Raw genomic sequence first — 72089 nt, forward strand, 5'->3', positions numbered from 1 at the left:
AATTTTGAGGTTAAGATATTTTACTGTCAATGAAATGAAACTATGAATTCGTTTGATAGAACAATATATATTCTTTAAATAATATATCAAAAAATAGTGAGTCTTGTTGCGATAAAACAGATGAGAATATGAAATTATGACATTGCAACTGAAAGAAACTAGGCATGAATTTGAATTCTTCTTGACCGGACATTTAACAATTTATACGAAATATTTCCCTCACTGATTCACTTGACTGTACCTTCAACACTTTTAGTGTAATTACGACGTATTCCTTTGATCTGGTGTTTACTGTAGATGTGTCACGCCTAACTTGGTGATACATCCTTGTGACTGCTTCTTCTCCATAACATCTGACTTCTTTGTAAGTCAATATGGTATGACCTCTTGGCAGGTCCAGGGTTGCCCTCTCTGACTCCATGGTAAGCCCTTGCGTCCGTGTCTTCCACTAAGTGACGGACCAACCATTTGGTCTCACTCTCTCAATGACCAAGAATTAATGGCTCACTGAGCCTTCGCCATCTCTCGTTCACACTCGTTGGCTGACCACCTAAGGCCTCTTGATCTAGTAGACTACTTCACTGTACTGCATCCGTATAAGTAATGACTGACGCTACAATATGGACCCACCTTATATAGACGTTGGTTGACACAGCTACGTAATCTCCAGAAATAACAATGACATACTCCCACCTACGCGACAGATATTACATACAGTGGTGAAATAGCCCTCAGGCGGCTAACTCCGTGCGCGCATTGCTAAATAAATACGATGACGTAGCCAAGGCGCGGCGATGACTTGGCAGAATCGCCAGTGGTGTCGCAATATAACAACGTCACTTCCAATCTCTGATATATACAACAATTCTCACTGTACAGGTATTGAGTGTTATACTACACATACGTTATATGTATACATCTAAGTGCAATCTTGCAAGCAACAGGCAATTGCAAAATTGAATAAAACGGATAATTACAATAATAGTACAATATCACAGATAACATAATAATAATACTGACATAATAATAATCATAATAATAATAATAATAATAATAATAATAATAAAATACAGATAAAATCATACAATAATAAAAATACAGATATCATCTTGTAACGGGATTTGAACCGTTACAGTTGTTATGCAGCTCCTTACGTACAGCTTCTGAAATACCATGCGTCATGCAATTTAACTGTTACTAACACTCTAAATGATCAAAATTAAGTAAAATCTGCACACAGCGTAGCTAGTGTTTAACTTTGAAATTAGATGAACTTGTCAATCTATCCTCCTAGCACTAATACACAAGGAAAAATCGGAATAATAGTAAACTAAATTATCATGCATAAATTCGCAACAAATAATCCTAACAATTCCCTCATTATCCCAACTAACTAGTCATAAATCAAAATATACAGAATATGCATTTCTCTCTTATCCGTATATACAACAATATAAAAATGAAATAACCACATGCCGTCAGGCTTACTTTACGTTAAATAAAATCCCTATTCTAAACTGCACTAGTATTTTAACATAACCCATATAACATTCCATAATTAACACATGCGCCTTATCTTGGACGACTCTCCGGATACATAGCAGCGGCTCACATCCCCGCCTCGTTGGGTGTCTACTCCATGTTGATCACTGCTTCAACACATAGAAATACACTTCCATCTTGCATAGGCGAAGCCATCTTCTTGCTGAAAGTTATTGAACACTGCAACACAGAACGCTTTGGATGAATATCTCTTCACCGCTCAATTCTGCACGTGCCGAACATCCCTTTCTTGGTTATTAACTCAGCCACACACTGACATATAAATACACTGAAAATTTTACACTTGAGGGTTTATGTATACAGTTATTGAGAGCGGCACGCGGTACGGATCGAGGGTTCCTCGCGAAACGCGACCGACACGAAAATATAAGACCAAGGAACGTCTCTGCTGCACTTTCTACACTGCGGCTAATTATCACCGTCTATTCATTTATGTTGAACTTTGGGATATAATGATCTGCAATTAACTCTGCATCAGTTAATTTATTCAACTGCACGACTGAAACACTGTTCATTGGTCTTATTAACCATACTCTGTTAATGATATATTCACGTGGCAACTTTTAAGTACAATTCTCGGAGCACACCGAACAACCTTCACATCACGTCAGTATCCGCGATCAGAGATGCACTTCTTCACTATCCAAACTGCGCGAACAAAGTGACGCTCTCCAGAGCTTGGGGTGCTAAGGACGCGGGGTAACGCCCTTGTAGCCATGGGATTCCCGCATGTCTAGACAGACCAACAATCAGAATGCTTGCCATTTATAATGACACAATAGTAATTATAACATATCATTAAAACACAGTTCAAATAATATCAAATCTCTTCCTATAATTTTTATATCGTACTGCTGATTACATTTAACTTGTAGACCTGTGGAAATCCGTCAAATAACAGAAATTGTCTCCAGCAACTGCACATGTTGGTCAACCTGGGGTTATGATTTCGCGCGATGTAGACTCCATATTTGCCATATCCTGACGTTCTCATTGGCTGAATTATTTCTCATGGTCAGCATCGTACACGTGCCGAGATGTCCCAACTCCTAGTGACGCTAAGCCATTCTCACGGTACCGAGGAAGTATTGGGCAATATCCAGCGACTTGATGGCTCCATCGACTTCCGGTCTCAGCTATCCTGCGTTTCATTACTTTACCATATATGACTGAAATTCATATCAATAAAATGTATATATTATGTCAAATAATGACCTGAGTATCTCTTATGGGCCGGCAGGATACGGCTCACTACGTCCGTCCGAATTCTCGAATTGCAATTAGAATATTTAAGTCGGTACAAGGATAATCGTAGGCTTTCCTGCAAAATGACGGTAGAAATAATTAAAAATATTTATTCATGTCTTTTTCTTCATTTCTTACTGAGAATATCGCAAAGTAATAGAAATGTTGTATCTAATCTGGTGATCAAAATTCAATTAATGGCACTGGATAGATAACATTTGATATGTTTCATCTTGTTTTTAGTAGCAGCCAGTAAATACAATTTTTATTATTATTATTATTATTATTATTATTATTATTATTATTATTATTATTATTATTATTATTATTATTATTATTATTATTATTATGAAGCCTCGAATTTTCGCGCCTTTCGTGGTCTTTCCTATTCTTTTGCCGATATCCTCTTTATTTATTTTTCTCTGATTAGTGCCAAGAGAGGATGGTTGCCCAGTTGTGCTTAGTGTTAAAACAATATTCAACACCACAACAATTGAGAATTACAGAGGGTAGATATCTGACATGATGTGTACTATTTCTAGTGGAGATTTTCATGCTGATATCAAATCCAAAAACCGTTTTGTTCTATCACGTCAGGTTTTAAAGATGTTGACAAAGTTTTATTTTTCATGAAGAGCTTCCACTGTGAACTGTTTTCATCGTTTTTCGTCATTTTTCATACAAAGCCGAACAATCTCATTTCCTTCTTTTTCATTGTCAGTAAACGTGGACATTACGGCGGCCAGAGGTTGCATAAGTTCACCAAATCTGTTTTGCAACGTGTGAGGTTATGTAACAAACACCTTTTTTTTACAAGTGGCTGCACGTCGCACCGACACAGATAGGTCTTATGGCGACGATGGGCTAGGAGTGGGAAGGAAGCAGCCGTGGCCTTAATTAAAGGTACAGCCTCAGCACTTGCCTGGCGTGGAAATGGGAAAACATGGAAAACCATCTTCAGGACTGCCGACAATGGGGATCGAACCAGCTAACTACCGAATACTAGATACTGGCCACACTTAAGCGACTGCAGCTATCGAGCTCTGTATGCAACAAACAAATCCAACATGTGCCTTGTGGTGCATTTATCACTAATCTTAGCTAAACCCATGTTCATTAGTACTCCATGTAACAATCATTGCTCTAGTGAAACTCCTGTCTGTGAGTTGTTTCCCTTGGTACAATGTTAAAAATATATAAATGGTTGATGGCGTATGTCTCAAGAACGGTGGATGATAAGGACAAGTGGTTTGCATATTTTGAATCATCATGTTTCAGTTGTCTTAGAACACGTTTCGGATACCAAGGTATCCGCAGAAAGTCATTTTTTGTTGATCAGTGTACACATCAAGCCGACGGTCTGTTTATACAATTCAAGACATTTCTTTCGCAACTATTATTAGGGATCTAATCTATTTACTTATCCATATGCGAAAGCAAGTACCTAAACCATAATGAAGGCATGGGCAAACATTTGGAAGCTCGTGTTATGAAGATTTTAAGCAATACTTTCCGAATTAGCTATTATCTTCGTTGGTAAACTTTTCAAAGAAAAAATAGATTTCGTTGAACGTGGTCAGTACAGTTTAAATAATTATAACTCTGTGATAAAGCCGAGTGGTAGTTGATAGTGAGTACTTGGTATTCAGATGGTGAAAATTATCTGTCACGAAACCATGTTATCTAGTCCACGTAGGCTCGCTCGTACCTCAAGCAATAACACTCAGACTACCAGTATACAGCCAGAAAGTTAAAAAGAGTAGAGACGTACTGTGGACTTGACTGATGAATAGTACCGTATCTTGTGACTGAGTGTGGAAAGCAACGGGAAAACTTATCATATCTCTACTATAAATCTCATCATTCGTGCCATTGTTTCATATGGCAATCGGAACTGTTGAGGATTCGACCAGCCCTCGAGCTGATGAGTCAGCTTACATAACACACAAACACAATGATGAAAGAAATTCGTGCACATTTATGGCATCATCTCGCCCTCAATTATTAATGACGTCAAAATCGTTTATTCTTACTCCAGAGAGATCGATGTAGTTCCATGTTCACACACATAACACGGGATCAATTTTTTCATGTTCTTCTTTCTTTTTCTACAATAATCGTTTTCAAAATCGTAAAATTGGGCCAAATCCATATCCAAGTGCCGATCCCAATAAATTGCTAATAAGGTGAGTAAGAAGAATCGTCATCAATAAACATAGTAATTAACAGGAAAATAACCACGATAACGGAAGTTTATAATAATATTAATAATAATAATAATAATAATAATAATAATAATAATAATAATAATAATAATAATAATATGAAACTACACCAACTTGGAACTTTAATCAGAGATATCACAACTAAAATATGGAGTAATTTTGTTATTGTGCAGTTTTCTAACCTGAGTGAATTTCTACTTGTTTTGTTTGACATTCATCAAGAAATTTGGACAGTCTTCCACAGATGACACTACTAAAAACTATGATCATGCACCCTGGTGCGAGGTGTAAGAAGTTATAATTGAAAGAAGTTTTGTATTTCTAGGTTTTTATAACTGAATGACGTTCATTTATTTTTGGGTTGGCATTATTTCCTGTTACTTTCCGCCAGTTTTGAATCTAGCCAGTCCCTAATTTCTGTATTTAATTTTCAGCCTATCACAGGCTTCTTGTTCGACTCTAAGTGTAACTTTTGAATTTTTCCAATAAAATTTAGAGGATGTGGCTAGTTTAATCTTGAATGATATCGAACCTTCCCTGAGGGTTTATAAACTGCGGCTTTTCTCGTTTCTTGGCCAATTGTTCATCATCTTACTGAGTGCGTGTGTCAAAGCAGGAGGCGGTCATCGGTCAATAGAACATCTACAAGGTAATGGCCACATAACTTCTTTCCTTCTTGCTACCTCCGCAGTTTAACCTGAGGGAAAGGTCCGACTCTTTAGCATGTAACAACTTTTCTAAAATGTAACTTTCTTCCGGCTGATGTAAAAATTTCATAAAGCTTTGACTTTAAATCGGGGATAGAGAGTGATGTACCCTCTTGAGCTCCCCTTCATCTTGGTTTGGGGTGACTTCGTTTTGTAACGGTTTTTTGCCTGTAATATGTTAAAACTTCTATACGAGTCACCTTAGTAGTTCGGGAATAGCCCCTGTTTCATCGGCCTAGAGCCCCTAAGGTTCTTTTTGTGTTCATATCTAGGAGTGCAAGTATACGCCTCCACTCATTTTGTGTTCGGGCCATTAATTTAGCCTGTTATTCTTATTCTTCGAAGACCCAGTAGGTTGGGTATTTAATACCCCTGTAAAAATGAAGTTCCATTTGTAAAGGGTGGTTTGAGAGACCCGAGATTAATGTAATGTTGCCTTGAGTAGGCAGTAAGAAACTGAGAGCCTGTTAGCTATTTTTCAAATTTTTTAATTGTAAAGAGTGCCTCTGGAAGGCTAGAGATTCGATTTTGGAAGCAAGTGCTCCATGAATTAGGGGATTTCCTCCCTTGAATAAATTTGTAAATTTCAGCTAGGAGCTCAGGAATTGTAAGGCGAGGGGCGTGAAGCCCAAGATTTGTTAAAATCGCTAAATTTGGGATTTTCCTTGTCTTGTTTAAAAGTTGTCATTGTACCTGTTCTTTCATTGTTATGAAAAATTGTTAAGTTTGAAGTCCTAAAAGAAATATAACCTTTGTTAAAGTTTTAATCAAATTCTTGACATTGTAGTTAGACCCATTCACCCCGGCACCTTCTTTAACCTCCTTCTGCTCCACGGGTAACCCCGCAACAACAACACTAATAATAATAATAATAATAATAATAATAATAATAATCATCATCATCATCATCATCATGGCGCGCGGCCTCCGGAAAGGTCTCGTTCAGGTCTTTAGATTTGACGCCTGATAGGCGATCTGCGTGTTTGTCAGAGTGCGGCCCTATCTATAATGAATTCTAATGTTGAAGACAGCACACATACCCAGCTCCCGAACGATCGTAATTAACCAATGAAGGTTAAAATTTTCGATCCGGCCGGGAATCGAACCCGAGCCCCCTGGACCAAACACCAACACGCTACCCTTTTAGCCATGGAGCCAGTAATAATAATAATAATAATAATAATAATAATAATAATAATACATAACTCTGTCATTCATTCACCCTAAAATATAATAATTAAGATCTAGATCATTCCTGATAAGAATGCAGAGCAGATACGGAACAGGCTGCTCATTATTTGTTATTGAGGGGGGTTTGGGGCTGTTGGAAAACCCTTTAATTGTACTGCTACGTGGTGCTTATATGGACTATGCGATGACGAATTTATTGTTGTTATTATTGAATGCTGTGATTAGCCAGTAGCTTAGCTGTTGACATTCTACCCAGAAGACCGAATTTCGAATTCCAGACGATCTTTAGGTGGAATTTTCACCTGAATCTTTGACGCTGCATCATGAAAGACATCCGTCCAACTCCTGCCTAAAATTCAATATAAACCATGGTGGCTACAACAACTAACAACAATACACTGTAGCAAATATTTAGTAGTAGTAGTACCTTTCATCATAGAACATGTTACACTTTTGATTGTTGCTTTTGTTCCTGGAATATTGTTGGATAAGTGTATGCAATTTTAACTATCTCTGATCTGGAGAATCTGAAGCTCCCTTTTCCTGAAGTTTAAGATGTCAGCTAGTGAGATCTGGTTGTCAGAATAAATAACAATCTCTTTTATCCTATCGAGAAGCTGTTTGATGTTAATGGAGCCAATCTGATGGCTACTGTCATTCCTGTCGAATCGAAGAACTGTAGCCATGAGAGCGAGACACTGAATATTGGAGATAATAATGCAGATGAAATTCATTCGTGATGTGCCAAATCTAATAAAATTCATTTCAGCGAGTTTGAAAGTGAAGGAGTTAACCTGGTTTTGACATTTCAAAATCGATCGGTTCATATTCGCCCAAGTTAAGAAAGTGTTTTGGCATTTGTACGCTTTTATGAAATCCTGTACGGTATGCAACGATCTCGGTGACGTGGTACTTCTTAAAACGGTAGGTTGAATACCGGCTCAGGTTGGATGTGTCTCAGGGTCTTTTAATGTGACATCACCATCCAGTTGGCTTGCAGCATGCAACGAACTCCAGAGGAACAAAATTACGACAACCAGCCATCTCGGATAATTCAGAAGATTATTTAGTAGTTCAGTAGAAGCTCGATTTAACGTGTTTTACGGGGGATATGTTTTATTCCGCTATATCTTAACCGCGGTAATGTAAAATGACCTAAAGGGCAACAGAAGATTGGGGAAAATAGTAGGTTACAAGAGAACACGATTTTATGAAAGACACTGTTCCTAAAATACACACTTACAACATTTCACTCTTCATACGTTCGATTACGTTCAATGTATCGTTCACAGAGTACGCTTTTCTTTCTTTGTGACATCACAGCGCCTGCAGCGAACTTAACTAGGAGATTGTCTGACGAAAGCTCAATACCAAAACGGTCACGTGGTTTGTAGGCGCGGTTGCAGGCAAACAAGTTTAAGTTGTTAGTGGGGTTGGGGAATGGTCACTTTAACTTTCCCGTAAGGAAATGGAAATGCTGATAAACGGTTGTGTATGAGTTGCGCCGAGTAAAATTTGCGCCGTGGAGATTCCCCGCCGGGAGTAGAAGTGGTTTGACAGCTGTCTTAAGCATCTGCTACCTGCGCTGCACCGCAGGGGGTTATTTCCAAGTTCAAGGAATGTCAGTGAATATCTGTAGTACTGAGATTTTGAAATTAATATATAAAAAATTATATTCACTCTATCTTTTTTTTGCTAGTTGTTTTACGTCGCACGGACACAGATAGGTCTTACGGCGACGATGGGACAGGAAAGGGCTAGAAGTGGGAAGGAATAGACCGTGGCCTTGATTAAGGTACAGCCCCAGCATTTGCCTGGTGTGAAAATGGGAAACCACGGAAAACCATTTTCAGGCCTGCCGACAGTCGGATTCGAACCTACTATCTCCCGAATACTGGATACTGCCCGCACTTAAGCGACTGCAGTTATCGAGCTCGGTATTCACTCTATCAATGTTGGTTTCTTGCACATTTAGAAAACTTGCATCGTATTTGTATCAGTGGGTGAAATGTGTATAACTACTTAGTGGAAACATGGAATCAGTCTTTCAGTCTTATGAAGAATATCCACAGCCTGTTTGTAGCTAACTGGCAGGGTCAGGAATAGAATGAATGAAGAATGAAATACCGCTAAAGGAAGAAAATACTGCCGAATGCGAGATCTGACGTGCTTTTGCGGACAAAGATTAATGGATGGCAAATGAAATGTAGGGGATTTGTTGAATAAGGAATGACCAGTGAAAACAGAAAAAAACTGTGTCACCCTACGTTTCCCCGACATGCACCCCTTATGAAGTGATAGGGCTCAAGAATGAACCATAACTACTGCCAAAGAAAGGAAATTGTGTGCCCTGGCGAGGCCTGTCGCATTCCCCTGGGCATAAAAGATTAATAAATGACAAATGAAATTGTTTCAAACAGTGATTCTGATATAAATATGAAGAAATCAGAAATAATATATTGAACGCCAGCTTTGTATGTTTCTGCTCTTTTGTTAGGTAAAACATACAATAAAATGTTGGGAATGTTGAAGGAGAGAATTCCGGACTGGAAACCCGAAAGGGTGATCATTGGTTTTGAGTATGCCAGCATTTGTGCTTTGAAACAGTCATTTCCACTAGCTGAAATACAAGGATGTTTCTTTCATTTTCTCCATTGTATTTGGAGAAAGGTACAGGAAATCGGACTGACAACACTCCACAAAGAATGTCAAGAAGTGAGGCTGACAATTCGGAAGTGCGGCGCTCTTGCCTTCTGAAGATGTGGAAGAGGGCTGGCTCTATATCCGCGAAGAAGCGCCACAGATTCCTAAACTTGACCAGTTTTTGGACTATTTTGTGGAAGAATGGCTTGAAAATCATAATGTACCACAAGCAATCTGGAACTGCCACGGAAGACGCCACAGAACAACAAGTGCTGTTGAAGGGTGGCACCACAAAATTAACAGTATTCTAGGGAGACCGCACCCACGAGTTAAAGATCTCATTTTGTGTCAACTCCGAAGCAGAAAGCTAGAATTTTAAGATTGCCAGGAATGAACTTCATCTTGAGGGCAAAAGAAGAGAAAGAAGTTACGTGCAATTAGACCAACGGATCTTGAGAGCAACGGAGGTCTATTTGGAAAGCGGTAATGTAATCATTCTGAAACACGAAACTTCCCTATGGAATTCCCAAACAAGACCTATAGTTCCTAAAATGATTAATGACCACGGCGCAAGTTTTACTGATTTTAACACGGCGCAACTTTTACTCGGCGCAACTCATACGACACCAGAAATAACTGGCCAGGAAAGGGGCAGAAACACATTTTGTAGGCCCAGAACCTGTGTGCGGGATTTCCTATGGACAAACCCGACACTACATAAAAAAAAGTTACAAATGAAACAAATGGAAAACTGTAAAAGTACTCCAGGATGCAGGCTTGCAAAGGAACCGATAAAAGAACCAAACAAGAAGCATACTAAAGAGCTGTTGAAACTCAGCAGAGAAAATATAAGATGGGTGTAGTAGGACTGTTGACAGGACATTGCCATCTGAAGAAACACCTACATAGAATTGGAGTAATAAGAGACAACATATGTAGGAAATGCAATGAAGCAGAGGAATCATCTGAACACATAATTTTCGAATGTGAGGCGCAGGGTAGAATCAGACTCTCAACTCTAGGACTACCAGGTGAAGAGAGAGAAAAAAAAAAATTAAGAAGACGCAATAAGAACAATCTGCAGCTTTCTGAAGGGAGCAGGCATATCTAGGTGGGAATGAAGGAAAAACATAGAGGCCCCACGAAGAAAAAGAAGAACACGAAAGCTTGGCCAACTGTTCACGTTCCGTTAATTATGAGAATAGACATATACGTAATTTCTGAAACGCCATACAGTTATCACTTGAAGTTCTGTTTAGCGCGGAAACAGTTAAAAATATCATAATGCAGAATCCCTCTATGCTGTACTTTCTACGAGGGCTATACATAAAGTAATGGCAATATTGATAGAACGCAATATTTAATGAACTAAAGGTATAACTGCATTAAAGTCCTTCAATGTAGTCACCTGCAAAGTCTATTACCTTCTGCCAAATGTCGGGAAGCCGTAGGGGAACATTGACAAGGCTTTCTCTGTTGATGGCAGAGATGGAGGGCCCTACTGGGCGGAGTACAAATGCCACGTCAGGAAATCGGCTGCCTCGGAGGAATTCCTTCAACTTCAGAAACAGGTCGAAGTCGAAAGGACTACTGAAGTGTACGGAGGGTGTTCCAAGACATCCCACTGTCAGTGTTGCAATAAGAGCTTGACATTGTTTGCGGCATGACAAAGTGCGTTGTAATGCAACACTATAGGTCGATCGCCTCGCAATAAACGCGGACGTTTGCGCCGCATAGCTGGACGCAAATGCCACTTCAGAAATCGGCAATAGTAGCCACTGTTGACGGGTTGTCCCTCAGGCGCAGCATGCGTAAGATTAACAACCTCGTAGTCAGATGCCACAATCAGCATAAGTTTCACCCGACTGGGTTCTTGTCGAAATGTATGTGGACGTGGCGAACTGTGATTACTGTGACGCTGACCATATGACACACCAATATCGCAGGCCTTCTGGTTGTCCAGAAGTTGTAGCTGTGACAGGGTTTGGTATTAATATACGTGTGTGTTTTCTATTCTCATCCCTGAAAATTCGTTGGATCTTCGATTGCGTTAATAAAGAGGCGTGCTAGGGAAGTGGGAAGAGAGGTATTTTTTCCCGATGTTTCCATCACTGCACCAGGAGATGTTATTATTGTCCAAATACTTAGTAAACGTCCTGCGCGGAAATCTGCTGCCAATGTGGGAGGAGCACTCGAGGAGGGCTGGCTCATCTCCCACTCCACTCGCTGCCTAGTCTTCGTCTACACACCGTGGTAAGCGCTGTACGCAGTGGCTGAACGCAACGTGTTAACAAGCGAGTTATGATATAGCGAACCGGGAAGACAGAGAGCGCGCTAATCAGACCTTCCAAACTACCTACATGACCACGCCCCGCCGGACACTCAAAAAGAAGTTTACTAAGTATGTGGACTATAGAAATCAGTCTGCCAAGCCGACTGAAATGTACTAATCTTCTTGGGAGTGACACTATCACCTCATTCATCACAGAAACTGGCTGCCATTCCTAGCACTGCGCTTATCGCAGTCACTTTCATATTGTCAAAGCCAAGATACCAGCCGATACACGAGAATTTTGAAATGGAAAGTGACATTAATGTGATTCGACGTGTCCCGTTGTTACGATCACGATATTAGCAGTCACGTACAACTACAGGCTTGCCAAATTTTCAAAACCATAGATGAAACTTAGGGCAATGAAAGTAACAAATGTGTTCTACCCTACACCAGAGTGCATTGTATACATCATTCATATCTCACCAGAAATGAACATGGATATTAGCATTATTCATTGAATACATAGGTCATAGACCCAGTTTCCAATCACAGTTCTGATGCGAATTTTAAGACTGATTTAATACAATGGTGTGCAGTTATTCCCAGACTCGTTGGCTGTACGGTCAGCGTACTGGCCTTAGGTTCAGAGGGTCCCGGGTTCGATTCTCGGCCGAGTCGGGGATTTTTAACCTTAATTGGTTAATTCCAATGCCACAGAGGTTGGGTGTATGTGCTGTCTTCATCATCCTTTCATCCTCATCACGACGCGCAGGTCGCCTAAGGGAGTCAAATAGAAAGACCTGCACCTGGCGAGCCAAACCCGTCCTGGATATCCCGGCACTAAAAGCCATACGACATTTCACTTCATTTTTTCAGTTATTCCCAAATGAATTAAATTAAATTAATAAAATAATTAATACATTAATGAGATTAAGTTTTAAAGTTTTAAATTGTACTCCGAGTATGAAATTTAACCCGAGCAAGTTGACCGTGTGGTTAGGAGCGCGAAGCTATGAACTTGCATTCGGCAGCCGAGAAGATGCTTTTCCGTAGGTTTTCCATTTAATAATAATAATATTATTATGAATAATATTTACTTTACCTCCCAATAACTACTTTTTCTGTTTTCGTAGACGCTGAGGAGCCGAAATTTTGTCCCGCAGGTGTTCTTTAACGTGCTAGTAAATCTACAAACACGAGACTGACGTTTTTGAGCACCTTCAAATACCACCGAACTGAGCCAGGATCGAACTTGCCAAGTTGGGTTCAGAAGGACACGCCTCAACCGCCTGAACCTCTCAGGTTGGCAGTTTCCCATTTTCACACCAGGAAAATGCTGGGGCTGTATAGTAATTAAGACAACGGCCGCTTCCTTCCTACTCCTAGTCCTTCTTTCCTACCCCATCGACGCCATAACACCTATCTGTGTCGGTGCGATATAAAGCAACTTGTAAAAATACTGCAGACCTATTGGAATGGCGACTCACCTCCTGTGGTTGTATTAGCTCATGGGGTGAACCATTCAGTCCTATTTTTCCTCGATAGAAACAATGATGAACTATAGAGTAGGCCTACCTAAGACAAGCGGATGAGAACTGTAAGTAGTACTTCTGCTCAAATACGTTCGGTCCCCGAAGACATTCTAGAACGATGTCTTCTTGCAGTAGATGATGATTCGTGGGTGGGATAATGTTGTATACAAGGAACTTGGTATACAAGGCACAACATAAAAGTTCATTGCTTCAACACATTTATACAATATGTACATGAAATAGAACGAAACTTTTCTTGAAGCTTGTTGAGTTGCACAGGTTTAATGTTAATATAAGGTAGTAGGCTGAGGGCCTGAATAATATTTACATCTGTACAACTAGAGATTCCTATATACATTCAATCTTGTCTTGATGAGACAGTCTGTTCAATTGAGAGAATGTTCTTGATAGTCGAAAACTATCGGTCATGTAACAAGTGTAACTTGTAGAGATAGTTCGTATTAGCAGAATGCTAACAGGAGGCGTATAACTTGCAAGGAACTTGCGTCTAGTGTTCATATATAGCAGAATGCTGTGAGTGGAGTCGGAGCACTGTAGGGGACTTGAGTGAGTAGCAGAATGCTTGGATGGGTGCTCGACGTGGCTACGGGATGCAGGATGAGTGAGGCAATGTCCAGATGTGAAACCTCACGGCCAGGAATCAGTCCACCTATTCAGAACACATTTTTAAGAGGGTGCCTCCGTGTCTGACTTGCGGTGTCGTCTGGTCGTTGGACACTGTAGGAGTCCTGGAGGAGCCACATTTGGAGCCACATTTCCATAGGTCCCGGGGGACCAGTTGTGATTATAGCCCTTCGACCGTTTTAGGCCTTGAGTGCTATTTCTTAGGTTAGAATGTTGGTGGCATAACGGGATGGATGGGTGTCGTTTGTAGTAAGGGATCGAACTGGCCAGGCGAGAAATGTTGCTCCTTTTATAGCGCTGGCTGACGTCACCGACGATCACGGGGACACTGTAGGAGTCCTGGAGAGGCAAGAAATGTTGCTCCTTTTATAGCGCTGGCTGACGTCACCGACGATCACGTCAGCGCACTGCAGTCTGCTCGTGGTCTCTGGAAACATCCATGTGTCGGGCGGGCTGCGGAGATTGTAGGCGCGGAGGACACACACAACAGATAACATCATATCTCCAGAATCTAATGGCTGCGTGTTATATTCGTGCGGCTTAAGGCATATCTACGCCGGTATCTCATAATTAATTCACTCTAGACTCAAATATTTTGCGTGAGAAGAACGTGCTTGTTAGTAATGGTAGAAATTATATGCTCAAAATTACAGTATAAAAAAATGCATAAGGACTTTATAAAGGAGCCTACCTACTGGGTCGTGGATCCGAAACGAAAATGAATCCGCAACATATTATAAAATAATATGTAGATTAGCGTTAAAAGTGATTTAGGCCCTAGTTTAGATCAGAGATTTTCAACTGGCAGGCATAAATGGGTCTAGTGGAGTACCGTCACAAAGTTTCATAAACGTTATCTATATAAATAAAAACGGAGTGAGTTGGCCTCGCAGTTACTTTCTCATAGCCATGAGCTTGCATTCAAGAGATGGTGGGTTCGGATCCCATCGTCGGCAGTCCGTGGTTTCCCATTTTCACACCAGAAAAATGATGGGGCTGTACCTTAATTAAGGCCATAGCTCCTACCTTCCAAATCTTAGCCCTTTCCCATCCTTACGTCGCCGAAAAGTGTTGATGTGTTAGTGCGACGTTAAACCGCTAGGGAGAATATCTATAGCACAGTCATTAAGTTCTGAGACTTGAAGCCTGGAGGAGATGCACTCACACGACTCTGTTTGTTGTACACGATGTCGCATTACACGGCGTACACCTACATAAATCCACAGTCACCCTCGTAATAGTCGCCGTTGGCCGTTAAGAAATTAAACAGAATCACATCTACCATCAAAATAGTCGCCGTTGTCCTTTATGCACGTTTGCCAACGTTGATATAGCTGCTGGAAGCACGACTGAAAGCAGTTGGCAGGAAGGTCCCGTGCGGCTTCTCTTGTGGCCGTCATGACCTCTTCGGACGACTGAAATCTCCGCTCACGTAGGAGTGCTTTCAGGCGAGCAAAGAGAAATAAAATTGCATGGTGCGAGATCAGGTGAGTATGGTGGGTGTGGCAAAACTGACACCTGCTGCCTTGCAAGTTCCCCTTGGACAAGGACAGAGCGATGTGCAGGGCCGTTGTCCTATAGCAACACCCAATTCTTTGTACGCCAAAGCACAGGTCGCTTACGGCGAATTGCATCGCGTAAACGGCCAAGGATCTACTTGTAGCGGGTTTTTTTTACCGTTGCACCGTCTGGGGGGAATTCCATGTAAACGATTCCATTTGAATCAAAAAACAGTTCCAGCATCACATAGTCTTTTGACATATCTTGTCGTGATGATGATGACGTTTTTCAGGCGGCGGATTGTCGTTTCAGTTGCGGATCGTAAACAAAACACCATATTTCGTCTCCAGTTAATATACGGTTGAGAAACGTCGAATCATCGTCAGCACTTCTGATGAGGTCGCCAAAAAATAGTCATACGATCATCATATTGGTCTTGCGACAGGATTCGTGGCACACTGTGCTGGGTAACACGAGACACGTTGAGGTCATCGGTCAGAATTGTGTGCAAGTACCATGGCTGACCCCTATTGCTGCTGCGAGATTGTCTACCGATTGGGAGCGGTTAGCACGACCAGCGTTGCAACTTCTTGGATCTTGCGTTCCGTTTGAACTGTTTGTGGCTGACCAGTACGCACATCATCTTCCAAACTGTCCCGTCCTTGCACAAAACATCGGTGCCACGTAAACACAACACTGCGACTCAATGCGTCCTCACTGTAAACCTGCTGCATCATTTCCAAAGTTTCGGCAGCGGTTTTGCCTAATTTCTGGCAGAACTAGATGTTTGCCTGTTGCTCAAACTGTGACGTGCCATGGTCCGACAGGCGCATTCAATTCACCGTCACAACAACAACAACCGTACGGTACGTCTGCTTCCAGTGCATAAACTCAACTGTCTCTTGCAGGGACGAGAGACTAACTGACATGGCCCCATACCACGGCGCCACCTATGCGCTATAGTGCATTACAGCGCTATCATGCGGTCAGTCTCAGAACTTAATGACTGCACTACGTATATACACTGACTGACAGAGCAAATGCAACACCAAGAAGGAGTGGTCAGAACTTTATGCCAATCGCAGGGTAGACTGACGTCACTGAGGTATGCTCATGATGTGAAATGCGCCGCTGTGCTGCGCACGTAGCGAACGATAAATGGGACACGGCGTTGGCGAATGGCCCACTTCGTACCGTGATTTCTCAGCCGACAGTCATTGTAGAACGTGTTGTCGTGTGCCACAGGACACGTGTATAGCTAAGAATGCCAGGCCGCCGTCAACGGAGGCATTTCCAGCAGACAGACGACTTTACGAGGGGTATGGTGATCGGGCTGAGAAGGGCAGGTTGGTCGCTTCGTCAAATCGCAGCCGATACCCATAGGGATGTGTCCACGGTGCAGCGCCTGTGGCGAAGATGGTTGGCGCAGGGACATGTGGCACGTGGCACGTGCGAGGGGTCCAGGCGCAGCCCGAGTGACGTCAGCACGCGAGGATCGGCGCATCCGCCGCCAAGCGGTGGCAGCCCCGCACGCCACGTCAACCGCCATTCTTCAGCATGTGCAAGACACCCTGGCTGTTTCAATATCGACCAGAACAATTTCCCGTCGATTGGTTGAAGGAGGCCTGCACTCCCGGCGTCCGCTCAAAAGACTACCATTGACTCCACAGCATAGACGTGCACGCCTGGCATGGTGCCGGGCTAGAGCGACTTGGATGAGGGAATGGCGGAACGTCGTGTTCTCCGATGAGTCACGCTTCTGTTCTGTCAGTGATAGTCACCGCAGACGAGTGTGGCGTGGCGTCGGCGTGGAGAAAGGTCAAATCCGGCAGTAACTGTGGAGCGCCCTACCGCTAGACAACGCGGCATCATGGTTTGGGGCGCTATTGCGTATGATTCCACGTCACCTCTAGTGCGTATTCAAGGCACGTTAAATGCCCACCGCTACGTGCAGCATGTGCTGCGGCCGGTGGCACTCCCGTACCTTCAGGGGCTGCCCAATGCTCTGTTTCAGGAGGATAATGCCCGCCCACACACTGCTCGCATCTCCCAACAGGCTCTACGAGGTGTACAGATGCTTCCGTGGCCAGCGTACTCTCCGGATCTCTCACCAATCGAACACGTGTGGGATCTCATTGGACGCCGTTTGCAAACTCTGCCCCAGCCTCGTACGGACGACCAACTGTGGCAAATGGTTGACAGAGAATGGAGAACCATCCCTCAGGACACCATCCGCACTCTTATTGACTCTGTACCTTGACGTGTTTCTGCGTGCATCGCCGCTCGCGGTGGTCCTACATCCTACTGAGTCGATGCCGTGCGCATTGTGTAACCTGCATATCGGTTTGAAATAAACATCAATTATTCGTCCGTGCCGTCTCTGTTTTTTCCCCAACTTTCATCCCTTTCGAACCACTCCTTCTCGGTGTTGCATTTGCTCTGTCAGTCAGTGTATATAAATAAGAGTTTTATCTGTACATTGCTCAAAATTTAAAATTAATGGTTTCTGTATCGGTCGTGTTCACATTAACAAGCACTTTTTACTTTTACGTAATGTCTGTCTGTCTGTCTGTCTGTCTGTCTGTCTGTCTGTCTGTCTGTCTGTCTGTCTGTCTGTCTGTCTGTCTGTCTGTCTGTCTGTCTGTACAAGCATCACGAGAAAACGGCTGAAGAGAATTTAATGAAAATCGGTATGTAAAGTCGGAGAATGATGCACTACAATCTAGACTATAAATCCTGTTATTAACGCTGAATGAATTGGTAGTATTGGGGAAGGCCTAAAATGCAATTCTCAATCATTTATGTTATTAGCGGTCCTATTGATAAATACTACATAACAAAAGTTATTAAAAAATAATTTTCGATCATTTATATCCTATACAATTTTACCGTACCGGTAACAGAGATATTCATGAATTTGTGTTTTTATTGCTAAGTCCATATCAACGCCGAGCCATGAGAAAATGTGTAAACAGAATTTAATGAAAATCGGTATATAGTGTCGGCGAATACGAAACTGCAGTCTAAGCTGTAAACAATTGTATTCGCCCTGGATGAAATGGTAGTTTAGGGGAAGGCGCCTAAAATTTAATTTTTAAATACCTTTGTTATTGGTCCTATCGAAAAGTACTACATAACAAAGGTATAGAGAATACAATTTCCGAACCTTTATGTCTTATTCAGTTTTAACGTACCGACTATGAGAAGACTGGTATTTCAGAGTCGGAAGAAAAGTATAGGCCTATGTGAAGACCTGCAATATCGAAAGGTCATGAAATTGGTCAACAATAAAATTACATTGACCATTGTTTGTTGTGATTATCTTTGTCTCTTATCCTGCCATTCATCTCAAATAGATGGGATTACTACTGCGTCCCGAGTAAAATAGCCTGCCTGAATAATGGCGGGATATAGCTGGGAAGTTAGATAACTTTCCGTAGCATGCCATTCTTCTGGTTCATACATTTTCTGATACTGATGGTACGTAACACACTGTTTCATCTTAGTATTCCAGCTATTTGAACCCTACTCTGACGTGCTGATTGGAATGATCAGCGTGCACAATTAACGAAATAATGGCAGGGACTCGCTTATGACCTGGTCTAGAATTACAATGTCTGAATAACTCAAAATTTCTTAAGAAGTGCTCCTTCCTCTTCACTTTTATTAAACTCTACATTCATTTTATTCCAAATTAGTTGCGAAGAGGGGGTTTCTCCACTGGCTTGAATTAAATATTTGCCTCCAGGTCAGGTAGTTTCTCTCCCAGCCAGTGTAATGAATTGGGATTTTCTGACTCATTGGGTACTTCTAGGGACTCTCCACTATTCTGCCGCCTCCTCCCCCCACACCCCCCGAGACCCCGAAAATAAAAGAGTGTTCACGGCTCACGGTTGTATGTGGCTTGCCCATTCCAACTCTGGAACTTTATACTGTTAGATCTGCAGCGTAGTACTGTTCGTTAAAACTGAGGAAATGTGTTGTTTTTCATTTGATCGAGTATTTCATATGATAGCATTGCTTTTAATTGTGACATTCCTACTGCCGTCATTGTAATGAGCTATGTCGATTTCGGTTGTAAAACCATTAAAACAGTATTTCTGTGGATGTAAAAAAGGCAGGTGGAGAGTCTGTAACTGGCTGCCATTATAATGAAAACTTCCCGACTTGACTGTGACTGATGGTAGGCAAGAGGGCCTACCATTACAATGAAAATTCCCTAACCCAGTCTTCACATAGGAAAAGACGTTTGGTAGATAGATAGATATGATTTATTTTAACTGGCAAAGTTAGGGACACGTGTCCCTGTCTTACACTTAATTTGATGACTTCCCCGTCGCGTTTCTACAGTAACGTTAAGAACTATGCAATTTAATACAATCTTACTCGCAACGTGCACACCACGTAACCTAGAATTCTATATACAATGTAGAATTCCGTAGCAAAGCACGGGTACTTCAGCTAGTATATAAATAAAATCATAAGGCTCACATGTCTGCAGATTATTATTTCAGCAAAACTTCCTAACAATGATGTGTTTCACACCCACGTTTTAATGATCATCTGAAGGTATTTGTTACCGGTGGTGTCTGTTTGTCTGTTTGTTTTCCTAAAACAGCTGGACATATTTCAACCAAATTCCGTATTTGGAATCTACCTGTTCAGGATTGTTATCAGATAAGTGTGACTGCGATGTAGTCGCGAGCAGTAGGGGTTTACAGGAAGATTAAGACACTTATTCTTAATTATCTTCTTTAATATTAGGTCTATTGAAAACCTGTATTCTTACGACGGTTAATACCGGAGAATTTAAGGAAATTGTACGTTTATTCCAGGCCCCTTGTGACACTCGGTCTCACTTCAGGGCCACTTCAAATTAGGTTTACAGGAGGAACAAAAGAATCATTTTACTTCTTTGCATAGATCGGATAATAAAGGGAGATACCATCAACAGTGGGATTCGTGAGTGTTAAGTGGCAATGCCAGAGAAACTACAGTATGTAAATGATAAGGGAACTGTCCATACTGCCATATCGAAATCGACAATGAAATTTGGTAGAAAGGATGAGAGGTCCATATGAAAGCCATGCACAAAAATTCAGCTGCCATTGCGATCTATAAGGTCCTGAAATCGTTACGGAAATGTCTAATAAAATTGCACGAGTTAGCGTATAGCTCGGCATGGAGAGCTCCGGTGACCAGCTGACGCGACCGGGTTACCTCGAGCTTTCTGCGCTAGCCAGTTGACACATGTTCCTTTGAAAGAGCAGTCATGAATCCGGCTAATGATCTAGAGTATGCTTTACGTTATTTCTGTGAAAAAGTTTTCTCCTCTTCCCGTGAAATAACTTCGGAAGAGAGGGAGATGGGTTGATATGTGATCGAACTAATTGAAAATCGTCCCATGGGTGCCAGCATCGTATCGGAGTCATGTCTGAAGAGAAATAGTGACAGTGAAAGTGATAGTGGAAGCAGCGACACATTTGCATTATCTGAAAGAGAAGGCAGCACACCATTGCCAGGAACAAGGTGTGTTTCGGATCCGTTTTTGAGAGCCGAGTCTGATTCCCGTCAATCCAATGAAAAGACACCGCAGTCACCTAGCAAATCTACTAGTTCAATCTATGCTTCCAGTCCACGGAAGAAAGCGAAACAAACTGTAGATCTTGCGTACAAGAGAAAAGCTGTAAATTTATGGTCGCAACCACTGTTCGAAACAGTTGTAAGGTGTAGTCACTACGACAACTGTGCAGGTGGAAAAACCAACTAGAACCTACATCAGGAAGCCCCATTAAACACAGGAAATTGATGCATACAAAATTATTTTCTCGCTTTACAGAAGCGAGAAGACTGAAGCGGAATGTATGCGATGAAGACGTGCTACTGTGGGCCTTGGAAATTTCAAGAGAGATTTCAATGGAGCGAACTAATTTCAGCGCATGTGCTAGTTGGTTGAGTCGTTTTAAAAAAAAAGTACAGAATAAAAAGTAGAAAAATTACAAAATTTGCATCCCGTACGTATCTGCAAGAAGACGAAAAAGTTGAAGTCGCAAAGAAATTTGTAGAAGCAGCTACATAGCGATTTTTAGACCACACACATTTTTTAATAAACAATACTGATCAGAGTGGTTTCGTGCGCGAAATGAAAGCGAAAAGGACTCTATCGTTTGTTGGTGAGAAACATGCAGAAACAGTTGCTCAATCAGTTAGTGCACTAACCCATTCGTACACAATCATGCCTACAATTAGGATGGCCGGTACTCTTTTGCCGAAAGTATTTATTGTACTACAGGAGGCAACTGGAACCTTCGGTCCGAGAGTTTCCAAAGAAATATTTCATGCAAGAAATATAATTGTAACAACCACAAAATCAGGGAAAATGTGGAAAAAGGAATTAAAGTATTGGTTTAAAGAATCCTTCTTCCCATTTGCTACTGCTAGATTCCTGGACTATGCATAGTGATCAGAGTTGTCTTGAAGACATTCCTCCAGGAAACAGTTTAGAAATTCTCCAGATTCCTCCTGGCACTACAGGGAAAATACAGCCCTTGAATAAGTTTTTCTTTTTGCAGTGGAAGGCTTTGTATCGCCACTTAACAGACATTTTGCCCACTTGTGAAGACTGACGTTTATCAGAGAAACAGCATACTGAAAATGCAGTCCTTCAATCATTTTCAATTTTCTTACCCACGGTTCAAAGACATGATTAAATATTCGTGGTTCGCAACCAATTATACAACGGAGAGACCTCCAGAGTTCGAAGTGCCTGCGAAATATTGCCTTCAAACAAGTAAAGAAAAGTGTGAGGAACAATGTAGCCTAAAAGTGCATATTCGTTGTGCAATTCGTTCTCTCTCTCTCTCTCTCTCCAGCATAACTGGTACTCCACTCCGCTGTGCGCCGCGCGAGCCAACAAGAAGCAAGGGTTGTCCAGTAATCTGCGTTGTCACACGGATTTTGTATCAAGCTTTCGAAATCTTCCCTTTCGAAATGGCAGCTAAATTTTTGTACATCGCTATTTCATGGGTCTCCTCATGGTTTCTTCCAAATTTCATTGTCGATTTCGATATGACAGTATAGACAGTTCCCTTGTGAGAAGCAGGGATATTTTCGAACTTTGGACAAGGAACTGCACCGTACTGTACATCCGACAATCGTCCTCATTCTGTCTCAATTTGGTTCAACTTTATCGTACTTTATGTTACAGCCTAATGCATCCGAAGAATAATATCAGTTTAATTAAATATGCGAATGAAGTCACATGACTTCGTATAAATTTATGGAGGGTAAAAGAATGGTTAGCGTGCTGGCCTTTGGTACAAGGGATCCCGGGTTCGATTCCCGGCCCGGTTGTGGAATTTAACCTTGATTGGTTAATTTCGATGGTTCGGGGACTGTGTGTATGTGCCGTCTTCAGCATTAGAATTCATCATATGTACGGCCCCATTTTCATAGGCGCGCAGGTCGCCTATCGGGGTCAACTTGAAAGACCTGTACCAGGGCTCTCTGGAGGCCACACGCCATTATTATTATTATTATTATTATTATTATTATTATTATTATTATTAACTTAATTTTTTCTTCGAGACTTTAGCCTACTGCGGTAGACTCTCCTTTCCGGACCGCTATCCTCCAGTATTTTCTATCCAAGACCATATCACGATCATTCGTGATCGTTCCAATTTTTAATTTTTTCATCCAAACTTCACATCTTAATTTATATCTTGCTAGTGATGATACACCTTCTAATGTTAACCTTTCTACTCTAAGTGCCACATACTCCTCATTTATTCTTTCAAGTTACCGACACAATCCCAATCGATTTTCTTGCAGATTTTGTGTGTCACTTTCAACGATCAACGGACAATATTATTCTGGAGTTTGTCCAGTCTGACCATTACACTATTCTCATCTCAGCTATATGAGGTTATTTATCCTTCCTTTTAGTACTCGCTGCACATCAGCGGTAGAGTGTCATGGGTTAAAATATAGCAAAATTAGGCGGATTTTGAAGGACAGGAAGAAGTCCATTTGACACATTATATTATAAAATGTCGGATCAAGTAACATCTCTTTAAAGGAAAGGCGAAACTTCCGGTGTTAATCCGTCATTTTTAATTGAGACTTAGCAATAGGTCTCCCAATAGAGATCCAACTTCTCAGCCACCTGATGGGGTAAATCGCAACATCAGAACTAACAAGCAGACAGCCTAAACGGCGCAAAATCAAAATGCCTGCACTCATCAACTTAGGCCAACCGATAATATCGTATATTAAATATTCACTTTCGTCTTCTTCTTCGTATTATTATTATTATTATTATTATTATTATTATTATTATTATTATTATTATTATTATTATTATTATTATTATTATTAATTTACTGATATAATTTCTGATGTATGCAAACAAACTTCTGTCTTTATTAGGCTGGCAGTTCTTAGGTTCGATTTCGATAACCATTCTTGCTGCATTGCATAGGATTGATTTCGCGATGTTCTTCTTCCCAAACTCATCGTCCGGAGGGAATGCAGAATGGAGAATAGGCAGTCGGTTCCCGTATAATATTCGGAATCTGAAAATAATTCTTCAAGCTGGCTAATTATGGCATAATTACGGTGTTCCATAAACTTGTAAAACAAGTAGTACGTCCAGTGACTACAAGTGAGTAGACAAGCAAGAAAATCGTGAAGTGAGTCAATCTCTGTGAATACCGCGGTATGACGCCATCACCCTTGGTGTCTCCCTGGAGATACAAACAATCGTAAGTAAGTTGGGACTGGTTCAGGCTGACTCAACCACCTTCGAGCAGACTTGGCGATTACTGCGGTTTGTGTTCTGCGAAATGCCTCGAAGAGGAATGGAAAGCTTTTCCTGTCAATTCTCGTATATTGTGCAGCATCGTTGTAGTGGCGTGTTTTTTTTCTGTTGCAATACATGGAAGTGGCTGTGAATCAATACTCGGACGTTTTATGGATCACTCCACCATAAAATGACTTAGGGAGTGGTGTAAAAGTAACAGCCCCTACAATTAAAGTTATTCAACTTCATTTTCCTCTCTTCGAAGAACACGAGATGCAGACGTCCATGAAAAGTGAACTTAAACAGGGGTATGACGATGACGGAGGTGGTTATAGTTTTACTTTGGGTTACATATTTAACGACACTAATTTCTGAAGAATTTTGATGACAGTTGGAAGTTACTGTTTAAAGCCATGAAGAAAATAAGAACACTGGAAAGCTAAGTGTTTGATTTATAAGCTCTACTGGAATCAAACAATGGTACACACTGATGGATGTGTCAAGGAAGTAAGACTAATAATAATAATAATAATAATAATAATTTTATTTGCTTTACGTCCCACTAACTACCTTTGCGATTTTCGGATACGCAAAGGCGCCGGAATTTAGTCCCGCAGGTGTGGCAGTAAATCTACCGACACGAGGCTGACGTATTTGAGCACCTTCAAATACCACCGGCCTGAGCCAGGATACAATCTGCCAAATTGGTGTCAGAAGGCGGATGTAAGACTCTGGAACGATGTAAGGCAGACTTTCCCAAACTTTCTGTGTCTGAGGCGCCATGTGCATATCGTGTTGATGACCAAGGACCCCCTAAAAATATAAAATAATTCAGGATTTAGTGAACAAAAAACAGAATTTTGTAATGATACCGTGTTTGATTGTATTCGAATAATTTAGGACTGATATTTACTTTAATTTAAATTCGCCAACGGCAATGTCATGGTGAATACACCGGTTCTCGTCCGATCACCGCAGTTAAGCAACATTGGTCAGTACTTGGATAGGTGACCGCTTGGAAACACCATGTGCCGTTGCAGAAATATTCTCACGGAACTGGAGTGTGTATCGTAGAGATAGGATAGGAATGGTAGGAGAAGGGGTATTCATTCTGATGAAAGAAGAATTTGTAAGCTATGAAAAAGTTAAGGATGAAAAACATGAAATTCTGGGTGTAAGGCTCATCTCTAAAGATAATAGGCAACTTGATGTCTTTGCAGTGTACAGACCGGGAAAGGGTAGCGCTGACGCTGATTCAGAATCATTTGATAAGATAATCAGCTATGTGGGAAATGATAAGGAAAGGAACGTGATTGTAGCGGGTGATCTCAATTTACCAAATGTCAATTGGGAAGGTAATGCGAACGACAGGAAGCATGAACGACAAATGGCAAATAATATCGGAAGGGCAGCTGATTCAGAAAGTGATGGAACCAACTAGAGGGAAGAATATTTTGGATGTGGTGCTGATAAAACCAGATGAGCTCTATAGACAAACCGAAGTAATAGATGGTATTAGTGATCACGAAGCTGTTTTTGTCGTAGTTAAAAATAAATGTGAAAGGAAGGAAGGTATTAAAATTAGCACTATTAGGCAGTACCATATGGCTGATAAAACAGGCATGAGGGAGTTTTTAAAAAAGTAACTATGAACGCTGGAAAATGGTAAATAAAAATATAAACAGACTCTGGGATGGGTTTAAAGCAATTGTTCAGGAAATTGAAAATAGGTTTGTACCTTTAAAGGTGATAAGGAATGGTAAAGATCCACTATATTATAACAGAGAATTAAAGAGATTAAGAAGGAGGAGCAGGTTGGAACGAAATAGAGTTAGAAATGGCTATGGAAGTAAGGAGAAATTGAAGGAACTTACTAGGAAATTGGATCTAGCAAAGAAGTCAGCTAAGGATAACATGATGGCAAGCATAATTGGTGGTCATACAAATTTTAGTGAAAAAATGGAAGGGTATGTATAGGTACTTTAAGGCATAAACAGGTTCAAAGGAGGACATTCCAGGAATCATTAATGAACGAGGGGAGTGTGTATGCGAGGATCTTCAAAAGCCAGAAGTATTCAGTCAGCAGTATGTAAAGATTGTTGGTTACAAGGATAATGTCCAGATAGGGAATGTGAGTAATACTAAAGAAGTATTAAAATTTACCTATGATAACAATGACATTTACAGTAAGATACAAAAGTTGAAAACTAGAAAAGCAGCTGGAATTGATTAGATTTCTGGGGATATACTAAAGGCAATGGGTTGGGATATAGTACCGTATCTGAAATACTTATTTGATTATTGTTTGGTTGAAGGAGCTATACCAAATGAATGGAGAGTTGCTATAGTAGCCCCTGTGTATAAAGGAAAGGGTGATAGACATTAAGCTGAAAATTACATGCCAGTAAGTTTAACATGCATTGCATGTAGGCTTTGGGAAAGCATTCTTTCTGATTATATCAGACATGTTTGCGAAATTAATAACTGGTTTGACAGAAGGCAGTTTGGTTTTAGGAAAGGAAGACTACTGGCAAAAATGAGTGCTATTGGACTAGAAAAAAGAGTGACTGAATGGGTGGCTATATTTCTAGAAAATAGAACTCAGAGAATTAGAGTAGGCGAAGCTTTATCTGACCCTGTAATAATTAAGAGGGGAATTCCTCAAGGCTGTATTATAGGACCTTTATGTTTGCTTATATATATCAATGATATGTGTAAAGATGTGGAGTCTGAGATATGGCTGTTTGCAGATGATGTTATTTTGTACAGAGTAAAAAATAAGTTACAAAATTGTGAGCGGCTGCAGGGTGACCTCGATAGTGTTGTGAGATGGACTGTGGGCAATGGTATGATGATAAACGGGATTAAAAGTCAGGTTGTGAGTTTCACAAATAGGAAAAGTCCTCTCAGTTTTAATTACTGTATTGATGGGGTGAAAGTTCCTTTTGGGGATCATTGTAAGTACCTAGGTGTTAATATAAGAAAAGACCTTCATTGGGGTAATCACATAAATATGATTGTTAATAAAAGGTACAGATCTCTGCACTTGGTTATGAGGGTATTTAGGGGTTGTAGTAAGGATGTAAAGGAGAGGGTATATAAGTCTCTGGTAAGACCCCAACTAGAGTATGGTTCCAGTATATGGGACCCTCACCAGGATTACTTGATTCAAGAACTGGAAAAAATCCAAAGAAAAGCAGCTCGATTTGTTCTGGGTGATTTACGACAAAAGAGTAGCGTTACAAAATGTTGCAAAATTTGGGCTGGGAAGACTTGGGAGAAAGGAGACGAGCTGCTAGATTAAGTGGTATGTTCCGAGCTGTCAGTGGAGAGAGGGCGTGGGAGGACATCAGTAGACGAATAAGTTTGAGTGGTGTCTTTAAAAGTAGGAAAGATCAAAAAATGAAGATAAAGTTGGAATTCAAGCGGACAAATTGGGGAAAATATTCGTTTATGGGAATGGGAGTTAGGGATTGGAATAACTTACCCAGGGAAATGTTCAATAATTTTCCAATTTCTTTGCGATCATTTAAGAAAAGGCTAGGAATACAACAGATAGGGAATCTGCCACCTGGGCGACTGCCCTAAATGCAGATCAGCATTGATTGATTGATTGATTGATTGATTGATTGATTGATTGATTGATTGATTGATTGATTGATTGATTGATTGATTGATTGATTGATTGATTGATTGATTGATTGATTGATTGATTGATTGATTGATTGATTGATTGATTGATTGATTGATTTACGGAAGAGCACCCAGGTCTTGTTATTTTCTTTATGATGACCCAGCCCAAATCCGCATTCACGAAAGCACAGACACAGTTGGTCTCATTGTACTGAAGCTGCCCACTGATAGGGATATGATCCAGCGATTTCCCGGATGGATGCATCACGCTCTCACATACCAATAACGCGCCCTCATTCAAACTCACTCATTTGGCGGTAAGTTACGGTTCTCTCGCACGTGTGCGAGGCATAATTGTATTTTGCAATTCCAGGAGGCACCTTTAAATTCTTTTGATGATTACCTATAAATAAATAACTTATTATTATAATTAGTATTACTGCAAATTTCAAGTAATGCACAGATTAAGAACAATATTGCAGTTTGTGAGAAAACTTGCCAATATCAGCATCTACCACTTCCAGTAGTAGCAGTGTAGGAGTCATTGTCACATCTTGCAACAGACGGTATATATTTGTGGACTGACACATCGTCTCGAGTTGTATCTGTAGGCTCTGAATACAATTTTAAAATCTTTTAAGAAGACTATACAAAAGTGGTTATTATGTCTACTGTAAATAGTTACCTCTTCTTCTGACAAGCTATCAGGGCATGCAGCTCCTTCCACATACACAAAGCCTATCACTTCCAAAACCCTTAGCTCAATAGCTGTAAGAGGTGTGGCAGTGATGGGCTTATTTCCAGTTGCATTTCTTTGGTGCCCGGTATTAGCAGCTAGTTTAGAAGAAGAAAACTTCTTAAAACCCCTCCGAACCTGTATATGAAAATTGTATTAAGTAAAGATTAAATACAAAAATGTTACTTACAAATATAATTAAACGTACAACTTGCCTCTGTTTAATTTCCTTGACGGTTCCTCTGGGAGCACTATTGAGCATGCCTGTCAGAATTTTCAACCTTTCACTTAGGCCTCGTTTCCCAACTTTCCCTAGAAATTTTCCGCGAGCAAACAAATTGCGATTCTCAATGTACTGTAAGTAACAGTTCTTCTATCTGGCTTTCTGTATCTCTTCCAGCTCTTGGAGTTTTAAAGCTGAAAGTAATATTCTACGTTGTTTTATCATCACAGTGTATACTGTACAGCAATATTTATTAACATCTCATTCTTGTGAACAAAGAGATATTGTAGAGAAATTCTAGACTTCTTTCCGGTAAGCATACCATTGTGGCCTGAAAATTACACAAATTTTTATTATGTGCAGACTGTTATGACTAAGTGTTCATCTGCAAGCCTCTATGAATTAACTAAGCACCTCCACACTCCTTAATTTGCAATTAGCTCTGTAGCCTTGCTTAGTTCCTATTAAAACTTGAACCTAACCATCATCGCTTTGATCTCCCTCTACTCCTCTTACCCATCTGAGTCGATTATTTTTCTTATTCTATTCTTATTATTATTATTATTCTAGGCAACCCATACCCGTCCATTCACCTGAAGAATAAAATGGCCTTAGAATAAGTACATATATGTTAACAAAATGTTTAATAAATTTAACAGCAATAAATCACACCTACATCAAAACAGACCTTCAAAATCCTATCTCATCAGCTATCAATACCCAAAACCTATTACGATTTATAATATATACATACTCTTACCATCCCGTCCAAATCAAATCAAATCAAATCAAATCAAATCAAATCAAATCAAATCAAATCAAATCAAATCAAATCAAATCAAATCAAATCAAATCAAATCAAATCAAATCAAATCAAATCAAATCAAATCAAATCAAATCAAATCAAATCAAATCAAATCAAATCAAATCAAATCAAATCAAATCAAATCAAATCAAATCAAATCAAATCAAATCAAATCAAATCAAATCAAATCAAATCAAATCAAATCAAATCAAATCAAATCAAATCAAATCAAATCAAATCAAATCAAATCAAATCAAATCAAATCAAATCAAATCAAATCAAATCAAATCAAAATACTTCATTTGCAGATGGGGTGTCTACCTCGGTGGCAAATGATACAGAAAACGACATTGTTCTCAAAAACTAAATTTTAAATTAAAAAGAAAAGACTTCCTAAAATACAGTACTATGCAATTTACATCAACAATTTTTCTTTTTAACGCACAGCTCATCCTTAATACATTTATATTACATACAAAATTTTACTCATAATATCTTCTGTTTTTACACACATAATCAACTCATATGCAGTATGTGGAATCACTTCAAAAAATACTATACAATTGCTATAAGATTTAAATGTACATTTTTTTAACACATTTTGGTACCTAACGTGCATAATGACCTGCAGCGTGTTAACCAGAGCCCCTCTTGCCACTGCTTTTCAGAGTTACTGAAGGGCCTTCACAGCTACCGTAGCCTTCCCAGGGCCCTCGAAGTCACCTCTGTACTTCACCCCTACAGGCAGTCCCCTACTTCAGCTGTTCATTCTCCATAGACATGAGGGATGGAATTAATTTATTCACAAAAATACATTATTTACAGTAACCTACACAGGTCGAATGCCCTCTAACATTTCTTTTCTCTGTTGCTATTTATTTTTCTTTTTAATATTTGTACAGATTTTGGAAAAGGATCAAACACTTCCCCAGGTAAACTGTTCCACTCCTTCACGCCCTTCCCAATGAATGAAAATTTACCCCAATCATTTCTGCTAAAAATCGCGTCTAATTTTATACTTGTGATTAGCCCTGCCGATATAATAATTTTCCAACTGAAGCCTCTCATGGATTTCCTCCCATGCTTCCTCTCCTGTATAGGTTCTATATAATCCTAGTCTAGTTTTCTCCCTTCTCTTACTTAAAACTTCCCACCCAAGTTTCTCTAACATTTCTGATACACGACTTTCTTTCCTGAAATCCTTTGTAAATATTGCTGCTTTCCTCTGCACACCATCTATTTCTTTAATAGGTATTCCTGGTGAGGATCGCAAACACTGTTTGCATACTCCAGTAACCGACAAACCATACTTAAGTAACTTTTCTCTTTTAATTCTAACTCATTGGCTGAAAAGTCGGCGTTGAGATCTTCGATTCAAGAGGGCCCTGGTTTACATTACTGGCCTGATCGGAATTTTAATCACATCTGATTAATTGTTGTGGCTTGGGAGCTGGGTGTTTGTGCCTGGCCCAACACTTTCCTCTTCAAATTCAGACAACACACTACACAACCAACTATCACAGAAACACGAAATAGTGATTATATCGCTCCACGTGGAGTTGACGTCAGGAAGGGCATCCGGCCGTAAAGCAGGGCCAAATCCACATGTGCGACGCAGTTCGCACCCACGACCCCACAGATGCGGGAAAAGCAGTGGAAGAAGAATAAGAAGAATTTTACCATCCAACAGGGGAGTGAGGAATAGTGTATCGGTATAATCACATAAAATGAATGGAAGAATATGTTTCACAAATAACACTCATTCATTCAGCAGGATGTAGTAATTATATAGAAGAGAAATGAAAAGGGTAAGGTGGCATGGAGAGCAGCATCAAAGCTGTCTATGGACTGATGTCCTAAACGACAACAATAAATTCGGTACGGGAGCATCGTACAGTGCATGCATTTATTTAAAAACATGATTTTGAGTGCTTAACCTTACGAGTGTGTTTAAGCTAAGAGCAACGTTTTGTTGTGGGATAGTAAAGACAGGATTATTCACGGCTATGTTTCTGAGCGAGTATGTTTCGTTTGAATGTGCAAATCTGTAGAGTAAATTAAAATTTCGCTCTGTTACCAATGAAATACGGAAATTCTTCTATTCTGCCTCATAACACAAGTAAATACCAAAATCAAGCACTAGATTACCGCAACCAACACTCTACAGTACAATTAAAAATAATAATATTCTAACACACATTGCCAACGGCCGTAGCCGTGTTGAAACACCGGATCCCGTGAGATCTCCGAAGTTAAGCAACATTGGGCGTGGTCAGGAGTTGGATGGGTTGCCACGCGCTGTTGGTGTGGAGGAGCGGAAAGGAACTGGCCACCCTACCGCACGTAAACTCCGGCTCAGGAACACCTCTGCGGAGTTTCGGACCTGCCTTCGGGCAGAATAACCCTTACCTCACCTAACCCACATTATTCTAGAGGCCTAAAATGGGAATTCGATAGTTTTGTTAATCCTAACATTCTAGTAATTCTTATAAAATTATGCTGTTCGTAAAATTATAGTAACACTTACCTCAAATAGTTTCTTAAAGAAGTATTCATTTCAATAGCAAAACCAAACGGTTTTACCACGTTCAAGTTGGCGCTGAATTGGTTTTGGAAACCCCCGTGCTTAATATGTGTCACTAGCAGCTCAACTCACTCTCCTGTAAGAGATCTGCACTTCTTATTGGTCAAGAATGCTAGCCTTCGACCGGGGTGTGCCGAAGAAACTATTTTTACCGACCGAGTTTTGTGACGTCACACAGCTCTCGCTTGCACCGATTCGACAGAGTACTGAATAGCTCGGCGCCAGAACTGTCGGACCTGCAACCTTCAATGCCCGGTGACTTGCCGATCCGAAGATCACCGGTTGGCATGTACGGAATAGTAGCCCTGGTGGTAGCGATTGATTATTCATCTAATGAGAGTGGAAAATGAAGAATGAGGTCTGACCCTTCAAGGACTAAAAGTATTGGCAGAAAATGGTCGCAAAGACACGAAAATGAAGGCCACTATAAGTAGAGCCCTGCGCGGATATACAAAATAATATCCGCATCCGCATCAGCAAATGATTATCCACATCCGCAAAATGGTTTTCCGCGGATAATTTAAATATTTAACTACAGTATATTACACCCAAGGTAATGAAACGGATAGATCTGTTAACATAATACAATAGGCCTGATACGTGGCACCAGAAACGCTACCGTCATAGATTCAGGAGGGGTTTTCTCTTGCGACAACTTCCGACGTACTGACCTGTTTGTTCCTTCCTTCCATTAATTGCGGGCAGGAGCCAGATAGGCTTAGGACAAATTTACGGCTTTTTGGTCTCAAGACTCTTTATATAACACTATTTTCCCATACCAATGTCAAGGGTCGCCTAACCACAAGCAAAAAACAAGAGATACCTGAGTGAAAATAAATAAACGTCATTATTTCGAAATTATAAGCAAAATTATCCAGTATTCGGGAGATAGTAGGTTCGAACCCCACTATCGGCAGCCCTGAAGAGGGCTTTCCATGGTTTCCCATTTTCATACCAGGCAAATACTGGGGCTGTACCTTAATTAAGGCCACGGCCGCTTCCTTCCCACTCCTAGGCCTTTTTTTATCACATCGTCGCCATAAGACCTATCTGTGTCGGTGTGACGTAAAGCAAATAGCAAAAAAGACAGGTATGTTATAGTGTTGTAGGTGTAATACACTCTGTCCATAAAAACAAGAACACTTTGAAAGACTAGAGATAGGAATTTCATATTCACAGGACATGTGCATTGGTATGTTTTGAATGAATGATTAGCATTTGAACCATGTCGGCCCTCAGGTTCAAAGTACATATCGATATCTCAGCCCCCACCACCGACTGGTAAAATGTCCCTCCAGCTCTCGTTGTTGTTATAAAACGAAGGTAATGGATCAGTGTGACTTGAGCAGACGTTCAGGATGCCTCGCAGGCGTATGAGAGAACCGTACCATCAAATAAGTGAGTTTGAAAGAGGGCGCGTTATTGGTATGAGAGAACGTGATGCATCCATCCGGGAAATTGCTGGATCATATGCCTACCAGTGGGCAACTTCAGTACCATGAGACCAAATAGCAAAGAAAAAAAAAAATCCGCACTGCCTCCCCAAGACACTAACTCCACGGATATCCGCGGATAAATCCATGCAGGGCGCTAACTATAACACTAGCAAACCGAATAAGGTCGTGATCTCAAAGTAACAAGAGTTGGCCATGGAAGGTCTTGAGGAACCTGACACTATGTCAGAATCAGAGGAGCTCGTGTTGAGAATTACCCCTTTATAATCGCAATTTATAACAGACAGGGGATATCGTGGATGTATTCTACAGCTTACATCCACAGAGCGATAAGAACAAGAGGACCACAGTATGACTTCAGGTCCCTTGCAATAACCATCCATTGTCAACGTGTTTTTAAACAACAATTATTACCACCGCCAACACTAGGGTGTGATAAATTCATACGGTATGAATTCCTACGTGAAAGGAATGCTCATACAGAGGCCCAGCACAGGTTAAATATAATTTTTTTTTACTAGTTGCTTCACGTCGCACCGACACAGATAGGTCTTTTGGCGACGCTGGGACAGGAAAGGGCTAGGAGTGGGAAGGAAGTGGCCGTGGCCTTAATTAAGGTACAGCCCCAGAATTTGCCTGGTGTGAAAATGGGAAACCACGGAAAACTATCTTCAGGGCTGCCGATAGTGGGGTTCGAACCAACTATCTCCCGAATACTGGATACTGGCCGCACTTTAACGACTGCAGCTATCGAGCTCTGTGGTTAATAGATTAAACTGATGGCGGACAGCATCGTATACAAGCACAGTGAAACGAAAATATCCGGATTTTTTTTACAATTTTTGTTTACGTCGCACCGACACAGATATGTATTATGACGACGAAGGGATAGGGAAGGCCTAGGAGTGAGAAGGAAGCGACCTTGGCCTTAATTAAGGTACAACCCCAGCATTTGCCTGCTGTGAAAATGGAAAACCACGTAAAACCATCTTCAGGGCTACCGACAGTGGGGTTCGGACCCACTATCTTCCTCATGCAAGCTCACAGCTGCACGCCCCTAACCGCACGGCCAACTCGCCCGGTTATATATCAGTTTAAAGTCATAACAGTTAGCAAGGGCACTTCCCAAGGAAGGTACATCTTTCCACTGATTCCTCTTTGAAGTAGAATAGTTATCAGCGAGAAATGTGAAGTTAAGGAAAGGAAATCATAGGCACCATTTAACTGGTGTAAGTTCACTCCATGGAAGAGTGGGACCGTGAACACACACCAACGTGGAGGAATATATTGAGCCTTAGAACACCACGACTATGTTACTGACACTGCAGTGAAATTTCTGTCAATTGAATACCTAAGCCCTTCTCTACCCCACCCACATCAGAAAACGCAAGACTTGTGGAGTATGCCACTTCCCATCCATGAACATTTTAAACTTTAATCCGAGCGTGATTGTGAACCATCAATTACAGTACAACGGAATATTTAACGTTTAGGCTCTTCGTGTTCTCCTGATTTTGGTCATAAATTTATTTTCTGATAATAAAGAATGTCATTGCATACATCAGTGTAGCTTTCTCATTGCATGTCGCATGTTTCAGCAGACACGACGAAGGGTTGAAGTTATTGAACTGCGAGTTATTTTGGAGTAGAGAGTTAGAAAGTTTATAATAAGCCTAATTATCCCCTTAGTTAAGTGGAGATCAAATATTAAAATCACGAATGTTTTAATCTATGTGTATAAATGTGAAATATCTATCACTCGGTAACCGCCAATCCGAAGAAAGTGAAATCTGGCAGAGAGGTTCGTTTTAGGTGATAAGAATCAGCTAAGAATGTTTTTTTTTTTTTTTAATTCAACCCCAAAGCTGTAACAGTAAAGGGGTAAAAAATACGGGAAAATGGCCAATGTTATGGAGTGTTACGTCACGGGCTGTTATGATAGTCGATATTTATACACTTGGTAGCATCCATATCTCTCCCTACCAGTGGTTTTCTCTGTATTTTGACCGTCGCTGTTCTGTTGGTCACGACTGTGACAAGCAGACCATAATTTGAGATAGAACAGTTGGCAATTATTTTCATTGATTTGTTCTGTTGGTTGAAAGTGAAGAACCGTTACGCTACGGGGGCGTACGGGCTAAGGCAATCTAGTGGGTTGTCTGTTACGTCGTACATCATTACGACACAAGGCTAGGTATTACACGTAAGTTATTATTAGTAAGAAGAATTTATCCCCAAAATAATTGTTATCATCATGCTACTTCCATTCAGGATTTTTGAAATAATGAAGTGTAATAACGTGTTACTTAATTTCCTTTTGCGATATATCACTAGAAATATGTCATAAATCGAACTTCATTCAGGAAAGAGCCATTAAAGACACATAATTAACCAAAACAGTGAAACGCAAAACCGAGCATATTTATTTATTTATTTATTTATTTATTTATTTATTTATTTATTTATTTATTTATTTATTTATTTATTTATTTATTTATTTATTTATTTATTTATTTATTGATTGTTCAAAAGGCATTTCTGGCCGTAAAAGATTATCATCTGTTATTTCAAATTTTATAAATAATATACACCAGAAACTTAAATACCATGTTTTAGAACAGGGGTTCCCAATTAGTAAGGGTTCGAGGCCACATTGGAAACCTCGGCATGATCGCGGGGCGTAATTTAATAAAACGCAAATTTTCGCAAATTCTGAAAACAGAACAAAGGTACCAGTATGAAATAATGTGCTTAGTTCAACTGAAATTAAAGACTGATAATTTTAATTGCTTTAAACACTATTTTACAATTGCATAAACGAGCGAAATATGGATTTTACATTTTTTTAAATAAATAGTGTCTATTAAGATCAAGTGAATACTTAAAAAGAAGAAATGTATTTTTTGCTAGGTACTAGCTTTACGTCGCACCGACACAGATAGGTCTTATGGCAACGATGGGATAGGAAAGGGCTAGGAGTTGGGAGGCGCGGCCATGGCCTTAATTATGGTACAGCCCCAGCATTTGCCTGGTGTGAAAATGGGAAACCACGGAAAACCATGTTCAGGGCTGCCGACAGTGGGATTCGAACCCACTGTTTCCCGGAGGAAATAATATTAAGTGATTAATTAGTTCTGACTTTGGACTATTAGGGGTATAACATTGATACATTTTGAACGAGCTAAGAAATATTTTTTGTAAATTTTCTTGATATTACTGTATTTCTTCAAATGCTCTCGTGGACCGCAAATTATGGCTCGTGGGCCACAAATGGCCCGCGGACCGCCATTTAGAAACCCCTGTTCTTGAAACTAGAACTACTGTGCTCTTGCGATCTATGTACAGTGATTAGTATTTAATTTTGAGTTATCAATGTATCCCGAATTTTTCAAATAAAATTACGTGACCATACTCCAACTTAAATCTGCTGTTTGCATGAGTTCACTTCTGACTGGCCGTAAAATGACATCCCATCGTTAAATATGTCTACGCTCGACACTTGACTAGCTAACACACTCGTTTTTTTCTAGTAGCTTTTACGTCGCGCCGACACTGATAGGTCTTACGCCGACAACGGGATTTGAAAGGTCTTGGAGTGGGAAGGAAGGTACAATCCCAGCATTTGCCTGGTTTGAAAATGTGAAACCACAGAAAACCTTCTTCGGGGCTACCGACAGTGGGGTTTGAATCTACTATCTCCCGAATGCAAGCTAACAGCTGAGCGCCCCTAACCGCACGGACAACTCGCTCGATCATTCTGTTTTCTCAGACACTGGCAGGATCCTAGGTACGACCTGTGTGTAAGTCGAACATCCAGTCAAAGAGCTGGCAAGTATGCTCAACACCTTGTGGTAAAGGTAAAATATGGTCAGCTTCTGAATGGTCAGCTTAGTGAGTTTAGGTTCATAGGGTTGGATTCCCAGCCGTGCGTAGTCAGTTCCTCTAGCTCTCGACCAAGAACAATGAACTGTTTGAAGAAGAATATTCACATCGAAATCAAACACTACTGACCCAGAAATACTGCAGGCATGTATGTATCTAGAGGCGGAAGGAGATAATTTTCAGCATTTAGCGTTTTATTTATTTATTTATTTATTTATTTATTTATTTTTATTTATTTATTTACTTATTTATTTATTTATTTATTTATTTATTTATTTATTTATTTATTTATTTATTTATTTATTTATTTATTTATTTATTTATTTATTTATTTATTTTCTTATATGGCAGGTCTCAGGCCATGAAGCCTGCTTATTGTTTGTTTGTAGATATCACCAAACAGAAATGAGACAACCACCTGTCTTATATGAATCACTCTCCACATATTTATGTTAGGCTACTCATTTTCATTTTTCTGTCCGCCCTCTTTTGGTTATTTTTTGTTCTCTTTCAAACCCGATGGTGCTCGGTTTTCGATGTGGATAACTGATCCTCCAAAGAATTTGAACGAATCCCGCTGATTCTATCATCTTTCGGAGAACTGGAACTCCTCCTTTTCCTAGCATCGGAGTTAACGAGGGATGTATTTCACCTTAAAACAATATTCACTTTGACCAACATGACATGTTATTACAGATGATTTCCCCCTGTGGGTGGGGGCGGTAGAATAACACCCACGGTATCCCCTGCCTGTCGTAAGAGACGACTAAAAGGGGCCCCAGGGGCTCTGAACTTTGGAGCGTGGGTTGGCGACCACGGGGCCCTCAGCTGAGTCCTGACATTGCTTCCACTTACTTGTGCCAGGCTCCTCACTTTCATCTATCCTATCCGACCTCCCTTGGTCAACTCTTGTTTTTGTTTTTTCGACCCCGACGCTATTAGGTTTGCGAGGGATAGGGAGTCCTTCATTTTCACGCCCTTCGTGGCCCTTGTCTTTCTTTGGCCAATACCTTCATTTTTCGAAGTGTCGGACCCCTTCCATATTTTCCCTCTGATTAGTGTTATATAGAGGATCCTCTTAAAACAATAATCACCACCACCAGTTACAGATGATTCTAGAATTAACGGTGTCATAGCAACCAATCTGCTCGCTCGCCTTCTCTGTTAGTGTTGGTGTATATCACCAGCTGTGCTTTGACTCGGAAGTTTAATTGGCTGACCATGCTCCTCGCTTGAAGTGCTCCTCAACTCCATGGGAGCGGTCTCGTTATCATCTACCAACTTTGGCTCGACGTTGAGGGGGTGGAGAGTGGAGCTTGGAGCGCTCCGCATCTTACTTGAAGAGGAGGCTACTTACCAGCAAATCATGGATAGCGTAATGTTTTATCGACCTATGAGAATGTATACTGTTCGTGATGGATTCAACATCACGAACTGCGTGAAGGATAAATCCATGACATTTTGGCGACGATGGGACAGGAAAGGGCTAGGAGTGGGAAGGAAGTGGCCGTGGCCTTAATTAAGGTACAGCCCCAGAATTTGCCTGGTGTGAAAATGGGAAACCACGGAACACTATCTTCAGGGCTGCCGATAGTGGGGTTCGAACCAACTATCTCCCGAATACTGGATACTGGCCGCACTTTAACGACTGCAGCTATCGAGCTCGGTGGTTAATAGATTAAACTGTTACAGTAACAGTCATGTTACCTCCTCACCAGTAACCTCCAAGAAATAATTAATACAATACAAGAAGTCCTATACAGAAAAATGAAATGCCGAATAGCTTTTAGTGCCGGGACTGTCCGAGGACAAGTTTGGCTTGAATTGACTCTTGTAGGCGACCTGCGCGTCGTGATGACGATGAAATGATGATAAAAACGACACATACACCCACTCCCCGTGCCAGCGGAATTAACCAATTACTGTTAAAATTCCCGACCCTGCCGGGAATCGAACGTGAGTCCCCTGTGACCAAAGGTCATTACGCTAACCATTTATCCATGGAGCTGGACTCCTATACAGAAAAATCAAGCGCTGAAAATGTAACTATCATCTCATGCTAAGTCCAATCAAATGTTAACGAAAAGAAAATCATGCTAAGGGATTGTAAGGTGATGTTCGTATTTTTAATATACTTCCGATCTACAGTTATCCCAGCACATTAGAGTGGTAGAATACATCCACAGTATCTCCTACTTGTTGTAAGAGGGGACTAAAGGGCAGTGAAAGTGGTAGCCCTAAGAAATTGAGGGCGTGGGTGGTCACCACGTGTCCCCCAAATGAATGTGTCATTGTTTCACTTCCCACTACAAGGCTCATCGCGTTAATCTTTCCTATCCGATCTCTGTTGTTCAAATCTTGTTCTCTTCTAATCACGACGGTACGAGGTTTGCGAGGCATAGGAAATGTTTAATTTTTGTGACATTCATGGCTCTTCTGTTTCTTTCTCTCTTTCTTTCTTTCCTTCCTTCTTTCTTTCTTTCTTTCTTTCTTTCTTTTCTTTCCTCGAGGGTAGAAGCTCCTCTTCTTTCCCCTATGATTATAGATGTATTTATCTTTGAAGCATCAATCACCACCACCATTCCTACATACTGAATGAAAGTATAAGTATGAATCGGCCTCGGTAATGGGGTCATGTGCGATGTTTTGGGGATGATAGATTACCTACGAGAATAATGTACTTCTCTGCAGAAGGTAAGACTATCCAAGAGATACAGAGCTGGAAATGATGGGTAAGCTGGGGCTGACTTCGGATGGTCAAAGGGTAGACCAGAAGAGACGCAAAGCTTGTTGTAAATCGATGGATGTGAAGGGGTTTAGTTCATTAAAAAAAAGCTTGTATTATAATGTGAGAGTATAAAATAATGATGTATGCGAGTTGGCAGCATCGATCTTCGCTCAGTCCTGTGCTATGTAAAGGTGCTAAAAGTAAGTTAGTCTCGTGTCAGTAGATATACTGATTCGTAAAATAATTCCTTCAAAACCACATTTCGGAACCTCAATGGCCCCAAAAAATCGTAAGAGTAGTTTATTATTACTGTATTATTATTATTATTATTATTATTATTATTATTATTATTATTATTATTATTATTATTATTATTACATACATACATTATAAACCGTTATGCCTTTAAGCGTTCAGTCTGCAAGCCTCTGTGAATTTACTAAACGCCGCCACAATCCTCTGGTTGTAACTGGTACTGTGGTCTCATTTAGTTCTTTATCTCTTATCTTTAAATCGTTAGAAACTGAGTCTAACCATCGTCGTCCTGGCCTCTGTCTACTTTTCTTATCCTCCAAAACATAGTCCATTATTCTCCTAGGTAAACTATCCTCCTCCATTCGCCTCATATCATCGTACCACCGAAGCCTGTTTATGCGGACAGCTTCATCCATCGAGGTCATTCCTAAAGTGACCTTTATCTCCTAATTACGAGTACTCTTTTGCCATTGTTCCCACATGTTTGTACCAGCAATCATTCTCGCTACTTTCATGTATGTTACATCTAACTTATGATTATGAATAAGATATCCTGAGTCCCGTAAAGCAAAGTGGTATGAAAACAGATCGAAGTAAGGATGTTTTCGTCCGTGATCTGAGTTCCCGTTTGCAGTCCGGCTACGTAGCTAAATGGTTAGCGTGCTGGCCTTTGGTCACAGGGGACCCGGATTCGATTCCCGACCGGGTCGGGAATGTTAATCATCATTGGTTAATTTCCCTGGCATAGGGGCTGGGTGTATGTGTTGTCTTCATCATCATCTCATCCTCATCACGACGCGCAGGTTGCCTATGGGAGTCAAATAGAAAGACCTGCACCTGGCGAGCCGATCTTGTCCTCGGACACTCCCGGCACTAAAAGCCATACGCCATTTCATTTTCCCTTTTGCAGAATAGTGTTCATCGCAACTTCTAGTTCACTGCATTAGCTTTACTGCACCGTGATTCAATCTCACTTACTATACTACCATCCTGGGAGAACACATACTCGAAATTATCTATCTGTTCCAGCTTTGTATCCCCATTCTGACATTCAGTTCCTTTGAATTTTTTGCCCACTGACATCGATTTATTCTTCGAAAGGCTAATTTTCATACCAGACTCATTCACCTATTTTCAAGTTCAAAGATATTATTATATTCATTATTTTACAACACATGAACTACTTTTCATAATAATAATAATGGTGGAATTATTATTATTATTATTATTATTATTATTATTATTATTATTATTATTATTATTATTATTATTATTATTATTAACTTGTTGTTTAAAGGATCTAACATCTAGGTCATCAGCCCATTATTATTATTATTATTATTATTATTATTATTATTATTATTATTATTATCATATCATCAACTATTATGTGTTTTAAAGACACTCTAGGCTGCTGGAATTTTCACTAAAATTGAGTTTTTTAAATAAAACACGGGTCTTCTACATTCCTAGCGTTTCAAAATTGCCACTCGACTATGCAGTAATTCGACCCGGCAGTCCTCTGAATAAGAAACGAATCGCTGAACAACTGTTCTCCTCAACTGGTCGATGGTATCGATTATGGTTGTGATGACTTTATAGCTGGAACCCGTCCTGTAATCCTCATTATTATCAAAAACATGTCTCGATGTGTTATTCCGAGCGTTGTTTTCTTTATTATCCTTCATCTGGTTGTGTGTCACGTGGGTTGGAATGTTCGTACAAGAGAAGGGTGACTCAGTGCGGGTCACGATTGTGACTCAGCCCGCCAGAGCAATGCCACTTGACAGGCTGCTCGTCCAGAGACGTGCATCTCATGCAGCAGTAATAAAACGACCTGCAAGATCAGTCCTGCCAAAACGGAAATGATGTCATTTCCTTTGCCTATCAGGCGCACGCCAACAAAATGTCTATGTGTTAGATTTTCGTGCAATGTGAAGTAATGGCACTCCTGCACTAATCTCGAATTAGAGATCAGTCGCGTGATTCACGTGCACTATTTGGATAAATGTTTTTGTCCACTTCCCTAGTGAACAAAATGTAAGAAGTATTCACATTATTATCAGTTATAACGTTATAAACATATTATTCATGTTATAAGAGATAGCAGAATGTTAGCGACATTTTTGACAAGTTTCGTCTCCCGTCTGCAATTACATATAACTATATTACTACCAGACACGGAAAAGGGACATGTTGTTACATTATAGCGACATACAGATGCCTTTTCATAGGAGAAACACTTGTTGCGATCGTAAATTTCTTCTTCTCCAGAGATAAAATTACATACAGTAGGTACTGTATATTCAGATGCAAACACAACTGAGGTCACCGCATGTCCAGTTAACGCAATCATGCCACCTAAAAAGGAAATCAATGGCGTTGAACAGATTTTTGTAATATGTTTCGTGGTGACGTCAACATTTAAAACTACTTAATCCTGGTGCTGGCAAAAACTATGCCCGGTTTCTTCAAAGAACGTTAAGTATTAGCACTGCTGTTAAGTAGATTTAACACACAAGTTAGCATAATCTCAATCTCATCAAGAATTGTTAAAACTAACAAATTGTTAATACTTGTGTTAAATTAACACGACACCAGCCCTGTGTGAAGCCGCTCAACAGCTGTTAGAAATTCAAAATGGCAGCATGTAGACCAGGAATGGCAAACCTATTAAGGTCGTGCCTATTATTTTCTATTGTCTAGTGTGCCATCGGTTATATTCCTTCAAAAAAATCATGTAACCCCTCTCCTTTGACATATTTTAGGCATTAGATTGCATGACATAGAAATGAATGAGTTAGCACAGAATAGGGTGGCATGGAGGGATGAATCAAAACAGTCTATGGACTGGTGACTCACACGCACATATAAATCCATTCAACTCAATGTTTCATGATTTTATTTTTCAAACGTTACTGAAAATTACATTTTTTAAACAGGCAAATTTCAAGAATAAAGTATATTGTGTTTTGACCGAATTCAAATGAAAATCCGCAGCCTGTTTCCAGTCATTCGATCGGGCCAGGAATGGAAAGAATGAAGCGGTCTGGGTAGGAATTTTGCTAGTTGCCGAAACCTGTCGCACTCCTCTGGGACAATGATTAATGACTGACAGATGGAATTAAATGACATTGGAGAGTGTTGCTGGAATGAAAGATGACTTGGGTAAGCCGGAGTTCCCGTAGAGAAACCTGTCCCGCCTCCGCTTTGTCCAGCACAAATCTCACATGACGTGAGCGGAACTCAGTGCTGAGAAGCCAGCGTGCTGCCGCATGAGCCACGGAGGCTCCACCTTAACCAAATAAAATTTGTAAAAAGTACGGCCACTGAATTAATTGTAACATACAATATTTCTTTATTAGAAAGTTAAAATACAGTATGTTAGTACTGTGTCCTGTATGAAAACTATCTGTAAACTGAAGAATTTAAAGGACCCATACTAAGAAAAAACTACTTTCTAGAGTTGTCAGAAAACATTTTCTACATTGATACTACCGGTACGGTACTTACTAAAGCCGTAATGAAGAAAGTAGAAGAAATTGAAAATAACCTGGGTTAGAGTTTCACACGTCCGCCTCTGTGGTGTAGTGGTTAGTGTGATTACCTACCACCCCCGGAGGCTCGGGTTCGATTCCCGGATCTGCCAAGAAATTTGAAACGGGGAGGTCAACTGAGTAGAGGTGGGTTCGATTCCCACCTCAGCCATCCTGGAAGTGGTTCTCCGTGGTTTTCCACTTCTCCTCCAGGCAAATGCCTGGATGGTACCTAAATTAAGGCCACGACCGCTTCCTTCCCTCTTCTTTGTTTATCCCCTCCAATCTTCCCATTCCCCACCAAGGCTCCCGTTCAGCATAGCAGGTGAGGCCGCCTGGGCGAGGTACTGGTCATCCTCCCCAGTTGTATCCCCAGACCCAGAGTCTTAAGCTCCAGGACACTGCCCTTGAGGCGATAGAGGTTGGATCCTTCGCTGAGTCCGAGGGAAAAACCGACCCTGGAGGCTAAACAGATAAAAAAGAAGAAGAGTTTCACACATACAGAATCTAATCAGTTTCTCAAGTGCAGCAGGGTGTTATAGTTCTTATTGTTAGGTATTATTATTCAGACACTTTTCATGTAATTTTAGGCGAGTGTATTCATGAGTGCAAGCCAAGAGTGTGTAGATCAATTACAGTGCAAAGAATTTCAGCCGCCATTGCAACATTGGCAATGCATTCCATTATCTTCTCCGCAATAAAATAATGCCAGAAAATAATTCCAAGACAGCAAGCAAGTAAAACAAGCAAAGTCATCTCCGTACAGGCCATGAAGGCCTTTGGAGGGGTAGAAGGTAAAGGTTTCCACTATCAGTAACCTCAACAGTTGACGGGGTAGAGTGGTTGGCTCTACGTCCGGCCGCCTTTGCCCCCAGGAATTAACCTGGTACTAATTTTTGGTGTAGGCTGAGTGAATCTCAGGGCCAAGTGCATCTCCGGAGGTGGAAAACTCGTTTCTTAAATTTTACGACTTCCTGGCGGTGATTCGAACCCATGTCCTTCCGGGCGAACCGCGCACTTCTTTACCGCCTCGGCCAGGCAGCCCCTAATTCAAGACATATCAGTCACATTTTCCCGGTGTTCTGGGAGCCTTAGATTTCACTCATATAATAATATATTGAATGTTGTAATACAACCGTCGCTCTTTTATTTTTCAAGCACACTCTCATACTTTGAAACTAAATCTATAACAACGATTGTCTCCTCCTTATTATAATAGCGCCTTTGTTGCCTCTTACTGCACATGTTTACGCAATACTCATTACCAAACGCGTTCAGAAATCTCAAACCCCTAACCCCATAGCACTACAGCCCTTGAAGGGCCTTGGCCTACCAAGCGACCACTGCTCAGCCCGAAGTCCTGCAGATTACGAGGTGTCATGTGGTCAGCACGACGAATCCTCTCGGCCGTTATTCTTGGCTTTCTAGACCGGGGCCGCTATCTCACCGTCAGACAGCTCCTCAATTCTAATCACGTAGGCTGAGTGGACCTCGAACCAGCCTCAGGTCCAGGTAAAAATCCCTGACCAGGGCGGGAATCAAACCCGGGGCCTCCGGGTAAGAAGCAAGCACGCTACCCTTACACCACGGGGCTCAGAAATCTCACGGGAACGTGTTAATTTGTCATGAACAGTTTGTTTCATAACAAATGCAGGAAATGTGTTCTTGAAACTGGGGACTTTTAACCCCGAAGTATTAAATTAATAAAAATTGTTAGTTGACATGTTTTAAAGTAAAATTTAACACTGAGTTGAAGAAACCGTTTACTAACATCGGGCTTCATTACTCTTCCTTGTTGACGCTGTACTGAATAATGTTCTGTGCTATGCCATGTTTTTAAATGATACTGTAATAGAATTGTGAACGATTTCGAGTTTATGAGTGTGTAAATGCCATTATTACGGCTGATAATAACTTGCGGGTCCACCTCTGTGGTGTAGTGGTTAGTGTGATTAGCTGCCACACCCGGAGGCCCGTGTTCGATTCCCGGCTCTGCCACGATATTTGAAAAGTGGTACGAGGGCTGGAACAGGGTCCACTCGACTCGGGAGGTCAACTGAGTAGAGATGGGTTCGATTCCCACCTCAGCCATCCTGGAAGTGGTTTTCCCTGGTTTCCCACTTCTCCTCCAGGAAAATACCGGGATGGTACCTAACTTAAGGCTACGGCTGCTTCCTTCCCTCTTCCTTGTCTATCCCTTCCAATCTTCCCATTCCCCCACGAGACCCCTGTTCAGCATAGCAGGTGAGGCCGCCTCGGCGGGTCCTGGTCATTCTCCCCAGTTGTATCCCCCGACCCAGAATCTGAAGCTCCAGGACACTGCCCTTGAGGCGGTAGAGGTGGGATCCCTCGCTGAGTCCGAGGGAAAGAGACAAAGTCTCTCATAGTGCATTGGCACTGCCGATAGCTCCAAGTAGCCTACTCAGTGGCCTCCACGGTCCGCACTAGCCAGCGTCTTGGTAGGTATGCTAGGTACCAACTGATGAGCCCAACCTAGCACACGAGGGCGAAACGCTGGCAACCAGGAATGAGTTAGCTGGAAAATTTATAATGTCCAATAACGGACCATTAATATTGGTATCATAATCCAGTGTTATAATAAAGAGATTAGTTATTGCTGACCGATCAATCATGTTTGTATGAACTATTTTGTTAGCATTAAAACATAGTACCCATCCCCAGGTACGTTACTGACTGTTCACAGTCTGGTCAAATTGGGAAGGAAATTGTTATGACAGTAAACTTACGGTGAAAGTGCATGTTGAAGTCAGAATTGCAATTCACACACTTTTCAGATATTACATTGCGGAATGAACCTAGGAGTTTACATTACTCCCACAGATCGCAAGTAACATTTTCTTGTAGTTTACACAGCCATTTTGTAGGAGTTTAAACATATATAAGAGTTCCTGAGTCCCGAGCATTTTTGAGATGTTGAAAACAATTCTCTCTCTGGCATCTAACAACTATATTAACTCCCCTAGGCAAATAGGGGGGGGGGTCGGAGCACGGTGATTCTTTCCTTAAAACAACCTTGAAAAATGTTAATACCTCAAATCTAAATAATCATAGCCTACAGCTATGAAACAGGTGACACTTCTTCTTCTGTATACCGTGGCTAGTGTCCTGGAGGTCGGTAGTATGTACGACTTGGACTTCCTGCGACGCGACACAGTGCGAAACCACGGAGGACCACTTCGAGGATGGCGGAGATGGGAATCCAACCGTTTTCATTTCATTCCACGCTCCCATATTACCGAGACAAAATGCTCTTCTCCCTCTTCCACTCTGTTCAATTTTACCTCTCTGAATGAACTACAGGCGTTTTCTCCCCGATGTCCTGTACATGGTACAAGTCTTTATCATTTGATAGTTGTCATTATTTTTTCATTTACCGGGTAAAAAAGATCTCGACATCGATAAAACGAGAAAGGTACGAAAGAAAACCTGATGACGTGTGACTGTTAGCTTGTTGACACAGGCCTCTCGGGGTAGCAACCCGCATGGCCTTGAGTGATAATGAGATTGTTGAATGATATCCTTTTGAATTAATGCCATTTGCTTGGCAGTTTCCATTCAAATGTAACGTAACAGCTTTTCAGTCTGTTGATCACACAAGTTCAGTATAAATATTACGCTATAATACACCTGTAAAACAACACGCTATTAAAAAAGAAAAAAAAACAGAACATTATTGTGTATTTTTATTCCATTGGAAAATTCTAAGTTCCCATGGAGGGAATTAGAAATTTTTCACCAATAGAGCTTGTCTGATCTGCGTATTTTTTACACGTATGCTATGGTGTAATACATATTTGTGTGTTCGACAGATTGAAAAGATTTTAACTCACATTTAAGTAAGTCGATACTAGAAAGTATGGCTTCCTTCTAAACATAAAAATTTCAATCAATCAATCAATCAATCAATCAATCAATCAATCAATAAATCAATATCCATATAAACTATTTACCTAATTTTTCTTAAATTATTTCAGATAAGATGGAAATTTGTCGAGCTTCTCTCTTGGTAAATTATTCCAATCCCTAATTCCTTTCCCTATAAACGAATATTAGCTCAGATTTGTCCTCTTGAATTCCAACTTTATTTCAATATTTTAATATTTCCATTCCGCCTGCCAACGGCCGTAGCCGTGTTGAAACACCGGATCCCGTGAGATCTCCGAAATTAAGCAACATTGGGCGTGGTTAGGTGTTGGATGGGTTGTCACGCGCTGTTGGTGGGGGTAAGGGAATGGAGGAGCGGAAAAGAACTGGCCACCCTACCGCACGTAAACTCCGGCTCAGAAGCACCTCTGCGGAGGTTCGGACCTGCCTTCGGGCAGAATAACCCTTACCTACCATTCCGCCTGTGTGGTGAAGTGGTTAGTGTGATTAACTGTTACAGACCCGGGTTTGATTCCTGGTTCTGCCACGAAATTTGAAAAGTGGTGCGAGGACTGGAGCGGGGTCAACTGAGCCTCGGGAGGTCAACTGAGCAGAGAAGGGGGAGGGGTTCGATTCCTAAATCGGCCGTCCTCGAAGTGATTTTTCGTGGTTTCCCACTTCTTCTCTTCAGCTGATCCCAGATATTTCTGGGGTCGCTGGGGCCAGCCAGGATCATTTTCGTGTTGAACGGGGTTTAAGATCGGGTGCCATTTCTGAAGCCACGTCATTTTGGAGATGAAAATCTCAGTCCTGGATCGACCGGGATACGAATTTCAGCCTTCTAGGTGGGAAGCCAACAGCTAAGCCACTGAGCTAATCACCCTACCACCCTCCCCCCCCCCCCCTTCCCTCCATCAAATTTAACGACGTTAACTAGTACTAGTAACAATCTAAAGGTAAGGTAAGGGTGTATTCTGCCCGAATGCAGGTCCGAACCTCCGCAGAGGTGTGCCTGAGCCGGAGTTTACGTACGGTAGGATGGCCAGTTCCTTTCCGCTCCTCCATTCCCTTACCCAACAGCGAGTGGCAACCCATCGAAATCTTGACCAGGCCCAATGTTGAATAACTTCCGAGATCTCACGGGATCCGGTGTTTCAACACGGCTACGGCCGTTGGCAGTAACAATGTAGAACATGCTAATTCTTTAGCTGGTGAGTTTCCTGTTGTCATTCTAATAATTAGGTAGAGAAAGAAATGTAGGCAAGAAATTACGATATTTAAAAGTATCAAGTCAATAAATAATGTTCAGTCTTAAGTATCACGCTATGTATTCGAAGTCAATAACACGTGTATTATATTACTTTCTTCCTTATAGTACGGTACTGATAATGAATTATTATTTCTTATATATTACCTCTTCAAAGGTACACAGACAAATCAAATACTGCACAAACTAAAGACATTGAAAACTATCATATTTACTTAAGTTATTCATGAACTGTTCATGAAATTCATAACTTAAGAGTTTTAGCACTCACATTCGAAACAAATCGTCTTCAAATTTTAGTATTCAATTTTGTTTGTTACAACTAAAATTGATTAACGGCCAAAAGCTATTTGATTTTTGAGTTAAAAAAAGTGTGGAATGGTATATTTCGATTAGAAAACTCTGCTAGAATAGGAGCTTGGTGCGGATATGGTTGTTACGACCACCATCTTCGGCCAAGGGGGCCCCTATATATTGGTTACGTGCCAGATGCGACCGTGCCGGATGCGACCAGGCCATTATCGTGCCAATAGCGACCGAGTGGATAAGCATCGTGCCGCATGCGACCCATCAATCACTTACAATTGATCTGCATTAAGGGCTGTCACCAAGTGGCAGATTGCTTGTAAGTAGCTAACTTAGTCTTTTCTAAAATAAAGGTCTGACACCGTGGTTAGCAGGTTCGAGTGCCGTTGGTCGAAAGAAAAATATAATAATGTTGCTGGCTTCACGTCCCAGTAACAACTTTTATGGCTTAAAGAGACGCTGAGGTGCCAGAAATTAGTCCCTCAGGACTTATTTTACGTGCTAGTAAATCCACCGACACAAACCTGACGTATTTTAGCACGTTCAAATACCACCGGACTGAGCCAGGATCGAACCTACCAAGTTGGAGTCGGAAGACCAGCATCTCAACCGTCTGAGCCGTTTGAGCCACTTAGCCTGGATTAAAAAAAATCACCATCAGAATGATGGCCGGCAGGGTAGGAAAGTTGGTGGTAGACAGTTTCTAATCACTAGATTGCATGCCAAAAGCGTGGATTAAAATCCAAACCTTTTCGCAGTGTTCAAATGGAGTGAGGGGATACGATGCTGTTGATGGTGATTCGGCCGTCGGATGGCGACGTAAAGCATTCAGCAGACCCCTTGGTATTATTCGAGAAGAGTAGGCTACGTGCCGAAACCGGGTTTCATCTCTTCCTACTTCATTATCATAATCCCACATCCAGACGCCCAGGCCGCCCACGGGTGTCAGGTAGAAAGACCTGCACCAGGCAAGCCGAACACGTCCTCGGACACTCCTGGTACTAATAGGACACGATAAGTAAGTAGGCCTAAGGGCCGGTTCTACCATCCGCTGGTAAAGTGGCTGGCAGCTGCCCGGGAGGTAAACTACCTGGGGGTGTAAAGCAGCTGGTACTTTGCGTTGCGTGCAACCACCTCCGCGCAAGCGCTGGGTAGCTACCAGGAGCTAGACACCGATATACGGAGTTGGCTAGACTGATTGTCAGCGACTTCTCGCTTTCGAGTGTGCTGCTATCTATCGTCAGATGTATGAAGCTCATTTCGATTGTCTTATTTTCCTGTGCTTGCATCTGTTGATTATCTTCAAAAAGCCTAATAAGGGGAGTCTTACGAGTTATGGACAACGATTTATGTCAAGCTTTCGTGATTTTAATCTATGAGCTTCAAAATCAGTACCTAATTGGGATTAAAATCTCGAGATTACATTTTCTTATGCCAGTTATAACCTGTCATGTAAGGCAGCGTTTTTATAAAGTATTCTCGTAGTAGAATGGTCAAGTCGCTTGCTCCGTAATAGAAGGTATGCAGGTTTTCATCGTATTTCTAATTTACATTTTAAAAAAATTTTCGTTCCATGCCGTTGTTCTTAACTCTTTTTCACGCGCTTCCATATACGTATAAACACCTTACGGACTTATTGCCTTTGAGCATTCTATCTGCAGGCTTATGTGAATTAAGTATCTCCACGATGCTCTATTTGCAACTAGCTCTGTGACCTCGTTTAGTTCCACATGCCTCCATTTATTTATAATGCATTTCATTCTAATGTTTATGAAGATAAAGTTGGAAGGTACCGGACTGTTAAAAAACTGATCGGGGTAAATATCCATCATAGGAAGAGGCATTCGGGAATTGAATAGTTTCCAATTTCTTCGAAATAATTTACAAGAAGACTATGTAAACAACTGATAGGGAATCTGCTACCTGGGTGACAGTCCTATACGGTATGCTATATTAATCGTATCATCACTTTCTATAGCCTAAGCAGCACACATATAAAGCATGTTCCTAGTAGACATAATATTGTGATTAAATATTTCAATGAAATGTGTTATTAACAAAATAACGTATGAAAAGAGGCAAACAGATTAATACAACGCTAATAATGAAAAAAAAAAGTTCGTCATAATGAAGACTCGAACCTGAAAACCTCGTATTATGAGTTATGCGCGTTAGCCATTACGCTACAAGGTACCTTAAGGTAATCTACATACATAGCAAGAACTTATACCTAGAGTTTGAAAACTGAAAAAGTATAATATTAAATCTAATTTGAAATTATTTCCAAATAGGTTTCGATTTTATATCCTTTTAGAGTTTATTTGCGAAAGCTTGACGTGTAAAATGTGTTCCCTACACTATCAATTCGAGAGGCTGGTGTGACCGTTGCAACTCTAAGGAAGCATTAATGTTCAAAATCCTGCAATACAATATCGATCACTGTTACAGTATAATGCTTTTTTCAGTATACTAAGCTAATTTCAGTTGTATGTTACAAGAAATACAGCTAATAATGTTCAGCTCTCAAAACTTGCCCGGCAGGTAAAGTCTTATCGGGTCCTCGAAGTGGCCAATAAATTACGCGCCGGGTAACGACGATTTATGCTGCCGATAGCGCTACCTGGGAGTGGTCGAACGGAAACATCCTTTTACGCGGAGGGCAAATTACGCGCTACTTTACCAGTAGGTGGTAGAACCGGCCCTAAGTCGTAAATAATTTCAGGGAATTAGGATCTTTTCTTTTGCTAGTGGCATTACGTCGCACCGACACAGACAGGTCTTAAGGCGACGATGGGAGAGGAAAGGGCTAGGAATGGGAAGGAAGCGGCCCTGGTCTTAATTAAAGTACAGCACCAGCATTTGCCTGGTGTGAAAATGGGAAACCACGGAAAACCATTTTCAGAGCTGTCGACAGTGGGATTCGAACCCGCTATCTCCCGGATGCAAGCTCAGAACCGCGCGCCTCTAACCGCATGACCAACTCGCCCGGTGGGAAAAGACGTAAACGCATCACCATGTTTCGTGTTGTAAAACGAGTTTCCCCCAGAAGTGTTATGTAAAGTAGGGGCAGTAGCTGCTTATAATACTTACTGAAATGGCATTGCACTTCGTTTAGCTTACCTTATCTTGGGTGATGACACAACTTATCAAATGAGAATTTGCTTGTCAACGCCGGTCGCATCCGGCACGGTTACAGATTATGCGGTCGCTAGTGGCACGGGTCGCATGCTGCATAGTCGCATCTGGCACGCCACCTACATATTAAATCCGACGCTCACTTTGTTAGTAAGCATTAAAAACAATGCGCAGTATAGTAATTCGTAATTTATGACATTACCTCTTCTCCGTAACAGCTTCAGCCCCCAACCCTGACTGATAGAAACAATTCAACCTATAGACTGGCCTATATTGCTTGTTGTGAATATTCACAGGATTTGGAAGGTGAATAACATTTTGATAATCATCAAGTGCGATTACCTTTTTGGGCGATTATACATACAAATTAATCTAATGTGTAAATTTTTCGATTTGAGGGGATACGCATTACAGTGGCAAATAAACCTCTACTGCTCTTACCTTATCTCATGCTCCCTGGGATACAGTAGCGGCGATTGGGAATTGGAATGCACGAATACCCCAGTGTCCATAACTCTGGCAAAACAATACCCCTGCTACCCTTCCTCACAGCACACGCGAAGTCTCCACTACTTGCTGTGGCGCTATACAAATCGGTTAACCGGGAACGACATTTTTTGCGTATTTATGCTATTTTGTTAATGATTAAAGAAAATAAAGAAAGATTAGCTGATAAGACAACAAGGCTTGAACAAATTGCTTTTTTTAAAAATAATTCCTAGTTTCAGCCGGTTAGAATGAAATTAAAATGTAATGTTTTCTCCACAAAGTGGGGAGGGGGTGACTGGCCCGCCCCCGCCCCCTCTACGTCTACAGCTGCGATAAACTGAGTACAGACACTACGCTCATCCAGGCTGTCAGACAGAGTTCACTTGAACCCTAGGGGTTTATTAACCACGGTACTCCAAGCCCCTTACATGAAACGTCAGATAGTGAGGAAGGCAAAGGACTAGAGAATGAAGTTTCTGTTATCCATCCCTGATAAAAGCCTTCATTTAACCCGTCCATTATCGCACTGGACTTGGAAGTTCACTCGTGCGACCTCACCAAAACACTAGCACCCATTGATTCTCGGCACAGAAGACTGAATGAGAGCTATACATGAACAAACATGAACATCTGTAGCGATAATATTCTGACAACGGTCATTTGTCCTTGAAATATTCCACTAGAAGAAGACCGATTTGATGACAAACAAAATCATTCCCTGTTACGATTCTTTAAACTTTTTTCTTTGTAAATAAATGAGCAGATAATTTGTAGTCAATAATACTCTTCGGGCATACATTACAGGTCTGTGCAGGAAGTGATGATGTTAATAATAAAGAAATGCCGTCTCCTTGCGTGCCTTGGACAGGTCCTGAATAGTGGAGGGCAAAGGCTTCCATTATTCGCAACGTCAGCTGTTAGTGGGGTTCAGTGGTTTATTCCCGGCCGCCTTCGCTTCTCGAAACAAACCGTATTCACTTTTGGTGTAGACTGAGTGAGACTCAGGGCCATGTGCCTCTCCAAAAAATGAAAATCTCGTTTCTAAATTTTTGATGGTGAATTGAACCACGTCCTTCTGGGTGAACCGAACACGTCATTACCTCCTCGGCTAGGTACTTAATAATAATAATAATAATAATAATAATAATAATAATAATAATAATAATAATAATAATAATAATAATAACAACACAACAAAACTACAAGTCAGTTACGACGCCTAAGTGTGGAAAAACCTGTGAAAAATATCTCCTCTTTGGACAGCTACTGATACTCGCTAAAGTCTTAGAATCGAACCGCTCAATTTTGGCTGTCAAGTTTTCGCATTCCAAGCGTCTTCATAGTGCTCAGTTCTGAGAGCAGATAAAGCGTACTCCCTTCCGAACCCAATTGAGTGCCTGAGTAAGAGAAGGGACTAGCCCACAAAAACAAAGTTTCGAGATAAATAATGTTTTATTGGATTAAACAAAACACACAACGAAATTGAAATTTTAGTTATCAATTTGTAGTCTTCAAATTAATTACATGTTAGTGTAACTCAAAAAATTAAGAGTTTAATCGTCGATAAAACGATATTAGTTTAATAATAATACAGTATGGAATGAAGATAATACTGTAAATCAGGATTTTGGTAGTTGGTTCGAGGCTTAAATATATTCCGTGATGCACTGCTGGAATATATGGCAGTAGACGCAGAAAATCTCTGTGTTTTAAGCGGTTAAGATCCCTTTCTGATGAGTACAGGGTAGTCAGGTTTTCCAGTGCTTTCATCACTTCGTCTGTAAACAACACTTTCAAATTGTTATTCTTTTTTGGCCTCCCAAGTTGTTTTCGAAAAGTATGAACTTGTGTCCATGACTTTGAATGTGAGTATGAGAACTTAAGGAACAGGAAACCTCGCTTGTCTTTTGTTCCTTTTATTGTTGTTATTTATCTACTCAGTACTCTTCTACCCTCAACACTTAGTCTGTCCTTCACTGCAATGTTTAAGAGTGTTTTTTTAATCCTTGAAGTCTGAACAGTCTATGTCCAATACTGTAAATGTGTTTTTGACCTGGGCCCTTTTAACAATGTTTCTCCATTGTTCGGGAGTGTAAACACAATCAACTTGTCGAGACATTTTTTCTATTATTCCTAAATCACTATCGCGTGGTAAAAATGTGTGGCCAGGTACCAGAAACAAATGTTGTATTTCATCAAACTTCCAAAATGTAATACAGAATAAAGATAACCATATTCTTATTTTGGCCACTACAAGAATCTCAGAAGAAACAAGAGTTTTGTTTGTTTTGTGTTAACTGGTTGTCAGCCAAAATGTTAGTAGGCATGAACGTATTTCTCACGATCTCCAAGAAGCAAGGATTTCTGTCCAAATACACATGATACCAGATTAATCATTGCAGACGTGAATACCTAGGTTTTACATCCACAGCTGCCTGGGATAGAACACTTTTCCGTAGGTATTTTAGGTAAAGGTAAAATCTGCTGTACGTCTTATGTGATAACTAAATATTTATAAGTAGAATCTTTAGAGTCTTAACTGGCATCAGTTAGAGTTTTGTATCCTTGTTCTGCTCTTATCTGATGAAGCCTAACTGCGTATGGAACATCATCCTCATCCGTAGCCCTCCATTCATCTCATACCGCGAAGGTGTCACTTAAATGTGCTTTAAAACCAATGTTAAAGTTTTCATTGAAAACATGTAAGTATTTCCCATATGAAAAAGGAGGGCCTACATCACACTGTTCCTCGTAATCTTTTAGATAGAATCTATGGATTTTAGAAACTGATGCCACCGACCTTATGTAGCTATTGTGTGGGTTTTTCTTTCTACTATAGTGGCTAACGTACCAAGGAAACACGTTAATATGTTTTCACAAAATTAAATTGACAGTAAGTTATCTATTCCAACACTTCTCATATCTTCCTCTCTCGTCCTGACATTGTATTGATGGGACGGAAGGTGACCCAGAAAATGAAGTACTTCCATTCAGACTTGCATCACTATCACTAAAATCGTCGTCAGCTCTTCCACAGTTGTTCTTCTTTCATCTCTCGTCTAACAACTGGGACACACTTTCCAGATATAGAAAATGTGTCGCAAAAAGATCTTAAACATCTTCACCGCTTTCATTGTTCAGGTAATAGTAGTATGTCACCTTTCTCTTAGGATCACTTTCCTACTTTGCAAAGGCTCTCTTACATGACTTCTGTTTAATAAGACCAAATAAAAAAGCACTTTGTAACTTGTAATTTGCAAGTTTGTAAAATCTTAACAAAACAGTTTTGTTTCGCAGTATCAGATAGTTTGTAATAGTCACACCACTTAACATTAGCCTTTTAATTCTTCACTGTACACTTACTTAGCTGGCACAAGTTTCTCAGTTTTATTACTTACATAAGCTTCACCACTGTTTCTCAATTAGCTACGGACCACTTCCAGTTGTCTCCGTTCCGTTTACGTTTATTACATTTACTCACATTAAAACCAGGGTTTATGCCACCACAAGACATTTTGCTCACACTAACACTACTATTTGTGCAATCAAAAAACATTTCCTGGTTAGAACATGTCACTCTCGTCTCACCGCTCCAGTTGACTGAGGCATGTGGGTTAGTAAACTCTACAGCTGATTCCCAAGGTCCTTAGATTTATTTGTGTGCATTTGGACAGACAAGGAACTATCCCACAACCACAAGTAGTGCACAGGATAGCTAAGAGATACCAGGACTATGCAAAAACACGATACAAAGAATTTCTGAATGTTTTGAGGTTAACCCCTTCTCTTACTCAGGCACTCAATTATAGTAGGTTGTCGGTAACTTTATATTCTTCCTTCCAGTATGATCGTAATCCGACACCTCCATTCAATTTTCGGTGCCACGATATTTCATGGTTCATGGTGTGGGTTACTGTAGACACGTCCTAGTTCATGAACCATGGGCAATTGCTGAGTGGCCTAGTAAGTGGTCCTCAGAGTCGGGATACCAGTTGCTACGGAATGGGAGTGAGCATCCCGGACATATTCTGAGTCGTGGCCCTCCATGTGCTCAGGCAGCTAGGACTATACAACCCACCGGTGGTGCCTAGCACGTTAGAGGAAAGATCTTCACTTGGACTATGTGCAAGTAGGGTAGCATCCTGCTTCATGAATTTACCGAGCTCAGAACATTTTAAGCAAGCCTCAGATATACGGGAGTAACGGAGTTCCACTCCGAGTGACTCCTTGGAAACAACTTGGCGAACGAAATGGAATTCGATGGGGAGCTATCAATATTAATGGGACTTACGGAAGAAAGAAAGTAGAACTGGCTGAGGCAGCAAAGAGGATGCATCCGGATGTGCTAGAAGTAAATGCTATTCGGGTAAGGGTAGATAACGAGGAAGAGATAGGAGATAATAAAGTGTACTTGACGGGTGTTAAAAAACGAAGGGCAGAGTCTGGGGTAGGGCTGTTTATCAGGAATACTATTGCACGCAACATTGTTTCTGTTAGGCACGTAAATGAGCGAATGATGTGGATAGATTCGGCAGTTCGAGGAATTAGGACGAGAATTTTCTCAGTGTATTCACCATGTGAGGGTGCAGATGAGGATGAAATTTTATGAAGCATTGAGTGACATCGTAGTCAAGGTGAACAGCGAGGATAGGATAGTGCTAATGGGCGATTTCAATGCGAGAGTTGGAAATAGAACTGAAGGATACGAAAGGGTGATTGGTAAATGTGGGGAAAATATGGAAGCTAATGAGAATGGGAAGCGTTTGCTGGACTTCTGTGTTAGTATGGGTTTAGCTGTTACGAATACATTCTTCAAGCATAAGACTATTCACCGCTACACATGGGAGGGTAGGGGTACCAGATCTATAGTAGACTATATCTTAACCGACTTCGAATTCAGGAAATCTGTGAGAAATATAGGGATTTTCCGGGGATTTTTTGATGATACAGACCACTATCTGATCTGTAGTGAACTAAGTATCTCTAGACCTTGGATAGAGAAAGTGAAATCCGTCTGCGAACAAATAAGGATAACAAATCTCCAGGACGAGGAAATTAGACAGAAGTACATGGATATGATTAGTGAGAAGTTCCAAACAGTGGCCAGTAAGCAGGTTCAGGATATAGAAGAAGAATGGGTAGCATACAGGGATGCTGTAGTAGAAACATCAAGGGAATGCCTAGGAATAACTGGATGTAAAGATGGGAAAAAGCGAACATCTTGGTGGAATGATGAAGTGAGGGAAGCTTGTAAACGTAAAAGGAAGGCTTATTAGAAATGGCTCCATACAAGGGCTGATTCAGATAGGGATTTGTACTTAGATGAAGGAAACAGAGCGAAACAAACAGTTATTGAATCCAAGAAGAAATCTTGGGAAGATTTTGGTAATAACCTGAAAAGTCTAGGTCAAGCAGCAGGGATACGTTTCTGGACAGTATAATAAAGAATCTTAGGAAGGGAGGGAAAGAGGAAATGAACAGTGTTTTGGGCAATTCAAATGAAATCATAATAGATCCCAGGGAATCACTCGACAGGTGGAGGGAATATTTTGAAAATATTCTCAACTTAAAAGGAAATCTTCCTGGAGGTGTCGCGAACAACCGAGCTCATGAGGAGGAGGAAAATGATGTTGGTGAAATTGCGCTTGAGGACGTGGGAAAAGTGGTTAATAAACTCCATTGTCATAAAGCAACAGAAATAGATTAAATTAGACCTGAAATGGTGAAGTATAGTGGGAAAGCGGGCATGAAATGGCTTCATAGAGTAGTGAGATTAGTATAGAGTGTTGGTAAGGTACTTTCAGATTGGACAAAAGCAGTAATTGTACCTAACTAAAAGCAAGGGAACAGGAAGGATTGCAACAACTATCGAGGTATCTCATTGATTAGTATACCAGGCACCGGGCGAGTTGGCCGTGCGCGTAGAGGCGCCCGGCTGTGAGCTTGCATCCGGGAGATAGTAGGTTCGAATCCCACTATCGGCAGCCCTGAAGATGGTTTTCCGTGGTTTCCCATTTTCACACCAGGCAAATGCTGGGGTTGTACCTTAATTAAGGCCACGGCCGCTTCCTTCCAACTCCTAGGTCTTTCCTATCTCATCGTCGCCATAAGACCTATCTGTGTCGGTGCGACGTAAAGCCCCTAGCAAAAAAAAAAAAAGTATACCAGGCAATGTATTCACTGGCATCTTGGAAGGTGGGGTGCGATCTGTGGTTGAGAGGAAGTTAGATGAAAACCAGTGTGGTTTCAAACCAAATAGGGTCTGTCAGGATCAGATTTTCAGTATGCGACAAGTAATTGAAAAATGCTACGAGAGGAATAGACAGTTATGTTTATCTTTCGTAGATCTAGAGAAAGGTTATGACAGGGTACAGAGGGAAAAGTTGTTCGCCATATTGGGGGACTGTGGAATTAAGTGTAGATTATTAAAATCAATCGAAGGCGTTTTTGTTGACAATTGGGCTGCAGTGAGAATTGATGGTAGAATGTGTTCTTGGTTCAGGGTACTTACAGGGGTTAGACAAAGCTTTAATATTTCACCTTTGTTGTTCATGGATTACATGGATCATTTGCTGAAAGGTATAATGTGGCAGGAAGGGATTCAGTTAGGTGGAAATGTAGTAAGCAGTCTGGCTTATGCTGACGACTTGGTCTTAATGACAGATTGGATCGAAACCTTGCGATCTAATATCTTGGATCTTAAAAATTTGTGCAATAGATATAGTATGAAAATTAGCCTTTCGAAGACTAAATTGATGCCAGTAGGTACGAAATTCAAGGGAACTGAATGTCATATTGGTGATACATAGCTGGAACTGGTAGATAATTTCAAGTATTTGGGATGTGTGTCCTCCCAGGATAGTAATATAGTGAGATAGAATCAAGGTGCAGTTATGCTAATGCACTGAGCTCCAAGTTGCTATCAACAGTGTTCTGTAAGAAGGAAATCAGTTTCCGGAAGAAACTGTCTTTACATAGGTCGGTTTTCAGACCAAAATTTGATTTACGGGAGCGAAAGCTGGGTGGACTCTTGATATCTTCATCATAAGTTAGAAGTCCTTCCCTGGGAACCATGTGACCTTGCCGCGGTGGGGAAGCTTACGTGTCCCAATGAAGCAGGCAGCCGAGCTGCAGGTGCAACCATATCGGATGGGTATCTGTCGAGAGATCAGTCTAACGAATGGTCCATCGAAATGGGGGTTGCAGCCTTCGGGAGGTGGAAGAGCGGCAGTCTAGGTGATTAACTGATATGGTCTTGTAATATTACTTAACAAGGCTTAGCCATGTTGACACTGCTATACGGCTGAAAGCAACGGAAAACTACAGCCGTAACTAACTCCCGAGGACATGTAGCTCTCTCTGTATGAATGATGTGCTGATGATGGCTTCCTCCCGGATAAAATATTCCGGAGGTAAAATAGTTCCCATTCGGATGTCAGGGTGGGGACTACACGAGTGCGGGCAATCATCAGGATGGCAGATACTGTCATTCTGCAAGTCGGGGCGTGGAATGTTAGAAGGTTGAATTGTTGTGGTAGGTTAGAGAATCTGAAAAGGGAGATGGACACACTAAAGTCAGATGTAGTTGATATAAGTGAAGTACGTTGGCAGGAAGAGAAGGATTTTTGATCAGGCGACTGCAGAATTATCAACACAAAATCAAACAGGGAATATGCAGGAGTTGGTTTAATAATGAATAAGAAAATAGGGCAGCGGGTATGCTACTACGACCAGCATATTGAAAGGATTATTGTTGTCAGGATAGGCAGCAAGCCAATGCCCACCACAATAGTGCAAGTCTGTATGCCTACTAGTTCAGCGGATTATGCAGAAATCGAAAGGATATACGATGAGATGGAAGATTTAATACAATATATAAAAGGCGACGAAAATCTAATTGTGATGGATGAGAAGAATGCAGTGGTAGACCAAGGAAGAGAAGGTAGCATAGTAGGAGAATTCGGATTGGGACAAAGGAATGAAAGAAGTAACCAGCTGGTTGATTTCTGCACCGTTCATAACTTAGTCCTTGCTAACACTTGTTTTAAACACCTCAAAGGACGGCTGTATACATGGAAGAGAACTGGAGACACTGGAACGTACCAAACAGACTGCATTATGATTAGGCAGAGATTCAGAAACCAGGTGTTGGATTGCAAGACATTCCCACGAACAGATATGGACTCTGACCACAACCTGTTGGTCATGAAATGCCATCTGAAATTGAAGAAATAGAAGGAAGGAATGCAACGGGGTGGGATCAATACAAGTTGAAAGAAAAAAGTGTGAAGGATTGTTTCACTGAACATGTAATACAAGGACTAAATTAACAGGCTGAAGGAAACACAGTAGAGGAAGAATGGGCAGTCCTGAAGAATGAGATCAGTAAGGCTGCTGAAGAACAGTTAGGAAGAAATGAAAGATAACTAAGAAACAGTGGATAACTCAAGAGATACCAGACCTGATTGACGAATGACGAAAGTACAAGAATGCCAGAAATAAAGAAAGAAGTAGATAGAAGGTGCAGGACATCTAAGGATGAATGGCTGATGGAGAATTGCAAGGATATTGAAGGCTGTATGGTCCTAGGAATGGTAGATGCTACTACATACAGGAAAATCAAGGAAACCTTTCGAGAAAAGAAAACTAGGTGTATGGACATTACAAGCTCGGATGGAAAACCACAACTATGGAAAGAAGACAAGTCATAAAGATGGCAGAAACATATCCAACAGTTATATCAAGGTAAAGATGTACATTTTAGGGTTCTGGAACAAGTTGATGCTGATGACACGGGAGACCCAATTTTGAGGTCAGAATTCGACAGAGCTTTGAGAGACCTAAGTAGGGACAAGGCATCAGGAATTGATGACATATCCTCATAATTACTGACTGCCTTAGGAGAAACCAGCATGGAGGGGTTATTCCGTTTAGTGTTTAAGATGTATGATACATGCGAAGTGCCATCCGATTTTCGGCAGAATGTTGTTATACCTATTCCCAAGAAAGCCGGTGCTGAGAGGTGTGAAACCTACCACACTATTAGTTTAGTACACTGACTGTCAGAGCAAATGCAACACCAAGAAGGCGTGGTCAGAACTTTATGCCAATTGCAGGGTAGACTGACGTCACTGAGGTATGCTCATGATGTGAAATGCGCCGCTGTGCTGCGCACGTGGCGAACGATAAATGGGACACGGCGTTGGCGAATGGCCCACTTCGTACTGTGATTTCTCAGCCGACAGTCATTGTAGAACGTGTTGTCGTGTACCACAGGACACGTGTATAGCTAAGAATGCCAGGCCGCCGTCAACGGAGGCATTTCCAGCAGACAGACGACTTTACGAGGGGTATGGTGATCGGGCTGAGAAGGGCAGGTTGGTCGCTTCGTCAAATCGCAGCCGATACCCATAGGGATGTGTCCACGGTGCAGCGCCTGTGGCGAAGATGGTTGGCGCAGGAACGTGTGGCACGTGCGAGGAGTCCAGGCGCAGCCCGAGTGACGTCAGCACGCGAGGATCGGCGCATCCGCCGCCAAGCGGTGGCAGCCCCGCACGCCACGTCAACCGCCATTCTTCAGCATGTGCAAGACACCCTGGCTGTTCCAATATCGACCAGAACAATTTCCCGTCGATTGGTTGAAGGAGGCCTGCACTCCCGGCTTCCGCTCAGAAGACTACCATTGACTCCACAGCATAGACGTGCACGCCTGGCATGGTGCCGGGCTAGAGCGACTTGGATGAGGGAATGGCGGAACGTCGTGTTCTCCGATGAGTCACGCTTCTGTTCTGTCAGTGATAGTCACCGCAGACGAGTGTGGCGTCGGCGTGGAGAAAGGTCAAATCCGGCAGTAACTGTGGAGCGCCGTACCGCTAGACAACGCGACATCATGGTTTGGGGCGCTATTGCGTATGATTCCACGTCACCTCTAGTGCGTATTCAAGGCACGTTAAATGCCCACCGCTACGTGCAGCATGTGCTGCGGCCGGTGGCACTCCCGTACCTTCAGGGGCTGCCCAATGCTCTGTTTCAGCAGGATAATGCCCGCCCACACACTGCTCGCATCTCCCAACAGGCTCTACGAGGTGTACAGATGCTTCCGTGGCCAGCGTACTCTCCGGATCTCTCACCAATCGAACACGTGTGGGATCTCATTGGACGCCATTTGCAAACTCTGCCCCAGCCTCGTACGGACGACCAACTGTGGCAAATGGTTGACAGAGAATGGAGAACCATCCCTCAGGACACCATCCGCACTCTTATTGACTCTGTACCTCGACGTGTTTCTGCGTGCATCGCCGCTCGCGGTGGTCCTACATCCTACTGAGTCGATGCCGTGCGCATTGTGTAACCTGCATATCGGTTTGAAATAAACATCAATTATTCGTCCGTGCCGTCTCTGTTTTTTCCCCAACTTTCATCCCTTTCGAACCACTCCTTCTTGGTGTTGCATTTGCTCTGTCAGTCAGTGTATCTCACGCCTGCAACAACTTAACACGTATTATTTACAGAAGAATGGAAAGACAAGTTAAAAATGAGCTGGGAGGAGATCAATTTGGTTTCAGAAGAAATGTTGGAGCACGTGAAGCAATCCTGACTTTACGTCTGATCATAGAGGACCGAATTAAGAAAAACCAGCCCACGTACGTGGCTTTCGTAGATCTAGAAAAAGCATTCGATAATGTTGATTGGACCAAGCTGTTTGAGATTCTGAAGGTGATCGGGATCAGATACCGAGAAAGCAGAATTATCTATAATCTGTACAAAAATCAGTATACAGTCATAAGAATCGAGGGCTTTGAAAAATAAGCAGCAATTCAGAAAGAAAAGAGTTAAGGCTGCAGTTTTCCACTCTCCATTTCAATGTTTACATAGAAAAGGCGATAAAGGAAATCAAAGAGGAATTTATAAAGGGTATCAAAGTCCAAGGAGAGAATATCAAAACCCTGAGATTTGCCGATGATATTGTCTGCAAAAGATGTGGAGAAATCGCTGAGTAGTATGGACAGAGTCTTGGAGAAGGAATACAAGATGAAAGTAAATAATTCCAAAACAAAAGTAATGGAGTGTGGTCGAACAAAGTCAGGTGATGCAGAAAATATTAGATTAGGAAAGGAAGTCTTAAAGGAAGTAGATGAATATTTCAGTGGCGACTCCCAACTTCTGGTTTAAGGAATGTAACTGAAAAAATTGCAAGCATTAACGCAAACAGGCCGTCATTCCAAACACATTTTTCAACAGAAAACAACAAACAAAGCCAACAAAAAATGTATTTAAGATCTCACATCCATTAATCCAATGGTCTGTTTCATGAATATTTTTGTTGAAATGACAAACTCAAGGCTTAAGTTGTGTAGTTCCCTAGTTACATTCAGGATTGGACGCGGTTGTCCTTCATTTATAATTCTACTTTTCTCAGTAAAAGAAATAAACCAAATGGTTCTCTTAAGAATCGTTCGATTACACAATGGTTAGAATTAAATTCTGATTGCGCGCTGTAGAATCGCGTGACCCTAGCGCTCCTATATCCATGTCTGCTGAAATACTCTCCTATCGGTGTGATGTCATTTCAAAATTGCATCATTCCCGCATTTTCCTTGTTTCATATTTACAGCAGAAGCACACGAAACTGAATCATTTATATTATGAAAACACACATTTGTCATATATCATCATTTATAGCACAAGAAAAGAACCAGTCACAAGCAAGAATTCCAGTATTTCACGAAATAGCTAATAAATCCCGGCCACACGCGATAACTTAAGAGGACTCCACCTTGCACCGCCCCCTTGACGGATGTGGTTCTTCGTTCCGCATTCCAATCCCACGAAAGAGATAAAAAACCAACAAGGGTCTAATGCACGTTCTGCCATCTCTGGAGTAGTTTGGCAATTAGTAGCAGTTACTATTCAGCCGCGCTCGTTTCATCCATCTCTTAGTATCAATAACAGTGCGTTTTAATTTTATATAAATAACTTCCATTAATATATGAAAATACAAGGGATGTAGCACATCAATCGCATGTATGGGAAGTTCGCCACTGTAATACTGTTACTTGGGTAGTAAAATAACTAATGATGGCAGAAGTAAGGAGGACATAAAATGCAGACTAGCGCAAACCAGGAAAGTCTTTCGTAAGAAAATAAATTTGTTCACCTTGAACATTGATATAGGAATTAGAAATATGTTTTTGAAGACTTTCATCTGGAGCGTTGCACTGTGTAGAAGTGAAACATGGACGATAACTTTTGAAACGCGGTGTTATAGAAGAATACTGAAGGTGATATGAGTAGATAGAATCACGATACTGAATCGAATTGATGAGAGAAGATCGATTTGGCTAAATTTGACCAGAATAGAAGATAGAATGGTAGGGCACATCTTAAGACACCTAGGACTTGTACAGTTGGTTTTTGAGGGAAGTATAGATGGTAGGAACGATAGGGGTAGACAAAGACGCGAATATGACAAGCAGATTAGAGCAGATGTAGTAGTTATGTAGAAATGAAAAGGTTAGCAAAGGATAGGGTGGCAGAGAGAGCTGTATCGAACCATTCTATAGACTGATGACTCAAACAACAACAACAACAACAACAAGAAGTTAGAAGCAACGGACATGAAAGTAGTGAGAATGATTGCTGGTACAAACAGGTGGGAACAAAGGCAGGAGGGTACTCGGAATCAGGAGATAAAGGCTAAGTTAGGAATGAACTCGATGTGTGAAGCTGTACGCATAAACCGGCTTCGGTGGTGGGGCCATGTGAGGCTAAAGGAGGGGGTAGGTTACCTAGAAGAATAATGGACTCTGTTATGGAGGGTAAGAGAAGTAGGGGAAGACCGAGACGACGATGGTTAGACTCATTTCCTAACGATTTAATGATGAATGTATAGAAGTAATTGAGGCCATGGCACTAGTTACAAACAGAGGATTGTGGCGATGTTTAGTTAATTCACTGAGGCTTTGCAGACTGAACACTGAAAGGTATAACGGTCTATAATGATGATGCATGTATGTATGATATTTCTATCTCCATTTCTAGCAATAAACAACCCATAAAGCCTCTCCAACACAAACATCAAACACTGCCTCACTTCTTTGATCTAAACTCTGATCTTTTTCATGAAAACGCCGTAAGGTGTACTTTCTCGATATGAACGAACTCAATATTGGTACCATTGTTTTCTGCGTTAAACCATTCTATACCAATTTGTTAACAAGCAAATTTCATGGAAAGTTTGCAAGTTGTTCTGGAGGGACAAATTACACATTGCAACTATTCAATTATCGTACAACTCACGACACGTCCTACTGAAAAGGAAAATATTTCGAAATGCTAAACTTAGACAGTCAAGTTACTCAATACACTTGAGTGGAATTTAGGACCCACTCTTTAAAGTAAAATAATCTAACTCTGTGAAGGACCATTTTACTATAGGAGTTCATGTGATGTCCTTTTGCTAAGTGACATCAAAATATAATTCATATCGAATGTCTTACGGACTGATAACTCTGTTTTGGGCTTTACGAATCAATCTCAGTCTTTTATTTCATGTCTACATTCTTTTAATGAAATACTTTCTGATAGTTACATCAAGAACAAAATTAACGAACGCTCTTTCATTCTGACCCTCGCAATATTAAAGGAAGGTCGAAGAGCAGGAATTACCACCTCTCGAAGGTTGGGTAAAGAAAGGTAGCAAAATTAAATGTCACCCTGAATCTCATAAACTTATCAATGTACTCATTCCTTATTTACATTTTTAAAGTGCTTGTAGATAACCTGAAAATCTAATGAATATTTGGTCTAGGTTCTTTTCGATGTTCATACATTACAGAAATGAATGAATGAATGAATGAATGAATGAATGTTTAAATCCTGCACCTGTAATGTCCAGAGGATGAGGGGGAAGGATTTTAATCACTGGAAACCGAATATCTATACAGTTGGTGAAGCTTAATGTATGCTTAACACGCGATGTATCGCATGCGTGAGATGTAAATCTGTCGTCAGTACCTCTGACGGTATTAATCCCTGGTATATATGTGCCTATGACTCAGGCATTCTCTATTACATGGGGTTGGCACATGTGCATTTTAGTCTAGTTTGATGGTCGGATGCCCCAGCTGCCTTATTTTCAAATGGGGGTTGGTAGTGTGGTGTGTTTTGAGTAAATGAAGAGGTGTGTACGGAGACAAACATAAACTCCAGAAATTAACTAAGGACGCTCGAAATATCCAGCGTGGTCAGGAATTGAACCCAGCAGCCTGACTCAAACGCTGTTGCGCTATTCATTAGTCAAGTAGCCGGACCCAAGTTTGCTTTATATGCGCACTTCATAAAGTACGTGATAGCAGAGTGACATAATCACTGGCTTCTCACAAAGATGGCCAATCCCGGGCGTTGTAAATAAGGTTCTTGGAGTGAAAAATCACATCACCGTGGTTCGGACTCCACGTAAAATTGTAGGTGCCGTGGCTGCTGTGATCACGATGTCAACACCCACGTAAAACTCCGCGCTTACTTCCACTTCATAAAACTGCCATTCTAAGGGAAAGAGAAAAATCAACACGCAGAAAAAGCACTTAATATAGAGCGGTAACGTTCTGCTTCTCTCGTTGCAGGTTAAGAGCCAAGAATCAGGTGCATGGCTCAATCTACCAGTCACTTCAATTGTCGGTTGACGATAAAGAGTGGAAATGGGACAACGGCAGGGCGGTGGTAGTTAAATTTGTATAATAATAATAATAATAATAATAATAATAATAATAATAATAATAATAATAATAATAATAATAATAATAATAATAATAATAATAATCATTTCTTGTAGCTATTCTAGCCGAGGGCATCCCTTGTTAGGCAGACCTTCCGAAGAGGTTGTGCGGCATCTGCCATGTGTAGATAACTGCGTGTTATTGTGTTGGAGGATAGTGTTACGTGTGGTGTGTGAGTTGCAGGGATGTTGGGGACAGCACAAGCACCGAGCCCCTGGCCATTGGAATTAACCAATAAAGGTTGAAATCCCCGACCCGGCCGGAAATCGAACCTGGGACCCTCTCAACCGAAGGCCAGTACGTTGACCGTTCAGCCAACGAGTCGAACTAAAAAACTCGTATCCTCGTCCCAAGGTGGTGCAGCTCTTTTCAGGCACACCCCATATGGTGTTGAGCTGCGTATACCATTTGAACTATGAACCAGCCCTCCTGCCATTCTTAAATGTATGGCAGTACCGGGAATCAAACCCGGGCTCCCGAGGACGGCAGCTAATAACACTAACCGTTACGCTACGGAGGCGGACAAAGGTTTATGATAAGCAGTGGCGTCCTCTGAACCCCATCTACCCCAGCGCTGTTGGGATAAATGACTTTGCGTTAACATTTCCTTATTATTCCCTAGAACGCATTCCTTGATGATTAAAGAACTGCGAGCACCTAAGCCAAGCCAAGTACAGCTGTCTCGACAATCCGCTCGCGAGCTGGGTTTCTTCGCCGGCGCGAAAGCGAACTACCCAAGCGAAATTTAAGTCGCTTGGTTGACGCATGCACTTGAAGCTTCCTAATCCTGGGAGCGGGGTAGGTCTGTGGGCCCTACCCCGACAGCAATGTACTCCGACGGGCCAGCTAACTTAGGTAGGGCATGTTAGCTTTAAAACTTGACACTCGAAATGTTCAACGTCACACGCTAGAGGCTACAATAAAAATATTAACATGTTAACTGTACAGCCACTTGCACATCGTCTTGCTAATAATAATATAGCCGGTTTATGACATCAAGTGTAATTTAGAAGAATATATTTTATTTTTGGATTTCGATATATATAAAGATTTTTTGAATAATTCATTGATGGCACGTGTAGAATATGTTTTCTGATAGCTGCAGAAAAATATTTAGGTTGCCCAGCGTGAACACAGAGCTAAGCGCGAAGTAAAAGTATTTTGTATTTGGTTGTGTGTGATGGTGGTATTTAGTGAATTTTTGTAGTGTTCCTCTTGAATTACAGGTGAAGGTTTCACGAGTTCTGCGATATTCTTCATGAATATAACATGTGTTATACGCCGTGACGAATATTTTCCCTCGTTTGTCATTGATGCGCGTACACTAAGTAAGCGAGTGAAACTATAAAATTTCGGTGACGGTAAAATACCAACAAAAATACAAACACTAAAAATACCTCGGAGTAACCCTTGACAGGAATATCTGAAGAAGACAAAAGCTAAACTCCAGTCACGGAACAATATCATCCACAAACTGTGTGGCACCACCTGGGGTTCTTCTGCTTCGACATTACGAACTTCAGCCCTTGCCCGTGTCTACTCAACTGCAGAATATTGCTCTCCAGTTTGGGCTGTTACACAAAACTGGTTGATACACAGCTAAATCATACTTTGCGCATTATATCGGGAACCATAAAATCTACCCCCACTTCTTGTCTACCAGTTCTGAGCCATATTCCTCCACCTCACCCACGGAGAAAGAATGCCTTCTTGCGTGAGTACCAGAAGCTGTCGAGGAATTCCAATCTGCCAATTTATGGAGATATACCCTACACCTTGAACAACAGACTTCGGTCCAGAAATCCACCAATAAGGACTGCCAAAATCCTGGTTGACAAATTCAGCCTGCAGCAGGATTGAATTCAAGAATGGACTTCTATGTCTCAAGGTGAGTATCAGAACTTCCCCTGTATTACAAGAATACCTAAAGAATTTGACCTACCTCGCAAAACCTGGACAACCCTCAATCGTATTAGGACAGGCCATGGAAAGTGCGCTGACTTCCTCTATAAAGAAGGCTAACTTCCCTCCCCGGAATGTAGCTGCGGTGCTCCTAAGCAAACAGTTCGTCATTTAGTGGAACAGTGCTCCCTGAGTGCTTATCTGGGTAGCCCAAAAGACTTTCTTGACCCAAATCCTTCTTGTATAGACTATTTGCAGAGCTTGATGATGAAATTGTAACCTACATAGTGTACTGTATATTTAATTTGTGATTGTGTGTTTTTATTTTTAATGTTATACGCTAATTAAATAATAACCAGTTTAATTTTGCTGATTAGGTTTTCTTTTAAAGTTGAAAACAAATAGTCGCAGTGTATTTTTGCTAAAACGATGACTGTACTTTACCGAAGCGTCACCGGGTGAAACTGTAAGTACATTGTTTAAAATCTGCTATAGATAAAGTTATGATGGTGTCGTCACTGCCGTGAATATCAATTTGGAAATATGTGCGACTGTGTAGTTGACAATATTCTTGAAATACCTTTCTCAGGTAGACCTTTCAACGAGAAATGCAGCCTTATAAAATGGTGATGTTGACTTTAGAGAGTGTAGTGGGGGCTACGATTGCTTATATTTAGAATACATTTTTGCAGCTGGGGCAACGAACATGTTCACCGCACGCCACTGATAATACGTGTATACACTTTTACCAGTTTTGTAATGAGGCATGCGAAGATTTATAATCAAGGCTGCTAAGTTCATGAGGCACTGGCTTGAATTTCACGGATGATGACCTCTTGATGACATTAACCCAATAGTACTGAGATCGGAAATGAATTAAATGTGAGCAATCGAGATCGAGCTAAAAACATATTTAGCTCAAGTACATAAATAAAAGTGACACAAGACTCAGGTAAGACCCATGATTCCCATGTAAATCTATAAATTGCGGAATCTCTGTAGAGCTCTGAAAATACTCTTGTAACTTGCCAATTAAAGATCTGCTGACTCTCTACATAACCAAGGTACGGTATTGGCATTGAATAAACTTCACAAAAGTGCTATAATAATGCTATTAAAGAGTTATTGGTAATGTCGTACATTCACAAACACAATATGTGCCGTAAATAAAGTACCCCGGAACACTAGAAGTAAAGAAAAATGCGTGTTAAATTTGTGGAGTCCACAAAATATCGTTACAAATCTTTATGGACATTTTCTTGTTAGTGGTTTAACGTCGCACTAACACACTGAAGGTTTCTGGCGATTGGAAAGGAAGAGGACGTGAACTTAATTACGGTACATCCAAAGCATTTGAAAATGGGAAACCACGGAAAAACGTTTCCAGAACTGCCGACGATAGGATTCAAACCCACCATTTTCCGAATGTAAGCTCACATCTAAGCGACTCTAACCGCATGGTCAGCTCGCTCGATGGAATTACTTTTTTGTAGTGAATAGGCTCTACCAAATCTTATAAAAGAAGCATAAAGGACAGTAGCCATCAAGCACTCCAAACTAATTGGGTGTAAGAAATTAATTTGACGTGTACTGTATTGTTACTGGCTGAAAAACACGTGCGGTACCGGTTTGAGTTGTGACTTACGTTTCTTTCTTCAAGTAAATAAATAAATAAATAAATAAATAAATAAATAAATAAATGGCATGCCCTAGTTGAAGTCAAAACAATAGCAGACGGACTGTAATACAGATGGTGTATGGAATCACCACCTGTGACTTTTTGCACTGATGCTTATTTTTCTCAGTCACGACCTGCTACTTGTTTACCGATATATCAGTGATCAAGTAGCAGATTAGCTGGAGTCCGTGACTGGCAGCATGCAAGCGGCAACCAATCACGTTAAAGACCAAATAACTGATAAATTTCAGTCTTTAAATCACTCTCACAATGGTGACGAGCATATCAGTGATGGGCACCTAGTCATAAATAATCCTCTCAAGGGTGAGTTAAGTGCACATTCCTAAGACAGAACTGTTTTATATTCATGATAAATGCTACTCTGACAAACGATAGATACATTATTTCTTTCATATGGGAAAAATACAACGGTCTTCATTTTAACGCGATACCCAGTGTCATTTTTCTCGTAATTATGAAAACAT

This window comes from Anabrus simplex, chromosome 4 (assembly GCF_040414725.1).
Source record: "Anabrus simplex isolate iqAnaSimp1 chromosome 4, ASM4041472v1, whole genome shotgun sequence".
In the NCBI taxonomy this organism is placed as follows: domain Eukaryota; kingdom Metazoa; phylum Arthropoda; class Insecta; order Orthoptera; family Tettigoniidae; genus Anabrus; species Anabrus simplex.